We start from the raw sequence: 70698 nt of genomic DNA on the forward strand, positions 1-70698 counted from the left end.
GTTTGGGGGAAAATAGCTTATCCTCTCATGATAATAAAAGTAATACATCCCCACTGTAAATATTTAGAGAATACATTTTAGGGAATATTTAGGGAAGTGGAAAAAAAGAAAGTAAAAATCATCCAGTAACCTCATCCCTGCAAAAAACACCATTGACCTTTTCTTCCATCTTTTTATGTTTTCTTATATATATTTTCCATAGCTGAGATGATAATAATTAATAAGAATAACTAAATCTTCACAGGGAACTCTATTCAATACTCTGTTTTGGCCTATACGGGAAAAGAATCTAAAAAAAAAAAAAAAAAGAGTGGATATATGTATATGTAAAACTGATTCACTTTGCTATACACCTGAAACTAACACAACATTGTAAATCAACTATACTCCAATAAAAATTTAAAAGGAGACTAACGAAATCTTAACACAATATATGCTAGGCATTGTTTTAAGTGCTTTACATCTATTAACTCATTTAATCCTCCCAAAAGCTCTACCAGGTTGGACTATTATTATGCCTATTTTACAGATGAGGAAACTGAGGCACAGAGAGGTTAGGTTGCCTGAGTTTGCAGGACTAAGGGGCAGAGCTGGGATTCAAAGCATTCCTCAACACTGTTCTCCTACCATAGGTCCAATTTATGTTCTCCTTTTTGCCTTGAGCATTATGACATACGTGCTTTCCCATGTCAAGGCACGAACCACAGAAATATTATTTTTAATAGTTGCTAAATATTCCAAGTTGATGGACTCCAGTTTACTTAGTCATTCCCGTATTTTGGATACCTTTTCCCCGAATTTTCAGGGCTCTATACCATCCCCAGCACAGTGGTGAACGAACCTTTGCAAAAGAAAGCCACTGCCTCCTACTCTCTCCCTTCCAGAGAATAAGTTTACACCCACCCAGCCCATCACCACCACACAAAGCTGGCCCCAGCTCCTCACCAGGACTTGAAAGCAACAACTTCTAGCCCCCAACTCTCCACCCCCTCCCCTGAGGCGGAAAGCTTGGAATCAGAACTCTGAGCCAAATATATTACACCCTGGACCAAATATATTACATTTCCACACTTGCCTTGGGCAAGACAGTGTGGGCAGCGCACCTGTCCCACCAGCCACCTGTGTAACACACCTAATCTCTTCCAGCCTCGCTTTCCTCCTTGTAAAACGGAAATTCCGGGGCGAACCCTGCCTACCGCAAATGACAAGTTCTCTGTGAAGATCAGATGACATAATTGCCATAAAAAGGCTTTTGAAACTGAAAAAGAGCTCTACATATGCAAGAGATTGTTATTATTACAACATTAATTCGACAATGTTCCCTGAGGAGCTGCTACGTGCCAGGAATTTGTGTGAAGCCCTGGGGATATGGAGACCAACCAGACAGCCCCAGTGCCACCCAAGAGGGAAACACAGTCCGATGGCGGAGGACTGACCAGCTGTGACACTCAGAGGGGTGAGTGCTTGGACAGACAGAAAGCATCAGGGCTGCAGGAGCCTAAGTCAGGGAACTAATTCAGGTGGAAGGGCCTCAGGGAAGGCTTCCTGGAAGAGGTAACAACTCAGCTGAAACCTGGAGGATGAGTAGGATTTGGCAAGACGAAAAGGGGTGGGAGGCTGAGAGAACAGCATATGCAAAAGTGCGGAGACATAAAAAGTATGACATTCTGGAAAGAACAGCGTGGCCAGGGAGTAGCGGGTTTATGGAGAAGTGGAAGGACAGGAGGCTTGCAGGGTAGACCACACCCCCGTCTGCTCTTTTAACAGCCATTGATCCATTAACTGTTTAGGGAATGAGGAGGGGGCTGCACAACCCACTCCCAGAAAGCAGCATCACCCACTTTACAGCCTAAGGGCAGCACAGAATCAGGGGACGGGACCCAGGGAGACGGTTGGGAGGGGCCGTTCTTCATCGAGCAGTACAGGGCAGTGTTTAGAGGCCTCCTCCCAAGACTCTGCCCACCCTTGGCCCCCGCTTCCTCGACTACTGGCTCCACTCCACCCCCCAGGGCTACCCCAAAGCTCAAACTTGATGGATTCCCAGGAAGTTCAGGGAAAGAACCTACTAGGCGCTGGGTATTCACTGTTATCGCCTTTACATCTTTCCAGCAATCCTCTGAGACCTGGATTCATGGTCCCATTTCACAGATGAAGGTCAGAAAAGTAAAGTAATAAACCCGAGGCCCCTTGTGGAATGAATGTGTGTTTAGGGTTCAAGTTGATATAGGCATCAGAGAGGCGGAGCTTAAAGCCTCTCCGCTGTCGCCTCTGGACAAGTAAGTTAGCACTTCTCTACACCTGTCCGCGGGTGAGGATAGTGCAGCTACCTCTGCGGGCTGCTCTGAGGCCTGGCTGAGATGTGCACCTTGAGCAAGGAGCCTGCAGACGGCACAGCCACTCGGAGATTATCTAGCACCATGTCTGACTCTCCCAGAGCCCTGCAGGTACTCACCCTCCTGAGGTCGGGACTAGGGTCAGATTAAACTGGAAATCTCTCCACATTCACCAGGAGAGCAGACAAATCCAATCCCAGGCACTAGACACATTCTCATGCAGACCGAGCTCCAGGTTTGGTCAAAGTCCAAGATGCCAGTCCTTTCTGGCTCAGCTGGGACTCTAGGGAGACCTCGATGCTCTTGCCCTCTGGGTGTCTCAGAAATGCCCCACACAAGCTCCCTTCCTGCCAGCGGAAGAGCCAGGCTCCAGTGGAAGAGCCAGCCACCAGTGGCCCAGAGAAGAAGCTTCCCAGTGGCTTTCCTGAGGCCTCGGCCGGAAGGCAAGGGAGTAAAGATCCTGCTGTGTTTCTCCAAACAAGACCCTCAACCTTTCTGTGCCCCAGTTTCTTCACAATTGCAGGAGGTTCGTGAAGCGTTTATGTATTTCCTGCTCAACATTTATTTAGACTCTGTTCTAGATCTTGGAGAGACAGCAGAAAACAAGACAGACATTGTCCTCAGAATGTCCTTCCATCCTCTGGTGCCTCTGTTTCCCCAGCTGTTCAATGGAGGTTATAATAGTGCCTACCTCGTGGAGGTGTTGCGAGGATTAAATAAATGAATATCTGTAAAGAGCTTAGTACAGGGCCTGGCACTTAAGAAGTGGCCCTGGAAAAGTTTATTGTTAGTAGTAGTATTACTCATCACTGGGTTATAAAGATTGAATGATGTTATTATGGTATTGTTATATCTGTAATGTGCTTAGGGTGTGACCAGCACACAGTACGCATGAGAAAGATGACAGCTATTACCTCAAACGTTACCCAATATACTCAGCCCATTTTAGGGAGGAGGAAACTGAAGCATGAGAAGGTAAGTGTCCTGCACAAAATCTTACTTTGGTTCGTCGTAAAGGCTCTTAAACACGTTCTAAACCAGGATGTCTCAACTTCGGCACGTTTGGGGCTGGATAAATCTGGCACCATAAGATGTTTAGCAGCGTCCCTTTCCCCTACCGACGAGATGCCACTAGCTCTACCCTCCTCCCCATGTTGTCACCACCACAAAGGTCTCCAGACGTTGCCAAATGTCCCCTGGAGGGCAAAATTGCTCCCCTACCCCGTGAGAAGCACTGCTCTAAACAGACCCTTGAGCTCGCATTTCAAGAACCCCCAGGATGTGACCCAAAGCCCCCTCGTCCTCCAACCCTGGCACCAACACGAATGCCCTGTTCCAACCACCCTCCCCGAGGACCTGCCCTTTCTCAAGCAAACCCCAAACCTGCCAGCCTCCGTCCCTCTGCTCCTGGTCTTCCCCACACCAAGAGCTCCCAACCCCACCCCGACCCCCATCCAAGGCCCAACCGAAGTCCCACCTGCTCACTGAAGGGTCTCTCACCGCCCCAGAACTCGCTGTTTTGTGCCCAGCCCTCCAACTCCTCCCACATAAGTAGTCATGAACGTGTCTGTCCTTGCCTGCTATCTGTCCCCTACCCCCACCCGACTCCAGACAGAAGCAGCTGGAGGGCAGGGGCTGTGCCTGACTCATCTGTGTGTCCCCAGAACCCCAGCACAGGGCCAGGCACACGGGGCTGGCTCATTGCTCCGTGCATAGGGCACGTCACAGATGTGACTGGCGCGCAAGACTGGCCCTCAGGCTGAGGAGGCACCACGGCATCCCGCTTAGGAGTGGGTAAGAGTTAAGAGCTGTTTCCACTTCTGGCTCCTTCCTGATTGTGGACAGGTTATTCAAATCCTATAGGCCTCAGCTTCTTCATACGTGAAATGGGTATAATATATGGTGTTCCTGATTGGCAGGATTGCTGGGAGAATTAAACAAATACTCCTGCCCCAATCCAGTGTTCCCTCTGGTTTACAGACAAGGACGTCCAGGTGAGGCCTTGAGAAGGTGGGACGCTCCTGCCCCAAGTTCCCCTGAGGCCTGACAGTCGAGCTCCTTGGATCGGGAGGAAGAGAGGCTGCTGCAAACCAGGATGTGAAAAAGCCGCGGGGGCAGGGAGGGCGGAGGCAGGCGGGCGGCTGCCAGACGCAGTAAATAATTCACGCAGATGAACTGGAGATAAGTGCGGCTTCGTGGGGGATTGAGTTCAGGTCGGAGGAGGCTCAGACGGCTGCAGGGGGCTTGTGGCCTCCCCTGCCTGAGAGGGGAGAATTACCGTGGCTCCGTCTGCCAGGAAAACGCGGCCCCAGGTGCTAGCTCGGGCCACTCCCTGCCAGTGGGGGAGCGCCCCGGACCTGCCCCTCGGGGCAACCAGCCGTCCCCATGGCAACCGCCTGGCCTGGTCCAGGGTTCACCGCCAACCGGATCCTCAGCCTCCCCTCCCCCACGGGAGGATGGCCGGTTTAGGCTCAGAACCCTGCGCTCTCGGGGCTGCCAGAAGCGGTAGAAAGTCATGTTGCCCGACCCTCTCCTTATATTGGCGCAGTTGAAACCAGGAACTCTTGGGATCATCCCCCCTGGGGTCAGTCCCAGCTCCATGACTTTCTAGCTGTGCCACCTTAGGCAGGTGACTTCACTGCTCTGTGCCTCGGTTTCTCTTATCTGGAAAATGGGAACAATAATAACAGTAACTACCTCCTAGTTACTGTGAAAATTAGTTGTGAAAGTTAAGTGAATCAAATGCAAAGAGTGTAGAACAGTTACTGGCCTCCAGCGAGCACCTTGTAAATATTACTTTTCATATTGGGAAAAGGAACCCCAGAGGGGCAAAATACCTGCGCACAGCGACCGTCCCACGGTGTGTTACTGGCACATTGGGGATTGGAAAGCAGCCACCAGTCTTTTCCAAGACACCCTCTGTGGATGCTGGCAGCATGCTGTTGGGGTTCCCCAAGTGTTTCCTAAGCTTCCTGTGGGTCCACCCCTGCCTTCTCAACCTCTTGAAGCTTCACTGTCATCAAATGGTCTTTGACCTGGCAGTGAGGCCTCTGAAGGCCAGAGGAGGCCTTGCTTTCCCCAGCCCTGTCTCCCCAGTGCCAAGCATAATCCCCGGCCCACCCCCATGCAGGGCTGTTGAATCCTTGAATGAATAGGGATTTAATTAGTTAATTTCCTCTACCCAAACAGCCTCGCAGCCCACCCTCTTTAAGCCCTTAACCACTGGCCCTCTATCTTACTAGACATCCCTTTCCCTGACAACTTTGTGTCATCACTGCCTGACCCCACCTGCCCAGCCCCCATCGCTACTCTGTTAGGATTTCCCATGGCCCATTTCCCAGGTCCTCCTCCTCCCTCCAGCCTGGCCTCCCCAACCTCCTTTCCCCTCTAGTGACCCTTTGTCCTCAAGCAGCTGTTTCTGGGTCAAGGACCTTCCTCCGAGTGGGTGTGTGCTGCCCGGGGTTAAGGGTGAACCTTCCAGTGTGAAGGGTAACAAGATCAACCAAGTCCTCATCTCAGAGGGGGTGGGTGGGATGGGGATGGGGGCCCAGGGCCGGCAAGGTGGGGCTGTCTTTCTGGGACTCTTGGTTTCTTTGGAGAAGCGAGTGGGGCCCGTGGACACAGGCTCTCCATCCCCCCGGGGCCACCCCACAAGCTCCAGCCCAGCTGCCAGGTTTCCCTGGATACAGCCCGGTCGCGGAGGATTTATTTTTGCATATGGTTTGGGAGAATCTCTGTTTCTGGAATAATGACAACCTTTTTTTTCCCCTCCTCCTTTCCTCCAATAGGCAGATTTTATAAACCAGAGCAGCTGCCTGAAGGTTTCCAAGAGCAAATTCTGCACAGTTTCTAATCAGGGTGACAGTTCCCCCTCCACAGGAAGTTGCTTTTATTAATTTTGTTTAATCTTTTTTTTTTTTTTGTAAGGCTCCATCTATCGGTCATCAGGCAGCACCCTGTGCCTTGTGGGCATTTTTGTTTTTCCCTGGTTTGCCTCGAACTCATGATTACATCTAAACCACCATGGGCTTACCCAACAGAGGGGCAAAGTTGACTGGCTGAAAAGTGGGTCACCCACATCGCCTGGGCAGAAAAATCCCAATAATTTATGGAGATACTCCCCCCTCAAGGAGGGGGAATATATCTTCCCACCCCTTAAGTGGGCTGTAATGAGTTCCTTCCAAGGAGGACAGTATGGAAACCAGAAGGAAACGAATAACTTTGCCCTGGAGAAACCTGACAAATGCTACCTCAACCAAGTGATCAAGGTCAACATCAACAGTGATCAGTCATGTTGATAGTGAGTACCCTTGATAGGATGTCATGAGAATGGCACTTTATTTACCTCCATGGTCTTCCTCCCAAACCCATAACCCCAGCTGAAGCATGAGAAAAACATCAGACAAACCCCAGTTGAGGGATAGCCTGCAAAATACCTGACCAGGACTCCATCAAAAACAGGAAAAATCTGAGAAATGATCACAGTAAAGAGGAGCTTAAGGAGACAGGATGACTAAATGTAATCTGGGGCTTCACTTGTGGCGCAGTGGTTAAGAATCCACCTGCCAATGCAGGGGACATGGGTTCAAGCCCTGGTCCGGGAAGATCCCATCTGCCGCGGAGCAACTACACCCGTGCGCCACAACTACTGAGCCTGCGTGCCACAACTACTAGAGCCCGTGCTCCGCAAGCTCGCCGCAACTAGAGAAAGCCCGCGTGCAGCAACGAAGACCCAGCGTAGCCAAAAATAAATAAATTAAATAAATAAATTTTAAAAATAAATAAATAAATGTAACATGGTATCCTGGATGGAATCCTAGAACAGAAAAAGGACATTAGGTATAAACTAAAGAAACCCGAAGGAACCGGTGGAGTTTAGTTAATAGTACTATACCTGTGTTGTTTCCTTAGTTATGAAAAGCATATTGTGGAAATGTCAGATGTGAACAATAGGAGAAACTGGGTCAGGGGTACATGGCAACTCTGTAATACCTTCACAACCTCTCTGTAAATCTAAAACTATTCTAAAGTAAAAGTTTATATTTTTTAAAAGAGGGTCATGTGTTTGGGTTTCAGGCAGTCCCCAAGACCCAGTTTTCTTTGGTTCCCTCTTTTTGCCAGCATGAAGGATCTGAGCTGCTGACTTTGGGGATCTCCAAGCTCCTAGCTCCCAACCTCATTGCCATGGCAACTATCATTTTCAAGCCCAAGGAGAACTCCCATTTCTTCATCATTGGATATTCAGTTAGCCTAGCACAGGACCTGGCCCAAAGTGGGTGCTAAGTTGATATTTGTCACATGAATGAAAATCATGGCGGACCTGTTGACAGAGGGGATCCAAGCAGAAAGCCAAGCTTTTTCCTTCCCAGGGCAAGAAGTCAGGATTTTTTAGTCTCCATCCAGAGAAGGAAGGCTTGTGGCAGTCTGGTTGGAAGGGGATAGGAGACTCCTCTCAACTGCCTTTGGTGAGCAAGCACACAGGTTTACTTAGGATTGTACTGATTGGGGTGCTTTGGGGAACTGATGGGGATAATGAGACAGTGAGCTGATTCCTCTACCCCACCCCACCCCCGCGGGGATGCCTTCACTGCCCCTCTGTCCCCTCAGGGTGTCAGCTCTGGGCTGCCAAAAACCATCTGCAAAGAAGCTTCACACACCTCAAACTGTTTGCTAGGTCTTGAAAGTCCATTGCCTGGCACACAGTAGGCACTTCATGTATGATGACTGACATTTATAACGCACCAGGCCCTGCACTTGGGAGGAGTGGGAGCTCCTATTTAATCCTTTGTGCCATTGGCATCGTCACCATCCCCATTTTCCAGAAGAAGAAACAGAGGCCCAAAGAGCTTGAGAAACTGGCCCCAAGTCCAAACTAGAAAGTATATGAGAGGTTTCAAATCCAAGTCACCGAAGTCCCAAACTCACGCCCTCTATATGCTCAGTAGCCACCCTAAAATCTACCCCCTCTGCTGGGCCCTGAGGGCCGAGAACCAGCTGCCTGCTGTCTGCACAGGCCTCCCGTGCTCACTCCTTCACCTGTGGCCTCCAGACAGCAGTAATTTACAAGTCACTTTCTTTCAAAACTTAATTTGCCAATTTCCCCCTTAGAGGTGCTTTTTGATATTCCTTCAGGCTGTCAGCCTGGACAGGCCAAGGAAGCAGAATCCAGGGAGATGGATGCTTATTACAAGCATTCGATTAATGAAGTTTGAATAATGCAGCCCTGGATGCTCGATTGATGCCTTGAGGCTTCGAGACACCCTCCCCCAGATCGGACTTTGAGTGGCCTTTTCCGTATTTACTGCTACCTAACCAGATACTTCAAACATATCCTGTACTTGGTATAATTTGATATCTGCCCAGTCCCCAAAGTGCCTTCTCAACAAATGTTTACCCCGATGTTCGAGTATATTTAAAAGATTTATATTCTTCTGTTGCTGATCGGAATCCACGGGAAAGGCAGATTCTGCCTTCCCAGACAGAGAATCCTGCCTTGGCTGATGGGGTGGCTTCCAGCAGGAACCTTTTAATACATCACTTATTAAAATGGACCCGAGCCTTACCAAGAACTCCCGTGCTCCCCCCTTCCCAGCAGAGGGCAGCTCCAGGTCTTAGATGACCACATCCAAGTGGTCAGCTAAGATGCTCTGCCTCCCTCTGACCCCTGATGCAGTTGTCTGTTGGCAGAATAGCGGGAGAGCCCAGGCTGAGAACAGTAAGCCAACAAAAGGATATTTAAGGCTGAAGGACAATGGCTGCAGCTGGGACTGAGCCTGGGTCTGGGGTCAGGTGACTCTGCATCCCCATCCTGGAGCCCGGACTCTGGGTTCAAGTGTGCTTCATGACTTACCAGCTGAGTGACCTCACACAAGTTACCTAATGCCTCCGAGCCCTGGTTTCTCCTGTATCATCAGGACACAGGTAGCACCTGCTTCCTAGAGCTGTTTGGAGCCCGGCCTCCAGTAAGAGCTCAGTGAGTATGGATGTTGTGCCGGTCCTTTTAGCCCCTCTGGGGTGTCGATTTCCTGTGGGTTTCCAGGGTTGTTGGGCCGATTATGTGAGGCTTGGAAGGGAAAGCGCTTTGTAATTGCACAGCGCTTTGATCAGGTAAGTGGTAATTACTCCTGGGTGCGGACAGACACCTGCCTTCTGAAAGAATCTTTTCATTTGGCTCCTACTCCTCTTGGCGAATTGGTGTTGCACAGAGGGTGGGCCCGGCCCCTAGCTCTGCCAGGCGCCCCCTCAACCTTCATGCGGTCAGAGCACAGGGGAAAGCTGGGCTCCGTGGTACCTAAAGGCCAATCGGCTCCGAGCACTGGGACTCTCTGGGGTCAGCGGGGAGGAGAGCCAGGTTTGGGAACAGGGTCACACGCCTGGGAAAATCAAGCTGGCCCCCCACCCCACCCCCATCATCCTGCAGGCACCGCCAGCTCCAGCTTGCCTGCCATTCCTGATGATGACTGATAGGGACTCCACTGGGTCCCCCTGAGGATCTGGGCCTCCACCCCTGAGAAGGGGGTTGAGACATCACCCCCTTCCCCACAGGCCCTCTGGAGCCCCCCTTCCTCCTCCCCACCCAGGCCTGTCTTACCTGATGTCTGAGTCACACTCAGGCTCCCGTCACTGTGAGCTGTGTTGTGACTCCCCGACTGACAGTTTTACAACAAACACATTAAAAGCTCCCGGCACCGGGACTCCTGGATGCCAAGCAGCCCAGGAGAAAAAAAACTCTCCCGGCCTTTCTTCAGCCAAAATCCTTCTCCCAACCCCTCCTCCCCCAGGGGCCTGCTCCACTGTCATTAACTGTCCTGAGCCCAACAAGGGGCCGAGAATTTTTTTTCATAACGAGACTATTTAAGCGGTGATTGGAGGAGGGCTGCTGAGTTGGGGAAGCCTGAGACAAATCAAATCGGGCTGTGGGCCCCAGAGGACCAGGCTCATCCCTCCAGGAAGGACCTGTGAACTCCGGAAGGCAAAGGTGCAGGGCAAAGAGCATAGGTCCTCCTCAGCCCTGCCCTTGAGGACGGGTGGCCCATGATGAAGGATTACCTGGGCATCTGATGCTGAGTGCTACTATGTGCTGGGAGCTGTGTGAATCTTCCCTACAACCTTCGAGGTAGGAGCTGCATTAACCCCACTTCACAGATTTGGAAACTGAGGCCTGAAGAAGTGAAGGGACTTGCTCAAATCCATAGAGCTAGGAAGTGAAGGAGCTGGGATTTGAATCCAAGCCTGCCAGCCTCCAAACTTTGCCCTTCACGAGGCTGACTCCCTGCCAACCAGCACACCAGCCCTCCTTCTCCCCACACCCCACGGAAGCAGGGAGAGCCCAAGGCAAATTCAAACTGGACGCACTTGCCCTCCAGGGATGGCCTTGCCACTCCAGCTTCTTTCCTATCACCTGAGCCCAACCCACGGTGGCCTCCACACCACCTTTTTGCCTCACAGACCAAAGCTACCGTTCCCGCCTTCCCGTCTGCAACCAGCAGACAAAAAGCAAGCTCCCCGGAACCAAAGCCGAGAAAAGAGAGGAGTGAGACACAGGAACAGTTCTTTTATTGTACATTGAAGAAATAGCCCTGTGTGCTGGTTAAAGGTGCAACATACAGAATATCGAATTAAGAAAAGAGGCAACAGGGTAGGGAAAGGAAGAAACCTCTTGAGGTCCAAAGTTGCAAACAAAAACTGGTAAAAGATTCCTCACGCAAGAGGCATTTTTGCAAATACCATGCAAAACAGGCAGCTGGTGTGCCCTAAGAGAACCCCTATAAATAACAGAAAAAGACACTCCAAGCATTCCTTTACGTGGACTCAGAGCACAGGGAAAAGAAAAGAAACCAAAATGCCTTTTGGCATTTCAAGATATTTGGCACTCTTGTGATTACATTTTTTTACAGTCCATTAAAGAGAATAAACTGACACAATATTAGAGGAGAAAAAGGCTGCTCACACAACAGACTGCAGGGAGGGGTTAGAAAAAGCTCAAGCATTTTTTTTTCTTTGTTTTTTGTGTGGTTTTTTTTTCCTGACATATAAAATGTGTTCATTTGCATTAACTTGGGCAAATAGCTCGCAGCAACAAAGAAACACAAGCTTTACAATTCATTTTAAAATAAAGCGACGATTTTTTTCTATGTATGATTCCTTAGAAAAGTTCCCGTCTTGTTTTAAACACATTCTTGATAACTTCAAAAGATGACCAAAATAGAATGCAATATCTATAGAGATCATTTTCTGATTTTCTTTGTACATCCAAGAATAACAACATAAAAAAATAAAACTGGACAGCATTTCACATCCAAGTGCACAGAATCATTTTTGCAAGATTAAATAATGTAAACATTGGGAACAGCCAAATCAGCGAAGAATGCCAACACCTCAAAACACCCGGTGTTGCTGCTTCATTATTTAAGTGGTTCAAAATCCAGATCTATAATTGCGCAATATTCACTGTATATAAAAAGAAATGGATATTAATTTTGACAAATAGCTGCAACTGAGACTTCTCTTTTTATTTCTTTATGTATATATATATAGTGATTTTTTTAATTTTTTAAAAATTTTTTTAAATTTTTATCTTTGCAAAGGAGCCCAGAGCCTTCTCCTTCTCAGGCCTCATCTGTCTCCCGGCCTGACACGAGATACAGGTTGTTGATTTCATCGTGGGTAGCAAGCTAGTGATAAATTTCAAAGTGCTTTCTCTTTTCATGCTTTTTGCCAATAACTGATATCGCCGTTCTCATTCTTATTCTCTCCCTTAACTCATTGTCTTTAGGGGAGTTAGACACCAGGAGGTGCCTTGTCTGTCATATTTTTCAGCACGTCATCAATCCTATCATCTTCAATAACAACTGCAAAAAAAAGGGGAGAAAAGGAGAGGTGAGCGCTCTTGGGCCTAGCCAGGTGTCCCTAAGTTTCGCTTTACGCCCGGGTCGGAGGGGCGGGTAGACTGAGGAAGGAAAGGAGAGGGAAAGGGTCTCCACGCGTGCTAACACAGCCCCCATCCTCTTCTGCTCAGCCGGGGGTCCCTCTGCTGCTTTCCTCTGAACCACTCCCCCACCCCCAGGCCGCGTCCCAGCATGGTCCGGAGAAGAGGAAGCCAAGAGGGCACAAACCCCGCAGCCCTGGCGGCAGCCTGGGCGCGCACCGGCCTGGTCCTCACCCCGCCCCCCACCCACCCTGGAAGACGCATTTATTTAGAAAAAAGGCTCCTGGGCGGGAGAGGGAGGGGAGGAGGAGCCACGGGCTCCGGGTCTGGGATCCTCCCGGGTGCCCCGAGCGCAGCGCCGGTAGCCGAGGCGGGGTGCTGAGGTGCGCAGCACGAGGAGGGACGCCAGGGGCCAGTTGCACAGCGCGCAGCCCGTCGGGGATTCTGGTCTCGCCTGGGCCGGGAGCCCCCCTCCGCGCTGCCAGCGGGCTGACTTGGCCTCTCCGCACTCGCCGCTACAGAGGTCGGAGCCTCCCTTCGCTGCCCGCCGGTGGCTCGCCCGCCTCTCCGCATCTGCCTCTCTGTGTCCTTCGCCTCTCTCACTATCTCTACCTAGCCTCGCCTTCCTCGGTCCCTCCATCAGTCTCCCGGCGCGACGGTCACCTGTCGAGGTCTCTAGGCCTCCCTCTGTGTCCGGGGTGTCGGTCGCCTTCATTGTTTCAGCTGCTTCTCTGTCCTCCCCAGACTTGCGTCCCTGGCTCGCTGTCTTTCCGGCTCTGACTCTCTCTCTCCTTAGCTTTGTCTCGGTCTCTGCCCATCTCGGCCTCCCCGCTACTTCCCCCCTCCGCCTTCCTCCCTATCTCTGCGTCTCAGTCTCTCACGGCAGCTATCGGTCTTTCTCATTGTCCCCGCGGCTCTGGAGCTCCTCTTAGAGCCCCTGCGCGTCCCAATCTCTCCGGGGCTTTTCCAGCTCCTGCGCCGAGCGTCCAGGCTCGGCAAACCCCCTCCCCCTGCCAAGGAACAATGAAAAGCCGGTGTGATCCGAAAGCCCCTCGCCTTCCCCGCCGGAACCGGCCCTGACCCCCCGCAGTTCCCCACGCCGTTCCCTGGGGAGCCCTAGGCCCCCCCCCCCCCCGGCTTGTAGATCGAGTGCAGCTGCTACTACACTGCGCAAAAGGGGCGCAAAAGGGGCGGGGGCAGGGTATAAATCAAAAATCAAACTTTGGGGACCGGGGTATAACCTTTCAGCCCCTGCTGCAGCGAGATGCAGCCACGCCCCCTGGGTGACCCCAACGAGGATCTGGCTGAGGGGGAGGGGTTCCCGAGGCCAGCCGGAGCTGAACCCGCAGTGCGGGATCCCCCCCCCCCCAATTCTGCGCGATGAGATGTTAGTGGGTCAGAACGGGCTCCCGGGTGCGGGAAAACCCCGCAAACCTCCGCCAGGCCTGGGTGCCCGGGAAATGGGTGTCGGGGGAGGCGGCCGCGAACTCACCCCGCTTGCTCCGGCCGATCTGGCCCAGCTTGGGCGGCCGCTTGTTCTGCCCGGCACCGAAGAAGTTGTTGGTGTCCTGCAGGCGGCAGGAGAAGATCTGGCCCACGTCGCCGCCGTCGCCGTAGGGGCTCAGCTTCTCGTCGCCGTAGGGCAGCACCTCCGACATGGTCGCGTCCGGGGGCTCCGCGGCGGCACCTCCTCCGCCCGCGTCCCCGCCCGCGGCGGACAGGGTCAGCGGCGCTGGGGCCGGGGACGGCCGGCCGGGGACGGCCCGCGGGCTGCGGCGGCGCTGGCGCCGGCGAGAGGCCGGAGGGCGCCGCTGGGGCAGGAGCGCGCAGCCGGCCGAGCGACCCCGCGAGCGCCCGGAGGCTGCGCTGGCGCTGCGCTCCCGGCTCGGCGGCGCGCGAGTGGCTGCTGCTCCGGCAGAGGCGAGAAGGACTCACATCCTCGGCGCGCTCGGGCGCTGACTGGGGCCGGGCCGGCGGGCGGGCCGTGAGCCGGGAGAGGAGGCTGTGCCAGCGAGCCCCGAGGGCGCGGGGCCGAGGAGGGCGCACCCCGGGAAGCCGGGCGGTTCGGTCCTGCGGCGAGTGCGGGCGGCGGCGGCGCTGGTTCGGGGAGGCTGACTGGGGAGCTGCGAGCGGCTGGGCTGCGAGGGGTGGAGGGGGAGGGGAGCGAGGGTGGAGGGAGGGCACGGGTGGGGGGGGGAGAGAAGCCCGGAGGGAGGGAGGGGGAAGAGAGAAACCGAGAGGGAAACGGGGAGAGAAGCAGAGACACAGAGAGAATGAGAGGCAGGGGAATCGACCGAAAGAGAGAGAGGAAGGCAAGAGGGAGGAGAAGAAAGGGCGGAGGGAACGACTAGATCAGGGTCGGAGAGGCAGAGGGGAGAGAGAGAAAGAGGGTCGGAGAGAGAAGGAGGAGAGTCTCAGAGGGAGGAGGAGGCCGGGACCGAGAGCCAGCCCGCGGGCGAGCTGCGAGCGAGAAATGCCGGCCGCGGCGCGGAGGCGAGGCCCGGGGGGGGAGGGCAGGAGGAGGGCGGGGGGGAGGGGACCCGGGCCGCGGGGACAGATCCCTGGAAGCCGAGCGACGTCATGGGGCAGCGCAGGCCGGCCCGGGCCGCGGCTAGCTTCCTGCCCCCGCCCCCAGCACCCGCGTCCCGCCCGCGCTGAGGGGCCCCCCCGTGAGCCCCGCCCCGGCCCGGCGGCCTCCGGGCGCCTCCTCCTCCCGCACCCCCTCCCGCGGGGTGTTTACCGGGTCCCGAGCCGGTACGCGGCGGCTCCGCGCGGGACCTGCCGCCGGCTCTGCCTCCCGCGGGGAGCTGGGGGGGAGTGGGGATTCCGGGAGCGGGAAGGGGGACCTACGACGCACACGCGGGGAAGGACAGATGGATGCAGGTCTCCCCGGAGGCCAGATGCTGGGGTAGAGGTCGGAGGGCACCCGGCGACCTTCGGACACGGTCTCCCCCGCCGGCGCCAACCGGGGAACCCCTTGCCCCCATCACACTTGCGCCCCACTCTAGACTCTCAGGGCCCGGCCCCTTGGGCCTCACACTCTCCCTCTCCCACTCGGTTCGCCCTGGAAGGCCCTGCTCCCAGCCAGGGCTCTCGACTCGGGCTCCCGCGGGGCCTCGGGGTGGAGGTGAATGGGGGGAGGGGAGGGGCAGCCCAGCCTCCCCGAAGAGCGGGGAGCGCCTTCTTACGCCGGGCTCGCCAGGGATGCCCGGCTCTTGGCGTCCACTGCCTCTGCCGGGGACGTCCCGGGCCTGCAGCTCTCTGCCCTCGGGGACCTCCCTTCCAGCAACTGCCACGAGGCCTGGGGAGAGACTGAGGCTTCTGAGCCGAGGAGAGGGCTCTGGATCGCGGGAGGGAGCCTGGGGCAGCCCCAGGGTCCTGGGAGGCGCGTCTGCCGAGCAGATGGTAACTCCGAAGGGGCAAGGTGCGCGAGGAGGGCTCGTTATCCTCGCCCAGAGCCGACAGCACCTGCTCTCCCCCTGGAGACCGCCTTCACGCGGCAGGACCAGCCTGACCGCAGAAAGAGGCAGCCATCCCAAGGTCATGCAGTTTGCTGAAGGCAGGGCAAGGAAACACATCTTGGTCCCCTGGTGAGTCTCAACTGGCTCCACCAGCTGCCCTGCAAGGGGTCCCACCAATAGCGAAAGAGCATCCTCAGGTTCACTCGCACCATAAATCTAGGACTCTGGGTGAGTGGTGGGCTGGAGGGAAGTGGAGGAGGTGTTTTTAGTGACAAAACATCTGGTAGAGAGGCTGCCTAAGAGGAGCCAGCCCAGCCCCTCCCCCAAACTGTGTAAAGGGGATCCCTGGCCTCCAGAGGCCAGGCACCTTGGGGAGAGGGGAGGAAGGGGCTGAGAAACCGGGATGCAGATGGACTAGGCATGACCTTTGGATTCAGGCCTGGGTTTGAATCTCAGCCTTGTCATTTGGTAGCTGTGTGACTTTGGGCAAGTCACATCCCCTCTCTGAACTTCCATGATCTCAGCTGTAAAATGGGGCATGTGGCTAGCTAGCATCAGGCTCTCGGGGCCTGGCTGAGCACGGAGGTACACTAAACATTTGCGAAATGACATAATGAGGAAGAAAGAACAGTAGCACTTCATTCATTCCCATTTCAGAGCCGTCAGAGTTGGGAGGATCCTTAAGGAGGACCCAGTCCAACCTCCTTCATTTAGAAATGGGGAAACTGAAGCCCAGAGAGGGTCAGGGGCTTCCTCCAAATCCCACAGCTTGTCAGTGGCAGTAGCAGCAGGTCTCCGGCCTCCTTTGCTCCACTCCACAAGCAGCCTGTCTCCATTCATTAAGGTTTTATAGAGTGTTTGCTTCGAGGTTAACACCAGGCCAAGTGCTGGAAGAGAAAACAAAAGCATAACAAGCAGGACGATAGTTACAAGAAGCTCTTACATTTGTATCAGTCTTTCTGTTCCTCCCCACCACACCCCAAAGCATCTTCACATCCATTATTGACCTTGCTTCTCAAAATAAACACCTTTTGAGGTAGAAAGAGGAGACAGTGCATCCCTGTTTAACCCTTAGCGGAAAGAGTATGTGACTTGCCGATGTCACAGGCTAGTGATGGAACCAGGAGAAGCCACTTTTCCCAGCTGTGATTCCAGGCCCCTATAGGGGACACCCAGCAGTGGTGACAGCGTGCAGGGCTGAGACCACCCCACTCATCTCACACTCCTCTGGCTCCTTCTTTACTGCCGAGTAACAAAGCAGTGTTCACGCTGAGTAGCTACCACAGTCCTGCTGTACTGAAGGTCTGCAGAAAGGCACAGAGAAGGCTGACGAATCCCTGCACACACAGCAAGTGAGAGCAAAAAGAGAAGCTGGGTTTTACACCCCATCTGTTTGTATGTTTACCTTTCCTTGTTCCAAATAAGGTTAAAGGTGGCAGCAACACACCTTCCTAACTCAATACCCACCCCCTTACCCACACATTCCTCTCAGGCACATGGCACTTTACTGTTAGAAAGGCATTTCCATGACTGTTCCCTTCCTAGAGGCTCCCTTTAGCCTCCAGAAGTGGCAGGACTGGGACAGTCAGACCCATTTTACAGACAAGGTTCCTGAAGGTTAAGTGATGCCTCCAAGGGCACACAGAAGCTCTGCAAGGGAAAGTGTGAGTCAGTATGGTATTCCTTCCATCTCTACCGCTCCCAACTGTCTCCATTTCAGAGGCCTCACTCAGTCCTCCATTTGTTCATCCTTCAGTGGGCCATCGCTTTATTCTGGAGCCCTAGACCTGGATGCACACAGGTACCCTGGGGCTCCATCCCTGCCTTACCCCACAAGCCAAGAGGGTGGCTGTGAGCCAGATGCCCAGGGCTGTGTTGAAGATGCCAGGTCCAGATGGAGGAACGGACCAAGTAAGGCAGGAGTGGAGACCACTTTCCCCACGACCCATCAAGGAAACCTGGCAGTACACAGTCTAGTGAAGTAGGCCGGGGTGAAGGGGGTGGCCTTCACTGGGACAGCCAAGATCAAATTCCTACTCTGTCATTTCCTAACTCTGTGGTTATTTCGCCTCATCGTGCCTCAGTTGCCTCATCTGTCAAATGGGGGTAATAATGATTTCTACTCGGTGGTTTGTTCTGGGGAAGGAGATTATACATGTATCGTATGCCTGGCACACAGTAAGTCCTCAGTAAACGTAGTTATTATTATTACCTATTGACTTTCTTTGTGACCTTGAATAAGCTGATTCTCTCCTCTAAGCCTCTGACTCTACATCACAAAATGGGAAACTTGGAGAAAAATCACATTTTTTTCAGCTGCAAAATCAACCAGGTCTCTCAAATCTAAAGTAGATAAAACCTGCTTGAGGCAAAGGTGGGGGGTTTCTCCTTCAAACCTCACCTGAAATCTCCTTTACCAAACCCTGGGGCTCTGCAGAATTGAGAACCACAGGACAGGACCATCTCTGTGAGCCCTTTCAGCACAGATGTTCCAGGGTTAAAAATACATATTTGCAAGGCCCTGCTGTGCCCTGAGCCCTGCACTAGTGTCGATGGGATAGAAAAAGGGAAAGTCAGCCCCAGATGGGCCTCCGCATAAAACAGATGCTCCGCATGCATTTGCTCCCCTTATTCCCTTCCCCTCTCTCCTACCCAGATAGGGAAACTGAGTCACGGGCCATGGCATCAGAGAGTAATGGTGAGACTTAGAGAAGATGGTGGTGTCTCAGCCCTGGGTGCAGGGCATCTGCTGGCAGCTCAGGCCCAGTAACCCATGGGGCGGAGCGCTGGGAATGCTGAGCCTTGCCAGGACTGGCTCAGACCCTCGATGGCCCAGCAGGGGAGGCCAGGATGCGGTGCTGTGTCAACGGCCACCTGGTCACCTCCAGAGAGTCTAAGTGGCCTCCAGAAAGGAACTACCACTCTGAGCCAGGCCAGGTAAAAACCCACATCACCCCCACGCCCCTCACCTCGGGGACTGGAACCTGGGTGCAGCCCATTCCCCACCCGCCTTGAAAGGCGGGGCCTCTGTAACCCACCTCCACACCACACCTGCGCACGCGCGCACACACGGGCACACACACACACAGTGAGAGAAAAGCATGTTAGCCGACTGGGGGTGGCTCAGACCTAGAATCAAGAAACAACCCAAGAATAGTTCACTCACCTTCCCTACATTCAGCAAACAGTTGTGCAGGACTTTTGTGGCAGGCAGAGCCCTTCCCCCCAAAAGTTTGCTTTGTTTATTTAATTACCAAGACCCTTTCTTCAAATAAAATCTTACAAGGAACCTCCAGAGATAAAAAGTAGATAAAGGGCAAGCTGCTGGGGAGATAGGGGCTCAGGACGCCCCCCTTTGGGCCCCTCATGCTCCCCGGAGGGTCTCCAAAGAATGCCCAGAGTTCTAGAAGCCTCCGCATGAAACCAGCCCTAGAGTTCATCTAGCCCCACCTCCTCCCATCACAGGTGGGGAAAGGGGTGCCCATGGGGTGGGCTGCAGCCAGGTCTCCTGCTCAGGGTCTCACACCCCTGCTTCTCACTGTAGCTCGGGGCTGTATCTGAAGGGAAGCTCCAGCCACACACACAATCAGTCACAAAATAAAAGGGCTTTTTTCAACGATGCAGTCTGCTGGGTTCCTTTAAAATAAAGAGATCAGAGGGTAATTTTTTAAAAGATTTTATTATACCAATAACCCACAAAGTGAGAGTCCCATGAGCTCTTTAGGAAAACTTCAGAAATAGTGAGGACACCTGGGGGGCGCTGAGGAACTTAATCTCACCAGGACGTGAGAGGGGGTCACCGGTGTCCCGACTGCACTCTCCTCCCCCCACCCGAGTCACTGCACATCCTCACACAGAGGACAGCGGTGGGGTGTGGTCCTAGGACCTCTGAGAGACCAGCCCAGAACGAGCAGGTGGGAGGTGCTGGGGCTCCACGTCACCCTGGGAAACAGTTGCCTCACTCAGGCCCAGGCCGGGAGGAGAGGAGAGCCGAGAGGCGGGGCACCATGGCCGTGTCGGCACAACCCCGGCGGCGCAGGGGTGCAGACAAGGGCAGGTACCATGCTAGCCTCATGGACAGATGGTGGAGGCTCAGGAGGCTGGGGACCGTGGTCTGGCTGCAGAGCCTGGGCTCTGGATGCCAGGTTTCTCCCACCCAGGCTCCCGAGAGGCCTAAAGTCCCCTGACTGAAGAGCCCCTGACCTCACCAGAAAATGAGCTAAGCAAATCGTGACCGCTCATGGGGACTAAGGAGGAGCTAGTCCATCAAGCTCAGAAAAGGTAGCCCTCTGACTGCCACTCTCCCACCCAATCTCTATGAAGAGCTTCCCACGCCCTGGGAATACATATCCACACTTGATAACCACAGAAGGTGGCTGTGATTGTCATCTCTCTCTAGGTCATCCTTAGGGGCTCTGAGGCCAGAGAAGTTGAGTGACGAACCCAAAGCAGCACAGCCCAGGAGAGGCAGCAGGTCTGACTCCAGGCCGAGCTCTCAACTGTTGGGTGACACCACTTCCCTGAGGACACCTGGGAGTCGGGTGACCAGGGACAAGCCTCTTCTAGTCTCTGCATCTCCACCTACCCACAAACTGAGGAGATGTAAATCACTGCCCAAGCCTCTTGCAGGCTGAGGACCTCTCTGGGAATCTAATGAAAGAGATGGATTCTCTTTCCCAGATACAGAAAATTGTGTGTATGCAATTTCCAGGGGATTTCTGAACCCCAAAGTCCCTTCAGATAAAGAACGCAGGACTGGATCCCATACATGACACTCCCCACCAGTATCCTGTGACAACAGAAGAGATTTTTACACCTTAAACCCAGGGGCCCTCACCCTGACTCTCCCTCAAACCTGGGGTCAGACCTGTGCGGGCTCAACCCTGGACAGAACGACGTGGCCATTGACCTCTGAGCTCAGGTTCCCAGCGAGGGGACTGGGCATGCTCTGGACCCTTGGGTTCCCACACGATGTTATTCAAGCACGTCCCCACCCCACGGATGCAATATCATTTGATATCCGTGATAATCTGTAAGGTTGGCAGAGCAGAGAGGGGTATTTTCCCACTGCGTGGTGGGGAGAAGTCAACCCCAAACGAGAAAGATGAGCTGCCCAATTGGAAACAGAGCCAGGACCGAGACCCCAGGTCTCCCAAGAACCAGCTCAGAGCTCTGTCCACTGGAGCTGGTGACAGCAAGTGAGATGAGGGTAAATCAGAAGTTCAATCCCAGCTCCACCCCTTCTTACCTGTGTGACCTCCAGGCAGTCACTTCACTGTCTGAGCCAGAATTCCTCTCTGCTGTAAAGTGGGGGTAACCAGATCAGCCTCAAGGGGAGATTGGGAGGATCAGATGAGATGCTGATTGGGTCACTAGGATAACAGGAAGGGACAGCTTCATGCAGTGAGTCCCACTGCCCAAAGCCCTCCAGGGCCTGCAGGGGTGGAGAGAAGGGCTTTCTCTTCCTAGAAGAGGAACTTCCTGTGTAGTAGGAAGGGTAGAAGCTGGAAGAGCAGCCACTGCATGGGCACAGAGGCCCTCCGCACCCTGCCCTGCCAGAACCTGGGCTGAGCAGGGGATCCGGAAGAGGAGAGACCCGTCTGGGAGGGGAGGAGCCAGGTGCAGGTGAGAAAGATGGGAGGAGAGACAGACTCACAGACAGAATCCAACAGAAGGAGAGAAGCTAAAAAAAGCCTCAGAGAGGAAGACAGATCCACACGCGGAGGAAGAAACTTTCGCACACTCAAAGACAAGAGGCAAACAGCGGCAGATGAGAGGCAGAACTGCCAAGTAAAGCAGTTCCCGGTTCTCTTTCCTTGCAGAGAAGGAGACAGAGAAACTTGACACATAGGAGGGAGGGCGGAAGGCAAAGACAGGGCAGAGGAGAGGACAGCAAGGGAAGCAGGCCAGGCTGGGAGAAGCAGGATTTCTCCACTAAGAGAAAGCTTCTGGGGAGAAAATCAAAATCTATGCCATTCAATTTTTTTAAGCCTCCTTTACCAGTGTGAAGTCATCTGGGTATTTTAAGAACATGTGATGCATTATGCATGTCTCATTTTTTGTTGAAAGAAATCATGGTTAGTATATTTAAAGATGTGAATGCCTGGAAAATTATAGGGAGAGAAATGCGGGATTTTTTTCCCCTGAGTTTTCTGGGTTTCTCGGAATTTTCACATCTGCACCTGGCTTCCTGGTGTGTTGGTTAGAGACAGGAAGGAACTAGAGAGAACATTCCTGCTTCTCCCCTTCCCAGCCTGTGCGCGGGACCTGGGATCAGCAGCTCAGGGTCCTTCTCAGGCTCTTCTCTCAGGCCTGTGCCCCATGCCTCAGGAGAGAGAAAATTGCACCGGCTCTCGGAAGCGCCACCTCAGTTTCTCCCGCAAGGCCTCCAGCGGCCTCAACCATAGGAGCACAGCGCCACCTGGAGGTCATGGTAGAGATTGCAGCATTAGAGGGCTCCCATCACAAGCCCTGGGGTGGGGAAGGGCAGGAAGAAATGCAGACTATGAGCCAACTTACTGCAAGCATGAATGAAGCCCCATCCTATGAAGCACCTTAAACACCAGGGAAGACCATGAGGGGGTGGGAGGGATGAAGTTATGGCAATTTGGACATTAATATTAGTATGACTTCATATGTACCCAGCTCTCCCCGGCCTAGAGACCCTTCAGGTTCAAGACACAAGGTGCTGGTGCACTAGGTACTTAATAAGTGCTTGTTGAGTTCAGCTGTGGTCCTCCAGGGTCATAGCCCAATCCCAGAGGAATCTGGATTTGAGGCACCTAATGTGAGGCAGTGGCTCTGGCAGGGACACAGGGTAAAGGTCAAGAGCTGAGGGCCCTCCCCCGGGCCTGGGCAGCCCCTCTGACCAGTGCCAGTGTCCCTGGCTTGGCCTCACGTGCCCCATTCTCGGGGAAGGGAAATGCCAGGTCCCTCGGCTGGCATCTGAAAAACAATAAGGCAGCAGCTGCAAGAGAAATGACTAATGAGCACTCCGGGGAGCGATTCAGGACATCGTACATGGAAACTTAGCTCATTCAAAATTGATAAGTTAACACTATCTAATTAGAGAGAAAATGTGCTGATCTCCCTGGCTTTCTGGGAACGTGGGTCTGCGTCTGCGGCAGGCAGCTCGCCTGAAGAGGGTCTTCACCTCAGGGCTTCGAAACTGCCCTCCCTCCATACTCATCCACTCGCTGTGTCACAGACATGCAAAATGGCAGAGCTGAGTGGAGCCTTGGGGAGCGTCTAATCCAATCTGCTCCTTTTACAGACAGAACTGAAGCCCAGAGTGGTTACATCACTCCATTAAGTTCACACAGCAACAGAGCCAGGACCTGAGAGAAAGGCAGCCTCTGGGCTCCCAGTCCAGACCATTTACCACCACGCAATGATGTTGTCCTGACTTGCCTGTGTGGAGCCCTCAAAGCTCTGGGCAGGTCATTGGACATGATGTTTCTCTTACACAATCCATCTTGGATCCAGGCCCTCAGAGAGGCCCTTCCCTTGTTCCTTACAACCAGGCCATGACCCTCATCTCTGGTCCAAAAACCAACTCCCACAGGCAGCCTCCCAGGATTGCTGGCCCCACATCCACTATCTCATTCGCTGGTTTTCTCGTTCATTCCATGTACTTTCAGTGGTTAAGAGCTCGGGCTCTGGAGTCAGACTGCCTGGACTTAAATCCTGTCTTTCTTGGGTGCTTGAGCAACTTGACCTCTCTGGGCCTTGACTTCTTTTTCTTTAAAGTAAGAATAATACAAACACATAGCTCACAGTGAGGATTAAATGACATTGATCACGTCCAGTCTTCCGCCGGTACCTAGCAAAGAGCAAGCCCTAACGTTAGCTCTAAGGAGTATAGAGTGATGACCTAAAAAAATTGTGCTGGAGCAGAAATAAGATACAGTTGCTGCCCAAGACATGGGTTCAGAGCAGGAATAGGACTGGATTATGTAATCTCAGGGGAGGGGCACCTAACCCCGCCTGGCTGGGGAAAGTCAGGGAAGGGTTTTCTGGAGAGGACACCTAAAGCTGAGTTTTGAAGGGTGAGGAGATGTTAGCAAGGTGAAGAAAGGACCAGAATGCCAGGGGCAGGACTCGACAATAGCAAAGGCTAGGAGGCAGGAGCAGCGACGTGTTTAAGGAAGCTCATCGGCTCGGTGTGGCTGGAGCCACAAGTGTGAGAGAGACGGATATGGAGAGGCTTGGAGAGGTGGCCAAGGGCTGGGTCACATGCCTTCATATGCCTTGGAGGAACCAGGGCTGGACCCTGAGGGGACAGGGAGCCTGGGGAAGGACTTCAAGCAGAAGAGGGACGTGGTCAGATTGGTGTTTTAAATAGATCATTCTAGGATCTGTGGGGTAGGTGTTCTCTGTTTGGCTCCCCTTCGGCAGTGATACCCTGCCCTTGGTTGCTTTATTTTGAATGGTCAGGGAATCTGCTCTAACCAGGCTAATCTCAAAGGCCATCCCAGCTGCGATATTCTGTGAACCACAAACACTCCAACAGTCGAGTCACCCATCTGTCCCAAAGGGACTGCATCACATTTGTTTCTGCATCCCCTGGCACAGAATACACATTTAGAAAATGTCTCTGAGATGAATAAATGCCCAGCAAGGATACCAAACCTGACAGCCTCTTCCTCTGAGCATTCGCGAGGCCCTGCGGGACCATCTGCATCAGATCCGTCCACAGCCAGCCTAGGACCAGGGTTGCAAAGGGTGTCAGAGATTGGCCTAGTTTGTCATGTTGTTTGCTTTTTGAATTTTCCATCACCATTCTGAATGAATTAGGATTCCAAAGACCTGCCTTCTGGCTCCTGCTCCACCAGGATAAGCCTCAACCTGCGGTCTATAAAACCAGGGGATGTGACTGGTGATTGTCAAGGTGCTGAGTGGCTTCGAAAACGCTGTGTGTCTATAATACTCAGTTGTCACTTGAACAATTTCCCCTCTTAGCCTCTCAGCTTCGATGTGACTAAAGGCAAAGGGCTTTATAGTCAGACCCTGATAGCCTTGAGCAAATCACATAAGCTGTGAAAAGGGTTAATATAGGGCTTCCCCGGTGGCGCAGTGGTTGAGAATCTGCCTGCCGATGCAGGGGACACGGGTTCGAGCCCTGGTCTGGGAAGATCCCACATGCCGCGGAGCAACTAGGCCCGTGAGCCACAATTACTGAGCCTGTGCTTCTGGAGCCTGTGCTCCACAACAAGAGAGGCCGCGATAGTGAGAGGCCCGCGCACCGCGATGAAGAGTGGCCCCCGCTTGCCGCAACTAGAGAAAGCCCTCGCACAGAAACGAAGACCCAACACAGCCATAAATAAATAAATAAATAAATCCCATTTTTTTAAAAAAAGGGGTAATATAGCCTCCCCTGCTAGTTCGCCCTAAATCTTAGAAACATACCTGATACCTGGAGAGTCTAACATCGCCAGGCTCACGACTATGCGTGGCTGTAGGCAAAATGTGACCCTGCTGGACCTCGCTGTTCTCACTTGTAAAATGGGGGGAACAATACCCACTTTGCAGGACTGCAAGCATTCATGCTCATCAAGTGCCTCGCACAGAATTTCAAAACACCAGGAGCAATTAATCAAGACAATCCCTGCCTAATGCTGTCTGCCTAGTATTAGAGGCTGAGCATAAGGGTTGAGTCAAAATTCACAACAATCCCACGGTCAGTTCCTTGTCTCCAAATCACCACCAACCCCCAGCCTCAGTCCCACGGATCGGTTTAAGCCCCTTCAACCCTGCTGGTGATGAGGCTCTTTAAATGGAAGGTGGGAACTGGCACGGGCGATGGAGAGCATGGGGCAGTCTCAGCCCAGCCAGGCTAGGACCGAGCGTGGACCTCAGATCTGGAATCCGGGTACGTGTGTGTTCGTGTTCCCAACCAGCTGCCACTTCCTGAGGCAGAGACGGTGCTGCTCCTGTGTCTCCCACGACGGGTAACTCAACTCCACTTGGAGGAAAACTCCACACAGAATTAGTCTGCCCAGGATTTGAGTCAGACCGGGGTAAGGGCAGGCTGCCTTTGCTGCTTTTCCATCACTTGATCAGATCTACTCATGGAATCTAATGCCAAGGGCTGAACTCTGACAGATTAGCACATAAGCCCCCCGCGTCCCCACACACAGGCAGCTCATTCATCCTCTAAAACCTGGACCCTCTTTCAAAGCGTCTGCTGAAAGGACACAGGAAAACGGCAGATGCTTTGAGATGCTCAGGGGTCAGCCCCATCAGGCCCCCCTCTCACCCTGCCCGCTCCCTGACACCTATGTGTAAAGCCAGGGTCTTACCGCCTCCCTGGACAGGACTCACCATGGGCAGGTGGGTTCTCACGTCCACCTCCTCCTCCTCCAGTGTGGCCTTGTCCACTGACGTAGGGCACCAGCACCTTGTGGGGCATTCCCGTGAGCACTGAGGGACCCGTCAGCCCACCACCGGTGAGCAGGAGGGTCAGGGGTCTGAAGCAGCCTGGAGTTTAAATGTGGACCCCACCCCCACCCTTACTAGCTGTGTGTCCTTGACCCAGTGAACATCCCCCCTTGGGGCCTGCTTCCTCATCTGTAGGATGAGATGCCGTGAGAGCCTGCAGGGTCTTGTGAGGATCGACTTACTACGAAAGTAAAGTCTGAAAGAGCATCCGGTACCTATGTTAGTGTCCTCCCTGCTGTCCCCAACACCCCTGTCCCATTCTCCCAACAGGTGAAATCCCACTGCCTGTGTTCAGGATGTCAGCACAGATGTCTTCAAAGACGACTCAGCGAGGCCAGGCATGACCTGCGGGCATGTCTCCGGGGTGGCCCTCTCTCAGGCTGACCGGAGACCCCCCAGCACCCCCCAGCACCCCCCGCGCTTCAGAATCACCAAGCTGCACCACCTTGCAGCCAAGGAAGGACACACAGAGGCCTCCAGGTCCCCAGCTCATTCCGCCATAACAGGATTCAATCCCATCCCGGGGCAGCTTCAGCCTAGCCGCTGAACTCTTGTTCAAAGCAAGACGCTGACACGTGGCTATAATGTCTTTTATTTGTGCCGTCCATGCTGGACGCGCAGAGAACCGGCGCCAGGCCCCTGAGAGCGCCCCCATCTCCCCTGCACAAAGGAGGATCGGGCATGGATATTCAAAGCCAGGGAAGGGGGAGAGGAAAGTGCCATGCACGTGCCCCTGGACACTCAGAGGTGCTGAGAGAGGCTCCCCCACTTCTCCACACTCACCAACTCAAGCGGGACAGCTGAGGGGTGAGGACTGTGAGAAGGGCGGTGTGATTACACCCACGGCACGTGAACTTTTCAGTGGTGGGCAGGGGGGCCTGGAGAGGCTCTGCGCTCAGGACGCTGGCTGCTACTTTTCCGCGGTGCCAGCCTTGGAGAGAAGCTGAGAAAGCCCGAGGCTGGGGCAACAGTGTCCTTACTGCTTCCTTTGGGAAAACCAGAGCCAGTCCTTAGCCCTCTCGGGCCTCGGGAGTTCCAAGTCAGGGCGGATGCGTGCTCTGGTGGCCCTCTCGTTAGGTCCATGGTGGCCCCAGGAGGGCTGCAGCTAAGCGGCCCCATCCTCACTGCCACGGGGATCACTGAATGGGCACCGTTCCAAGTGCCCCCCCGCAAATGACCTCTCTCCATTCTGACCGGAGTCCTGCCCTGTTAGGCAGAGGGCAGATGCAGGACTTCACTTCCCTTTGTCCTGACACATGTGTGCACACAGGTAGGAGGCCAGCAGGTGAGGGAAAGGGACTCGAGTGACGCGTCCAGCCTGACAACTTTTTTCCGGGCTGTAAGCAAGGGGGAGGAGGACTGCGGCAGTCTCTTCAGAAGCAGCTCCGCAAGGCAACTTTGCCTCCCCTCTGGCCGAGTCATTGAAGGCTCAAGTCCGCAGGAACCAACACCTCACCAGAAAGGACGAGAAGACACCAGAACAGAAAAGCTGGAGGCCACTGACTTTGGCACTTGAGCAGTGAGCTGTCCTCAGCCACGCGCGCTCGGGGCTCCAGGGAAGGGACGCGGCGCACAGCGCCCGCCCCAGGGTGGGGCTGTGGGGCTGTGCTCAGTGCCGGAAAAGGTCCCCTGCACGTTGGAAAGGCCGCCCTCTGCTGCTGGAGCTGTGAGATGACAGCCGCCCACCACTGCTCTTCTAAAGACCTCGAGATAAACAGCCCTGAAGCGGGGCGGGGGTCTCACTGTGGGGCCTCGAGACCATTAGCTGTTGTACAAGGGAATCACCCGGGTGATCGCCTGCCTGCAGATGGGGCACCTCTTGGGCTCCGGCAAGGCGCGGTAGCACTCGGCGCAGGAACACACGTGCCCGCACTCCAGGAAGACGCAAGACCGGAAGCTGCTCAGGCACACGACGCAGGCGTTCTTCAGACTCTCCCGGTCTTCGGGGTTGGCTCGGCTCAGCAGCTGGGCCTCGTGCTCCCGGAACTCCTCCTCCATCTGCTGGAGGCGCAGTCGCTCTCGCCGCTGCACATACTGCTTCCGGAGGATGAAGAAGAGGGTAGCGCACGTGGCAAAGCCGAACACCAGTGTCAGGACCTTCCAGAGCCTGACGCTGGACTCCTGCCTCTGCAGCAGGCTGTCGAAGTCCTGGCTGCTCAGGTAGTACTGCATGCCCTGCTTGGGGGGCTGCAGGCGGATGGAGTTGCTGTCCAGGACCAGCTCGCCCACCCCCGTGAGGGTGGCCCCCACCTTCAGCATCTCCTCGGTCTCCTGGACGCCCTTGGGCCGCTCCCCGCTGATGTAGTGGCCGATGACGTCCGTGAAGGACTGGACGGAGGGGTGGAACTTCTCGTACACCGTCTCCAGGCCCAGCTCCAGCGAGTCCAGGGGCTTCAGGACCCGCACGGCCACATCCACGCCATCCTCGTGGGGCACCAGGTCAAAGGGCACCACGTTGGTCCTCTGGTGAATGATCTTGGAACAGTCGTTCCTACAAGAGAACTCAAGATAAAACAAAGGATGGCAGATACCTCGCACCCAGGCAGGGGTGGAGAGCACCTCAATGCCAGAAGGACAGTCTGAAGTCTGAAGCGAGTGGAAGAGTACAACAGAAATCACAGTTGTCCAGAGCCTCAGAAGAGGGAAGCTCAGTTTTTTAGGTTCTCAGGCGATCTCAGTGGGCAACAAATATTGTCACAGATCACCTCTACTGTTTATTTCCCTTTGCCCCTGTAAGACAAACTGATTTTTTTTATCTTAAATAAATGCCTCAAAAAAATTAAAAATAGAACTACCATACGACCCAGCAATCCCACTTCTAAAAGAACGAAAATCAGGATCTAGAAGAGGTATCTGTGCTCCCGTGTTCACTGCAAGGTTATTCACAACAGCCAAGAAACAGAAACAACCTAAATGTCTATCGACAAATGAATAAAGAAAATGTGGTATATACATAACAAGGGAATACTATTCAGCCTTTATTAAAAAAAAAAAAAAAAGGAAATCCTGCCGCATGCGACAACACACGTGAACCTGGAGGACATTAAGCAAAGCGAACTGAGGCAGACGGACAGAAGGACAGGTACTGCACGATTCCATTTACATGAGGTATCTGAAGTAGCCAAACTCATAGAAACAGTAAAACAGTGGTTGCCAGGGGCTGAGGGAAAAAGAACATGGGGAGTTGCTGTTCACCGGGTATGAAGTTTCACTTCTACAAGACGAGTAAGTTCAAAGTCTCCTGTACAGCCTTGCGCCTGGAGTTAACAGGACTGTACTGTTGTACTTAAAATTTAGTTAAAAGGGGAGATCTCAGGTTAAGTGTTCTTACCACAATAAAAATTAAAATAAAATAGAAATCCAAAACAAAACCCTCCTAGGATCAGTTGGAAAAATGGAACTCCATGTAATAGCATGAAATTATCTTAACAGGTACTGAAATCATTAATCCATGCCATAAATCAGTGTTTCTCAAACCTTAGTGTGCACATCCACAGACTCCAGGTCCCCTATCCTGGAAATTCTGGCTCAGTAGGTCTGGAACGGAGCCCAGGAATCTGCATTTGGACAGGATGTCTAGGTGACGGCAGTGGAAGAGGTGCTCAGACCACGCACAAGAATATCAGCAGCACTGAGAGACCGGTCTCCGCCCTGTCTCGGCAAAAGCTTGAAGACGTGGAAACAGGGCCGGGACACCGACATCTGAACGGACCGCCCGTGCGGCCTGGGCCCGTGGAGCAAGGCTACGCACCAGAGGTGAGTTGTCCGGTTCCACACCATCTTGTGCTCCTGAAGCGTCAGCCGCTGGATCACCCCCTTGCAATTTTCTACAAACTGGCTGTTAAGCGTTTCTTTAACAGACCGAACGGCTCCTGAACGGAAACAAATTATTTTATTTCTGAAGAACTGTTCCGCCCTTTCCTTTAAAGTAATTTAAATTTTGTTTTTAGTTTGAGTGAGTTTAATTAATCAACATGATGAAAACATTATCACCGTAAGTTATGCTTTGGGGCGCTCTGCTAAGCAGTTTACACGGATCACATCATTTCAGTTTTACAGCAACCCTGTAACATATATTTTAGAGATGGAGCAATGGCGGTTTGAAAAGGCTGCATAATTTCGCCAAGATCACACAGCAGTAACACAGGTCTTTCTGACCCCAAAGTCCAAGGTCTGAACCACTGCCCCAAGGCTACAAAAGGCCCTCAATGTCAGCCAAGAAGATCTTTACCAAACTTTTAGAAGAGGGAGTTATTTTTCACTTTACCAATAAATAAACATACCTTCGATAACAGCGTAAGGCACACATTTTCCTGGAGCTTCTGAAAGAATACTCTTTAAGTCTTCACCCAAGTGGATTCTTTTAGCTCCCTAAATGGAAACAACAGACTGAATTGACTGCTGAATACTGATATGCTCAAACAAGTGAAAAGAGAAAAAAAGACTATTTACGTTTTTCACGTTGAGAGACTAAGGACATCAGGCAGGAAGGAGACTACGGAGAATCCGATTCTGAAGCTGTGTCCCAGAACTTTTACCATATAAACAGGCTTGGGGCAGCGCCTCATCTCTGCCATCTGCAGAATGGGGGTGCCACTTACACTCTTCCTCCAGTTAACCAAACATTCACTCCTTTTCATTTTAACTTTTTAAGACAAAAATATAAAAGATACTAATCAATTTGTATACCACAGATCTGAATGCAATTTGATCTCTTCCTGACAGCACAGCACCATGCAGCCAAAGGGCTTATGCGTAAACGCGCCTCAAGTAGTGACCAATACATGGCAGGGGCTCGGGCCATGGTAGGTATTATCATTACCGGGCCCTTGTCAGTTCATGCTCTGCATGAGACATTATAATAAAGGGCTGCCTTTGCATTACAGGGCAGGGCTTCGGGAACTGGTGCCAAACACTATTCTTCTACTTTTCAGTTTGCCTCTCTTCCCTCTCATAATCAGGTGAGCACAGTTACCTCTGCTGCTACCCTCCTCTCACAATCCCCAGTTCTCCATCCCTTCCAATTCAGTTTCCAACCTGCCGTGCTTGGGAACCAACCAAGCCTGTTACTGCTGCATCAAAAGTAAGACAAAATTAATAAAACCACTGAACATTTCCTGAGCCAGGCACTGTGCTGGGCGCTAGGGATTCAGGGATGAACGAAGGACAGTTCCTGCTTTCAGGTATTTCCATCAACAAATCTTAAGGACGCCGGATGAGTAACCTCTAAAGAGGTGAGGAGGTACTGCCTACATATTAAGGTCACTCTAAGTTTAAGCTGCTGCTACACAGTAAAAAACAGGAGCAAGGGCAATAAAAATGTATTAACCATGTACACTGGGAAGATAATAAAAACAATGGCAATAACAACAACTAACCCTCAGTTTATTCACTCCTTTATTATCTGTCTCTCCCTCCACTGGACTATTGAACTTAGGAGGGCTAGGACCTCATTGGTCTTGTTCACTGCTGTCCCCCTAGTGCCGAGAGAGCGCCTGACACATAGCAGGCACTAAATACATATTTGATGAATAAATTAGCGAATAAATAAGCACTTAGATATACTACATTCCAGGCACTCTGCTAAGCACTTTAAATGCATAACCCCGCTTAATGCTCATACCATCCCTATACGGCAGACATTATTATCCCCAATTACAGATAAGGAAACTGAGGCTCAGAGAAGTGAAGTAATTTGCCCAAAGTCACACAGCTAGTAAAGTATCCACCATAGGATAGTTGGTTACATTTTTTTAAAAAGCAAGGGAGGGGGGGCTTCCCTGGTGGCGCAGTGGTTGAGAGTCTGCCTGCCAATGCAGGAGACACGGGTTCGAGCCCTGGTCTGGGAAGATCCCACATGCCGCGGAGCGACTGGGCCCGTGAGCCACAGTTACTGAGCCTGTGCGACTGGAGCCTGTGCTCCGCAACAAGAGAGGCCGCGATAATGAGAGGCCCGCGCACCGCGATGAAGAGTGGCCCCCACTTGCCGCAACTGGAGAAAGCCCTTGCACAGAAGCGAAGACCCAACACAGCCATAAATAAATAAATAAATAAATAAATTTAAAAAAAAAATAAAAAAAAAAAAAAAAGCAAGGGAGGGGGAATTCAGTCAGAAAGACCTGGGATTGAATCAAGCGTCAATGCATCTACTGTGACTTTGGGCAACTTAATTTATCTGAGTCTCAGTTTCAAAACCTGTAAAAGGTGGGGGAAACAATCTCACAGGATTTTCATGTGGATTAAATGAAACTTAAGTGTGAAAGAATCCAGACCAGGGGCTGGCACATAGTAGGCATGTGATAAATATGCATTCCCATCACTATGAGAGATGCAAAAGGATATGACACAAGCCCTACTCTGGAAGTTTTATAATCTGATCAAGAAAATAGAACCTAAAATATGAGGAGTCCCAACTGTTTTTCCAAGCAGGGGCTATTTCTTTCATCCTCATTTAGGAACTAATCAGCAAAGCTTTTAAGGTCACCCAAAGATGGGTCACTGCTTCAGAGGATCCCACCTCCCGCCAACTTGATGCCAATGTGATTTCTGATCCAGAGTCAGAAAGTAAAGTATCAGTTACAATCACAGCCACTTCAGGAGTAACTTATTTAATTAAGCAAACAAGAAGGCAGCTGGAATCTCACCAGGATGTCATTCACACCACAAATTCAATTCCTTGGTAACTAGGTGCATTCCAGGCAGATTCCAAAACTCCCTTCATGGCAGGGATTTCACACATTTGTTTCTAAGCTCTTAACGTAAACAATCTGATGATAATGAAGTTAGGTTTAGGAATCCGTCTTTCAAATAAATGTCAAATTAAGCCCTAACTGTTGTATTATGAAATTGCAGCCAAAACAAATCCACAAATATTTACTGAGCATCTACTCTTTGTTAAGCATTGGGTTAGAACCTAGAAAGAAAGAAGGGTAAATAAGATCCTGTCTCTGACCTAATGAGGTCCATCTCTCATGAGCTGCTCACACATTCACAACTGAGCAATGTGGTCAACAAGAAAAAAATCCTATACTTGGAATCAAAAGACCTAAATTTAAGTTCCAACTTAAACTGACTAGCTGTATAGACCTTTCCTGGGAGTCTTGATTTCTTGATCTGCAATCCGGAGGCGTCATTTTAACTACCCCAAGAAATTATTGTGAAGAAAAACTAAAACCAAGATGGAAACGTGCTGTGTAAGTTGTAAAGTGCAGCTCAGGAAACTGAGTGACATTTTCTAAAGGGCTATTAATATAAAAAGGAAGTCTTTTAGAAGCAAGGAGCTGAGTGGTTATGTAGTGGGTAAATCTAGGGCTTCTGTATTTGCGGTTCCCTCTCTCTGAATTACTCTTCCCCAGGCACCTGCACTGCCCCCCTCAAGTCTTCCTGGGCTCTGCTCAAATGTCACCCTATTTAAATGTCACTCTATTTAAATGTCACCCTTTGTCCAGCACTCCATTTCCTCTCTTCCTTGCATTACTCTGTAGTATTTAACCCCATGTGTCACACCATCTGATTGACTTGTTTACTGTCTGGTTGGACTAGAATGGAATCTCCATGAGGTCAGGGACTTCTGTCTGTTCCACCCACGCGATACCCTCAGCGCCTGGAGCACAGCAGGTGTTCAATAAATATTTGTCGAATAAAATAATTAAGTCAAGATTCATTCTGAGTAATGAGAGGGACTTAGGAGAAAGGGGGCAGTAAAGCAGTTATCACGAGACCGGAATTCTGTTCCTAGTTCCTCCGTCTACCGGCCGGGCGACACCCTCTCAGAGCCTGTTTCCTTCTCTTGGATCTTTTCCGAGGGTGGAACGGCCCACGGCGAATCGGGGGCTCACCATTACCCCGGGCAGGATGACCGGCTGAGGTCAGGCGGGCGCTAGCACTGACCTTGAGCGCTCGGGCGACCTGGGCCTTCTGCCGGTACAAGGAGTACAGGACAGCGGTGACGACAGAGCTGGTGCCCAGGAGGATGAACTGGCCCAGCGAGGGCCGCCCTCCGCTCTCCATGGCTGCGCCGAGCCCTGGACGCGGACTGGGACGCCGCCAAGATCAGGCCCCACGACGCGCGACCCCGGCCTTCCGCCTCGCGCCACCTCCCTCCACCCGGAATCGCACCCCCAGCACTGTCCCTCCCGGAAACGCGCAACCGGTCGCCCAGCGATGACGCAAGACCTGGAACTGGAAGTGGGGCAGGGCAGAGCAGACCGGAAGGCTGTGTTGCCAGGGTGATCGCCGGGCGTCAGCTGCTTCTGCTGGGGCCGGGTCTCCCATCTCGTACGTGGGGAACGGTTTTGCGAAGCTGAGCGATCGCTTGTCGCTCCATGACCCTTTCGACACTCGGTGCATCGGCCACAACTGTATCGCCCGCGTCGCCACGGTCTCAGTCCTTCTGGTTTCCCGGGGTTATCGCGTTGTTTGACGGGTCGTTTGATGACTCCGCCATTGGATTGGGAGGAAAGAAGAGAATGTCTAGTAAGCACTTGTGAGTATTACACATTTCAGCTTCACGGCAAACCTTGAGTCTTGGCTTTTATTCTTCCTTTTTACAGGTGACAAAATTGAGGCCAGAGAGGTTAGGGGTGTGCTCCAAGTCACACTGCTAATGAGTGCTGGAGAGGAATTTACCAGACAACAGAGCTTATTACCTCCAAGAAGGCAGGTTATATCACCAAGGTATTGACAACTCCTTAATCTGCCGTCAAAACATATAACAACATATTTTATTAACTAATAATTACAGCTACAGGGACTTCCCTGGCGATCCAGTGGTTAAGACGCCTCGCTTCCATTGCAAGGGGCGCGGGTTCAATCTCTGGTCCCTCATGCCGCGCCGCAGCGCAGCCAAAAAATAGGGAGAGAGGGAGGCAGCTCTTGAGTGCCTATTATGCGTCAGGCACTGTGACAAAAAGTTTTACGAACCTCATACCACTTAATCCTCACAACACAGCTATAGAGCAGATTTCAAACTGTTTTCTGATCTCCTTCATAAAATAATCAAGAGATACCCCAAAATTTTATCCAAAACATCAACCTGCAAAGCATGTGTTCATTCAGCTATCTCCAGGTTCTGTTTTAAATTGAAAATACAGGAATGTACCCAATGGCCAAAATCAATGTACGTAAAATGCATCTAAAAGCTGTAAATTGCTCTAAAAAAGTAAAATCTCTTTATTAAAGCAGCTGGCTATCCATGACATTTTCCTACCCCATTCCTTAATTATGCTAGGAGTCAAATAAGAATTACACTCTATGAACACAGGGTTAGAATCTCCAGATTGTCAACGCCGCCACATGCCTTTGATGATTTTCACCCCAAGGGATGATCATGAATTTGTTTTACACACACACACACACACACACACACACTTATAATGAGATCTAACTTTATTTTTTTTAATAAAATTTGTCAAAAGTTTGATAACACATTATGTTGGCAAAGGTGTGGGGACAGAGACTCCTATTCTTTATGGAGAACCATTAGGCAATGCTGATCACGATTAAAAGTGCCCACACCCATTGACTGAACAATTCCACTTCTAGAAATTCTTCCTGTGTAAATACTCACACATGTGAACATAATAAATATACAGTATAAATTGCAGCATTGTTTTTAATAACAACAGAATGAAAACAAACTAAATGTTTTCAGTAGTCAGTTAAACAAAATTTTAATACATGTGTATATGAGCATAGCAAAGTGAAATAGCAAACTGTAAACTGTTTGAGTGTGATCTCATTGATTCCAGAAAGGAAGGAGAATATATACGTTTGAATAAAATAATATTGGTTGTTTCCATAAGAAGGAATTAGGTGGCTAGAGAACAGAGTGACTCTTCACTCTTTTGTACTTTTTTAATGTGAATGTATGGCATGTTTCAAATTAATAAAACTTGAATTTTAAAAAGAGGAAGATGAACACACCAGTCACTCCACAACCAACGACCTCCTGCATCCAAAGCTCTGGGCTGGACACTAGGAGGCACAACTGTATACAGCCAGGCTCTGCCCTCTGGCTGTTTAGGGTCTGTGGAGAAACAGACCCAGGCAGAGTCATCTATTATCCCAGGTCCAATGGAATTAGGGCAACAAAGGCCTCTGGTAGAGGGATGCAGCTTACTCTCCTCATGAGGGAAGGAATTTGAGTTCTGTAAACAGGATGGTGGGTAGAGTGCCAGGATGGGAGTGGGAAAGACTTTTCATGCAGAGGGAACAAGATGAGCAAAGTGCAAAGCTATCAGGAGTTAGCTGGTACAGCCTGAGCCAAAGGCATATGACAGAGAGCAGGGAGCAAGTAATTGAAAAGGAAGGTTGGGACCACATCCTGTAGGTTGCTAATTGCCAAACCAAACATTTTAACTTCATCATTTTGAGGATGGGATCTAGTAAAGCTGTTTGAGAACCCGCAGGGCATGATCTAACCTGTTTGTATGTTTGTTTGTTTTTTAATCATCGAAATTCTTTTTTTTTATACAGCAGGTTCTTATTAGTTATCCATTTTATACATATTAGTGTACATATGTCAATCCCAATCTCCGAAATTCTTGTGTTCTTAGATCACAGCAAAGGAAAGCACCAAAAAAAAAGGCTGTAAAATTGAAAACCAATGGAGAGTCTCCACTGCTAGGGATCCTTGTTTATAGGTTTCTGACTATTTGGGAACTTTTGTTATATTCTCCAGGGGGTTCCTTGGGAGCTCATTTTTTAAAAGTCATTCTTAAATGAAACATTGTTTCTTTTTTTAAATAATTGAAGTGTGGTTGATTTACAATATTATGTTAGTTTCAGGTGTACAGCATAGTGATTCAGTATTTTTGCAGATTTTACTCCATTATAGGTTATTGCAAGATAATGGTTATAATTCCCTGTACTTACAGTATATCCTTGTTGCTTTTCTATTTCATACATAGTGGTTTGTGTCAGTTAATCACATACCCCTATTTTGTCCCTCCTGACTTCCCTCTCCCCTTTGGTAACCACAAGTTTATTTTGTACATCTGTGAGTCTGTTTCTGTTTTGTACGTACATTAATTTGTATTTGCTTTGTATGTACATTAATTTGTATTATTTTTTAGATTCCACATATAAATGATATCATACAGTATTTTTCTTTCCCTGACTTATTTCACTAGGAGTAATATTCTCTAGGTCCATCCACATTGCTGCAAATGGCAGTATTACATTCTTTTCTATGGCTGCATAATATTCATGTGTATATATATATATATATATCCCAGCTTCTTAATCCAATCGTCTGTTGATAGGCACTTGGGTTGCTTCCATGTCTTGGCCATTGTAAATAGTGCTGCTATGAACACTGAGGTGCATGTATCTTTTCAAATTAGTGTTTTTGTTTTTCTGGATATATACCCAGGAGTGGAATTGCTGGATCATATGGTAGGTTTATTTTTAGTTTTCTGAGGAACTTCCATATTGTTTTTCACAGTGGCTGCACCAATTTACATTCCCACCAACAGTGTACAAGAGTTCCCTTTTCTCCACACCCTCTCCAACATTTGTTATTTGTAGACTTTTTAATGATAGTCATTCTGACAGGTGTGAGGTGATATCTCATTGTTGTTTTGATTTGCATTTCTCTAATAATTAGTGACATTAAGCATCTTTTCATGTGCCTGTTAGCCATCTGTATGTCTTCTTCGGAAAAATGCCTATGCAGGTCTTCTGCTCATTTTTTTGATTGGGTTATTTGTTTTTTTGATATTGTTGTATGAGCTGTTTGTATATTTTGGATATTAGCCCCTTGTCAGTCACATCATCTGAAAATATTTTCTCCTATTCCATAGTTTGTCCTTTCGTTTTGTCAGTGGTTTTCTTTGTTGTGCAAAAGCTTTTAAGTTTAATTAGGTCCCATCTGTTAATTTTTGCTTTTATTTCTGTTGCCTTAGGAGACTGATGCAAGAAAATATTGCCACAATTTATGTCATAGAGTGTTCTGCCTTTGTTCTCTTCTAAGGGTTTTGTGGTTCTTGTTCTTATATTTAGGTCTTTAAACCATTTTGAGTTTATTTTTGTATATGGTGTTGGGGAATGTTCTAATGTAATTGTTTTATATGTGGCTGTCCAGTTTTCCCACTTGTTGAAGAGACCATCTATTCTCCATTGTATATTCTTGCCTCCTTTGTTGTAGATTAATTGACCATAGGTGCATGGGTTTATTTCTGGGCTCTCTATTCTGTTCCAGTGGTCTATGTGTCTGTTTTTGTGCCAATGCCACACTGTTTTGATTACTGTAGCTTTGTAGTATAGTCTAAAGCCTATAAGGGCTATAACTCCAACTTTGTTTTTTTTTTCTAAAGATTGCTTTGGCAATTGGGGGTCTTTTGTGGTTCTATATGAATTTTAGGATTATATGTTCTGTGAAAAATGTCACGGGTATTTTGATAGGGATTGCATTAGATCTATAGATTGTTTTGAGTAGTATGACCATTTTAACAATATTAATTCTTTCAATCCAAGAGCACAGATATCTTTTCATGTCTGTATCATCTTCAATTTCCTTCATCAGTGTTTTATAGTTTCCAGAGTGTAGGTCTTTCACCTCCTCCGTTAAGTTTATTCCTAGGTATTTTATTCTTTTCCATGTGATTTTAAACAGAATTTTTTTTTTTACTTTCTCCTTCTGATTTTCATTATTTATTAGTGTGTAGAAATGAAACATATTTCTGTATGTTAATCTTGTATCCTGAACCTTGCTTCATTTATTAGTTCTAATAGCTTTTGGGTGAAGGCTTTAGACTTATCTATATAAAGTATCATGTCATCTGCAAATAGTGACAGTTTTACCTCTTCCCCTCCAGTTTGGATACCTTTAATTTCTTTTTCTTCTCTGATTGCTGTGGCTAGGACTTCCAATACTGTGTTTAATAGAAGTGGCAAGAGTAGGCATCCTTGTCTTGTTCCTGAATTTAGCAGGAAAGCTTTCAGCTTTTCACCATTGAGTATTGCGTTGGCTGTGGGTTTGTCATAAATGGCTTTTATTATGTTGAGATATGTTCCCTCTGTACCCATTTTGATGAGAGTTTTTATCATGAATGAACGTTGAATTTTGTCAGATGCTTTTTCTGCGTCTATTGAGATGATCATGTGATTTTTATCCTTCCTTTTGTTAATGTGGTGTATCACATTGATTGATTTGCGAATGTTGAACCATCCTTGTGACCCTAGAATAAATCCAGCTTGATCATGGTGTATGATCCTTTTTAAGTATTGTTGGATTTGTTTTGCTAAGATTCTGTTGAGGATTTCTGCATCTATATTCATAGAAGTTATTGGCCTGTAATTTTCTTTTTTGGTAGTGTCTGTGTCTGGTTTTGGTATCAGGGTGATTGTGGCCTTGTAGAATGAATTTGAGAGTGTTCCCTTCTCTTCAGTTTTTTGGAATAGTTTGAAAAGGATAGGTGTTAGTTCTTTATATGTTTGGTAGAATTCCCCTGTGAAGCCATCTGGTCCTGGACTTTTGTTTGCTGGGAGTTTTTAAAATTACAAATTCAATTTCACTTCTAGTGATCAGTCTGTCCAGTTGTCTATTTCTTCTTGACTCAGTCTTGGCACGTTGTATGTTTCTAGAAATTTGTCCATTTCTTCTAGGTTGTCCAATTTGTTGCCATATAACTGTTCATAGTATTCTCTTATGATTTTTTGTATATCTGTAGTATCAGTGGTATTTCTTGTTTTATTCTTCAGACCCTTTTACAAGTTCCTTGGGAGCTCATTAAAAGGCCATCATTCTGATATGGGGATATATGTATACATATAGCTGATTCACTTTGTTATACGCAGAAACTAACACAACATTGTAAAGCAATTATAACCCAATAAAGATGTTTAAAAAAAAAAAAAGACCATCATTCTTTTTGGCGGGAGGGGTTTCCAACATCAGATTTTTTAAATTATTTTTTTTAATTGAATTATAGTTGGTTTACAATGTTTCAGGTGTACAGCAAAGTAATTCAGTGATACATATATATCTATTCTTATATCTATTCAGTTACACATGTATCGATACTTTTTCAGATTCGTTGCCATTATAGGTTATTACAAGATATTGAATGTAGTTCCCTGTGCTATGCAGTGGGTCCTCGTTGTTTATCTATTTTATATATAGTAGTGTGTATCTGTTAATACCAAATTCCTAAGTTATCCCTCCCCCGCCTTTCCCCTTTGCTAACCATAAGTTTGTTTTCCATAAAAGATTGTCATTCTTAAAGCAGTTTGGTTTTAAATAACCCTGCCTTTTTTTTTTTTTTTTTTCCGGCCAAAGGCTGAAATCCTTCATCAGCCAGGCTGAGCTTGATCCTATTGGGATATTTTGAAATTTACATCATGTGGACCTTGGTAGGAGTGATGAAAGATGGGCAATTTCGGCCACAGCCAGATATCCCTAGGGAACCATTCCCAGCTCAGAATGGCTCTCCTCACTGAATCACAAGTTAAGCCTCTGACTTAGAGAAAGTGAAGTAAGTTCCTAAGGTACCAGGCAGAGAATCTAGGGGGAGCAAACCTGGGAGAGATGGGGTTACTAAGGACAACATCACCACTGGAAGCACTGAGTTCCAAACTTAGGCTGTTGGTTTCCCTATGAGTCTCTGGGTAAATGCCCTCATAGGCTGTCCATTCCAGTGAGACACTTGGCAGGGTCCAGGCACCTGATAGACTTGAAAGCAGGCTGGGACTTCCCTGGTGATCCAGTGGTAAAGAATCCGCCTTCAAATGCAGGGGATGTGGGTTTGATCCCTGGTCGCGGAACTAAGATCCCACATGCTGGGGGCAACTAAGCCTGTGCGCTGCAACTACTGAGCTCACGTGCCTCAACGAGAGAGCCCCCATGCTGCAATGAAAGATCCCGCATGCCTCAATGAAGACCCCGTGTGCCGCAACTAAGACTCAACACAGCCAAAAATAAATAAATAAAATGAATAAATATGAAAGCAGGCATCCTGTGCTGATGTTGCCACACAGGTGTGCCAAAGGAAATAGAAAATAGAAAAAGTGTTGACAATCACATCAGGTTATCACTCACTTTCCTTACAGAGCTTTCCCTTGGGAGAGCCCCTAACATAATAATTATTAGGAATTATTGAATGTCAACATATTTTTAATGAGCATTTAACCCATCCAATGTACTCTCCCAGATATGGTAGGACCCAGGGATACTATGCTGGACATGCCCCCTGACCTCATGCAGGGTATCAGGGAGACCTTTTTCTTTTTATAATGATTTAAACCCCACCTCATCCCCAGGCGACCACAAATCTGCTTTCTATCACTGTAAGTTAGTTTGCATTTTCTAAAAGTTCATATAAATAGAATCACATGGTATGTACTCTCTCTTCTCTGGCTTCTTTCTTCAGAATAATTATTTTGACATTTATCCATATCATTGTATATATCACTAATAGTTCATTCCTTTTTTATTGCTGAATAATGTTCCATTGTATGAATACATCACAATTTGTTTATTCATTGACCTGTTAATGGACATTTGGGTTGTTTCCAGGTTTTAACTATTACAAATAAAGCTGCTTTGAACACGCATGTTTAAGTCTTTGTATGGACAAATGCTTTCATTTCTCTTGGGTAAATTCCTAGGACAGGAATGGCTGGGTCATATGGCAGATATATGTTTAACTTTTTAAGAAACTGCCCAGAAGTTCCCAAAAATGGTTGTACTATTTTACATTCCCACCAGCATATGTGAATCCCAAGTCCTTCACATCCTCAGCAACATTTGGTATAATCAGTCTTTTGATTTTAAACATTCTTAGGTATGTAATGGCATCTCATTGTGGTTTTAATTTGCATTTCTCTAATGACTAATGATGTCAAACATCTTTTATGTGCTTACTTGCCACCCACATATCTTTGTGAGTGAAGTATCTGCTTAAATCTTTTCCCCACTTTTTAATTGAGTTGTTTTCTAATTATTGATGGTTCTTTGTATATTTTGGATACAAGTCCTTTACAAAATATGTGATTTGCAAATATTTTCTTCAATATCGTGGCTTGACTTCTCATTCTCTTTAATTGTCTTTTTTTTTTTTTTTTTAAAGAGAGAAATCTTTTTTTTTTTTTTAACAGCTAACATTATTTATTTATTTATTTATTTATGGCTGTCTTGGGTCTTCGTTTCTGTGCGAGGGCTTTCTCCAGTTGTGGCAAGCGGGGGCCACTCTTCATCGCGGTGCGCGGGCCTCTCACTATCACGGCCTCTCTTGTTGCGGAGCACAGGCTCCAGACGCGCAAGCTCAGCAATTGTGGCTCACGGGCCCAGCCGCTCCGCGGCATGTGGGATTTTCCCAGACCAGGGCTCGAACCCGTGTGCCCTGCATTGGCAGGCAGATTCTCAACCACTGCGCCACCAGGGAAGCCCTTTAATTGTCTTTTGAATAGCAGAAGTTCTTGATTTTTATGAAGTCCAATTTATCGGTTTTTTTCTTTTATGGATCAAGCTTTTGGTGTTGCATTTAAGAAATCTTTGCTTAACCTAAAATCACAATGATTTTTCTCCTATGTTTTCTCCTAAAAGTTTGATAGTTTTAGGTTTTATATTTAGGTCTGTGATCCATTTTGAGTTAATTTTTTTCAGTTTTATTGAGAAATAATTGACATCCATCACTGTGTAAGTTTAAGGTGTACAGCATGATAATTTGATTTACATATATTGTGAAATGATTACCACAATACGTTTAGTTAACATCCATCATCTCATATAGATAATAAAAATAAAAGAAAAAAATTCTCCATGTGATGAGATCTCTTAGGATCTGGTATCTTCACCACTTTCCTATATATCACACAAGTTAATTTTTGTATATGGTGTTCCAGGCACTGCTTTCCATGCCATTCTCCCATCTCCCTACAAAGTAGTTAGGTATTATTTTTATCCCCATTTTACAGATGCGGAAACTGAGGTTCAGTGAGGTGAAGTGGCAGAGTTTACCCAGCTTCATCTTTCTCCAGAGCTACATGCTTACACACTAAACTATACCGACTTCTATCTCGTTCAGGTTGTTTGGCGCTACAAACAACTTGGTGATTGATGGGAGTCATTTCCTACCCTGAACCACACACGTTATTCCTATTCAGAGAGTTAGTCAATAACAATGCATTTGGGAAACTAGTCTGGAAGACAGGATTCCACCAAGAAAAATGGAAACAATTTGTAAAATTATCTCTAAGGGTCCTTCATCTCCACATTCCATGATCTCTGGGATTTTCCCGGGAACAGGTGCAGTCAATGCGGCAGTGGATACTTTTAGCCACAAGGGGGCGCCAAGAGCACAGGATGTAGAAGGCAAACAGCGAGGGAGAAGGGCCCAGGGCCCAGGGAAGGGAGATGAAGGAATGGCGGGGGCTGGAGATGCAAGCGGAGCCCTGAGGCTGACTGTGGCTCCACACTGAGCTGTATCAGGGACCCAGGTAAGCCTCAAGCCCTGTGACTACCTTTACCTCCAGCCTCACCTGGGAAATGCGGGATCCCCCTCCCTACCCCTCCCCTCACTCCCACCCCTCTCCCCACCCCCATCCCCCATCCCCCCACCCACCCTTAATTATTAACAGCACCTGTTGGTCAGTGGGAAGGACCAGCACCCTGTGTATTAGGAAAGGGTGAATTAGGACAGGCTTGGCAGTCAGGTGTCCTGAGTCCTACATCAGCTCTGCCATTTACTAGCCACGTGATGACTGTCAAGTCCCAGCACCTTCCTGAGTCTCAGTTTCTCATCTGTAAAGTGGGAAGAGAGAAGTAGATGATTCCCCAGGTGTCTTCTAGCAGGGGTTCTATTCAAGCTGCTTGAGAAGTGGAAGAAGAAGCACTCTCCTCCCCAGGTACTGGAAAACTGATATTCTAAACCTTAGTTTTCTCAGCTGGAAAGGGGGGATAATATTCCTGCTCTCTGCACAGGATTGCTGTCGGCCCAGATAAGCTGATGTGTGGGAAAGTGCTGTAGATATATTAGGAATTCTTCTCCTTTTAATTATTATTTGTGTTCTTGGCTTGCAAAAGATAGGCAAGGAAGTGGATGAATGTGAACAATTCTTGTTTTTTAACCAGTTGAATCTGTTCAGCATCATTTGGTAGGTTAATATTATAGTTTCTGGGGGAAAAAAATGTTTACTGTAGTCACCAGATAAACAAATTCAAAGTTTAATAATAAAAGTATGTCTGAATGGCAAATGAGTACCACTCAGACATAAATAATACAGAGGTTCTGAGGAGGGAAACATTGCTATAGGCTCCAAGGTTAGGGAATACGTGTAGTAGTTAACACTTACTGAACACCTACTATGTGCCAGGCACTGAGCTAAGCATTATATGTAAAAATCATAAATCTTTGGTTCGAAGGAACTTTGAGGGTCATTCTACAATACCTGTAACTATATTTTTATGTGTATAGTTATTCACTTAAGGTCCATCTCCCCTGCTAACCCCTAAGCTGAGTGACCCCAGGAGCGTTTCTGTCTTGTTAACTGCTGCATCCTCAGTATTTAGCCCAGTACCTGGCATACAGTAGGTGCTCAATAAATATTTGTTGAATAAATAAATAATGAATGAATAGACTCAATCCAAACTCACTCCCAATAGGAGAAGCTCTCTACATTGACCCAGAGAGGGTCATCCAGCCTTTGCTTGAATAGTTCCCCTGGTGGAGAAGTCATCACCTCACAAGGAGTCTACTGCCATCTTGTATCTCTGACACTTCACCTCCTCGGCCCTGGTTCTACCTTCTTGAGCCTCTGTCCATTTTGAGGAAGACGCTGAATATAGAGCCCTTCTGCACACCTCAGTAACTTCCTTTGAGTTCTGTCAACCATGAGCCCACCTCATTCTCATGGAAGTCAGGAGAGAAACATGGTGGCTAGAAAGGGTGCAAGGTCGAATGAAGAGCTTTTCCTTAAGATGGGAGGGAGTTGTCTCTGTGTGAACAGATAGGGTGGAACTCGAAAAGAAAACAGACTGTAGATGCTGAAGAGGAAGGGGTAAATGTAGGACCCGCTGTGGGACCCTGTGCTGCAGGGAGGCAGACCTTGGCCTCAGCCCCAGCCAATCATGGTGGTCCCATTGCCCTTGCCAGGGATTGGCTTGGGAATGAGCATGTGATCCAGTTCTGACCAATGAGCTGGATGGAAGGTCTGCTGAGGGGCTTCGGGGAAGTCCTCTCTTAAGAAGCAAAGACATGGTCCCTTTTCTTCCTCTGACAAATGCATCTGGAGGTAATGCAACTGTCAAAGCCATCTTGCTGCCACCAAGACCAATACATGGAGAAGGGCAAGGCTAAGAGAATCATAGAGAAGTGGAGCCAGAGCTTTAATCAAACTGTGCCTGAAGGCACTGCATCCCTGAACTTCTTGTCACTGAGATAGTAAACCTCATTGTGTAATCCCAGTGAACTGACATTGGTAAGTACCACCACCAAGAGCATCTTAAAAACTAACAGATTTTTAAAACTAGCTGCATTAATGAGGGCTCTTTCAGAGACAAGTGCAAAAGCCCAAATCTAATACACTTAAGAAGAAATAGAATATGTTTGTTCAAATGACTGAAAAGCTCAGGGTTGGCTGGATCCAGGGACTCAAATCACTCTAAGTATATTGTTCCACTCCCTCTGGCCTGCAGAATTTCTGAAAATCAGCTGATAGTCTTATGGGAGTTTCCTTGTATGTTATTCGTTGCTTTTCCTTTGCTGCTTTTAATAGTCTCTCTGTATCTTTAACTTTTGTCATTTTGATTACAGTGTGTCTTGGTGTGTGCTCCTTTTGGGGTTAATCCTGTATGGAACTCTCTGTGCTTCCTGGACTTGGGTGACTGTTTCCTTTCCCAGGTTAGGGAAGTTTTCCACTATTATATCTTCAGATATGTTCTCAGGCCCTTTCTCTCTCTCTTCTCCTTCTGGGATCCCTATAATGCAAATATTAGTGCATGTGATGTTGTCCCAGAGGTCTCTTTTTTTTATAAATTTTTTTTTTAAACTTTGGGTTTATTTATTTATTTATTTATGGCTGTGTTGGGTCTTCGTTTCTGTGCGAGGGCTTTCTCTAGTTGCGGCAAAGTGGGGGCCAACTCTTCATCGCGGTGCGCAGGCCTCTCCATTATCGCGGCCTCTCTTGTTGCAGAGCACAGGCTCCAGACGCGCAGGCTCAGTAGTTGTGGCTCACGGGCCTAGTTGCTCTGCGGCATGTGGGATCCTCCCAGACCAGGGCTCGAACCCGTGTCCCCTGCATTGGCAGGCAGGTTCTCAACCACTGTGCCACCAGGGAAGCCCTGCCCAGAGGTCTCTTAAACTGTCCTCATTTCATTCTTTTTTCTTTTTTCTGCTCAGTGACAGTGATTTCCCCAACTCTGTCTTCCAGCTCACTGATCTGTTCCTCTATATCATTTAGTCTGTTGATTCCTTCTAGTGTAATCGTCAGTTACTATATTCTTCATTTCTGGTTGTTCTGTATATTTTCTAACTCTTTGTTTAAAACTTCTAACTTCTCGCTTTGTGCATCCATTGTCCTCCCAAGTTCTTTGATCATCTTTATGATCATTACTCTGAACTCTTTCTCAGGTAGATTGCCGATCTCCACTTCACTTAGTCCTTCTTCTGGGGTTTTATCTTGTTCCTTTGTCTGGAACATATTCCTCTGTCACCTCATTTTGTCTAAGTTGCTATTTGTATTTTTATGTATGTGGTAGGTTAGTTATGTCTCTCGACTTTGGAGAAGTGGCCCTTTGTAGGAGATGTCCTATGTGTCCCTCTCATCACCCAAGCTACATGCTCTAGGGGTTCCTCCTGAGAGGGCTGCATGGGTCCTTCTTTTGTGGAGGGCTGACTGTGTGGACAGTCTGGTAGGCTTGGTTGGCCCCTAGCCCTGTTGGTTGCCAAGCCCTGCCTTGTACAGATGCTGCTGGCTGCCGGTTAGCGGGGCCTGGTCATGAGGAACCTGGCTGCAGAACCCTGGAGGACCCCAGGGCTAGTGCTGGCTCACTGGTGGGTGGAGTCAGGGTTCCAAAGACTCCGGGGCTGTTGCCCACACACTGGTGGGTGAAGCCAGGTCCCAGGGTTAGTGCTAAACTACTGGCAGGCAGAGCTGGGTCCTGGAGTCTGGCTGCAGAGCCCAGGGATCCCAGAGATTGTGTCAGATCACTGGCAGAAGGGGGACCAGTTCCTGACACAACTGGGTATGGGGTCCGGGGTGTCCCAAAGCTTGCGTTGGCCTGCTAGTGGGCAGGACTGGGGCCCAACTAGTCCCAGGGTAGGTATCACGGGCTGTGGGATCATGGTTTTCTACTGTCCAGTGTCTGCCCCCTGGTGGGTGAGGCTGGTCTAGAGGCTAGTGCAGGCTTCCTGGAGGGCAGGGCCTTTGCCTGCCCACTGGTGGGTGGAGCTGGGTCTTGGCCCTCTGGGGGGCAGAGTGTCTGGCAGGCAGACTGTCTAGGGGGCAGTGTCTAGAGGTGACTGTTGGCTCAGGAGGTCTTTAGGCAGCCTGTCTGCTGATGGGAGGGGCTGTGTCCCCACCCAGTTAGTTGTTTGGCCTGAGGAGTCTCAGCATTGGTGCCCACAGGCTGTTGGGTGGGGTCAGGTCTTGGCACTAAAGAACTAGAGGGAGGATCCTAAGATGTGGGCAGCAGTGCCCGAAGCTCTCAAATATGGCTGCTGCCAGTGTCTGTGTCCCCAGGGTGAGCCACAGCTGCCCCCCCCCACCCCGCAGGGACTCAAATCAATGTAATCAGTACTCACCTTTCTCTGTCTCACTCCTGTTAGTTCCATTCTTTGACAGTCATTCCCCAGGTCATAAAATGGCCACTGGGAGCCCCGGAACCACATCCTCATAGCTTTGCAACCCCAGCGGAAGAGGACTTTTCTTTCCCACTAGTTTCAAGAAAAGTCCAGGAATCTGAGTCTCATGGACTGCCTTGGGTCACATATCCATCCCTGAGCTAATCACTGAAGCCAGGGGAGGAAAAACACTGACTAGCCAAGAAGTGACATACCCGCTATTAGACGTGTATGAGGAGGGAGGTGTCCAGAGATCAGGTGCTATGCAGTTCAATCCAACAGATACCAATCGAGTGCCTTCTATGCAACAAGCACTGTTCTAGGCACTGTTACCGGGGAAGGAGGAATGAGTTCTCAGTGTCCATTCTACCAGCCATAAGACAGGTCAGAGTGACAGGAGCTCTGAGAAGGTTACAAATGATATCTGACCAAGTTATAACCAATACAGTCATGTTTTCTAATTCATAGCTTCTGTTATAACCAAGCCAATGGTTGGCAGTTGTGAAATGGGCTACAGTTTACCTTCTTAGCCTAGAAATCCACGACTTTGACCCAGTTGTCTGTGTTCTTCAGGATATTCTCATTAATATTTAAATGGGGCTTCCCTGGTGGCGCAGTGGTTGAGAGTCCGCCTGCCAATGCAGGGAACACGGGTTCGGGCCCTGGTCTGGGAGGATCCCACATGCCGCGGAGCAACTAGGCCCGTGAGCCACAACTACTGAGCCTGCACGTCTGGAGCCTGTGCTCCGCAACAAGAGAGGCCGCGATAATGAGAGGCCTGCACACCGCGATGAAGAGTGGCCCCCGCTTGCCGCAACTAGAGAAAGCCCGTGCACAGCAACGAAGACCCAACACGGCCAAAAATAAATAAATAAAAAATTTTAAAAATTTATATACATTTAAATGTATTTAGCTAATTTGATCAACTAATATGTTGATCAAATAGAAACTAATATGTTTCTAACTTGCAATTACAAAATATAAGCAGAGTTTTTATTAGCCAAGAATTCATTCAGTTACAAGTCATTGAAACTTAACTCAGGCCAAGACTAGGCAGTGAGGAGTCTAGGGTACAAATTTAAGGACACTCATTCTCAGGAGCATACAAGCAAGCTTGCCTTGCTGTAGTCCTAGCCAGAGCCAATTCAAACTAGCTTAAGCCAAAATGGAAGAATTATAGACCCAATATTCTAAGTAGGAAAAGCATAGTTGTGAAGCTGGCCTCTAGGACACATGGATCCAGGGCTCAAATTCACCAGTATTTATTCATTCTCTTCTTTTCTCCCATTCCCCTCTCCCTCCTCCCCTCCTTTGCTTTCCTCTGCCTGTTTGCTTCAGTCTCTCCTAGCACCATTAGTCTTTCTCCTTTCAATTAGATCATAGTTGCAAGAAGTATCAGGTTAAGCTCTTCATCGTGCAAAAAGAACTGGGGCAGGGTGGGGAGGGGGATGGATGACAAGGGAAAAATCTCAGGGAAGACCTCACATTGGCTGTCTTGGGTCATATGTCTTTGCCTGAACCAATCACTGTGGCCAAGAGATAGGATAATATGGTTGCGCAATCTGGGACATGTGCTCACCCTTGTGGTCTAGAGGCTGGAGGTTGGGATTGGAAGAGAGGAGGGTCTGATGAGCAGACAAAGACAACTCTCAGTGTTTTAAAACTGAAACACTCTTGGGACTTCCCTGGTGGCACAGTGGTTAAGAATCCACCTGCCAATGCAGGGGACACTGGTTCGAGCCCTGGTCCAGGAAGATCCCACATGCCGCGGAGCAACTAAGCCCATGCACCACAACTACTGAGCCTGCGCTCTACAGCCTGTGAGCCACAGCTACTGAGCCTGCGTGCCACAACTACTGAAGCCCACGCGCCTAGAGCCCGTGCTCCACAGCAAGAGAAGCCACTGCAATGAGAAGCCCACGCACCGCAATGAAGAGTAGCCCCTGCTCACTGCAACTAGAGAAAGCCCACGCACAGCAACGAAGACCCAACGCAGCCAATAAATAAATAAATAAATTTACAAAAAAAAAAACCCAAAACCGAAACACTCTAGCCTTTATTATTTTTCTATTGAAACAATTATTATTAAACAACACAGTTTGATAACCTGAGGTTCCTAAAAAATGCACCAGTTGAGTTACAGAAAAATAGATTCCACCCAGGGTCAGGGAGAGGTAGTGGAGGAAAAGGCTGAAAAGACACATTAGAGCAAGATCATGGAGGTCCTTTCAATATTTCAATAAATTTGTATCAGAAGACTTAGGTGCCAGGAACTGTGGAGTCCGGACTCTCTTCTGTTAGCAGCACGGAGCTTTTGAGCAGAGGCATGTCAGAGTAAAAGAAACTGCTGAAAAGTCACCAAACCGTGTGACCATCACCTGTCAGGACTGGAAGAGAGATAACAAAACCCATGTGCTAGAGAGGACTGCAGATGAATTTCAGGCTCAAACCTGAGAGAGACAAGGAAAAAAAGACCACTAAGGCAACCAATCAGCTGAAAAAGCCAAGTATCTTCAGCATTTACCCCCCCGAAATCCCTTAATCTGTGAGCAACTTGGAACTCATTGCTCCTGTGGCCCTGAGTTTCCAGCTCGCAGGTTGAAAGCCTTGCAGTAAACTCATCTTTCTGCTTTGTTGTATTCAGTGTACAGAGTTTGGCTTGTCCAGAATGGACAAACTGAAGGATCACCAGCCCTAACAGTATGTAGTAGTACAACTTTGCTGATGAGGATACTGAGGCTCCGAGGGGGCCACACAGCTAGAAAGTGACGGAGCCTTGATGTGACGTGAACCCAGGTAGTGTGGCTCCAGAACCCACCCTCTTAAACACTAACCAATCTGCCACCCAGTGCGTAGAAACCCCTCAAAATCCTTGTAACTTGAACCACACCCTGTCTCTAATGGGAAAGGCTGCACTTCTTCAGAGAAGAAATAGGAGGAGTCCAAGCCCAAGAAGATTCTCTGAGGTCTCAGGCTCAGTTACTAATGAATATTGGGAATGAAAAAAGGGAAATCTCATACTTCCTTGATTCTAAGACACACCATCAATTTAATTGGGACTAGGAAAAGAAACATTTCATTGAATATATACTTGATCATAAAACACATCCTGATTTCAGAAACATTATAATGGGGAAAATGTTCATCTTCAGTTGAGGCAATGGAGTATGTCGTGAAAAATGCCTTTGAGAGACTTGTCAGAGATCTTTTCTTAAATCTTCCTCAAATGTATATAGTTTGGCCAATCTTTTCTGTAAAAGAACTTAAAACAAGGCTGGGTTCTTTGTTTTCCACTCCCACCTACATCTCTGCCAGAGTTAATCACTCCCTTGCTTCCTGTGCCTTATGTACGCCTTTTTCTTTCAAGCTTCAGAGTAATTTGTGTGTTTACTTATCTCCTCTGTAAGGTTCTGGATTGGAGAATGGGGATCACATCCTGAATCACGTCCTATTTGCCTCAGAGGCCCCAGCACAGGGCCTGGCTCTTAGTGAATATTTACTGAGGGGACACATGAATGAATCAATGAGCAAATAAATGCAAGAATGAGGGAAGAGTGATACCTACACCTTTCAGATCCTCAGCCCACAGGGTTGTGCGTGTGTGTGTATGTGTGTGTGTGTGTGTTACCATGTATCTCCCTGGTAGAACCCAAGCAAGTCTCCAGAGGTTTGAACATCAAAGACAGGAGAGGCAGGAGACAGATCTCCGTTCAAGCATGGGGGGTGGGGTGGAAGGCACTGCTTATGCGACCTTGTAGAAAAGAGCTGCTTTTACACTGGAGGAGGTGTCCAGCCTCTGACCCTGCTATTGCCCCAAATCTCAACGTCTCATCAATTCTGGAAGGAAACCTGGTGCTGCTAAGCTCACCTTCCCCCTCCTCAACTCAGGCAGGAAGAAGGCAAGACACATTTTCTCCCCAAAATATGCAGAATGGTGGTTGCCATGAGCACTGGGATCCGCATGTTACTTGACATCGTTTTTTTAGAAGTCCGGTTGCCATGGTAACAAAATACCATTTGGGAGACTGAAGATGAATCTCCGGCTCAAATCTGAAAGAGAGGAGGTTCTTTCTGGACATCTCCTGGAGTGGTGGGGCGGGACGAAGCCTTCCACCTCGGGACTCTGATAAACATCAAAGCATTCAATCAAATTGCACTGAAGCAGCCTGAAAAAAAAATGGCTGATGGAAGGAAAATGCAGCTCCCATCAGGCTGCCTGGATTGGGGGGCTGCCCAATGCACTCCTCAAAGTTACTCCAGGCGCTGTTGACACCGCCTGGCACATAGTGGGTACGTGCTTTCAAACAGAGTCGCTGTTGCTGGTGGTACATATCTCAAGAACAGGAAAACACAGCCATGGCCAAAACAACAGATGTTCATTCAAAAAAATATTTATTGAGCATCTACTACTAGCCATGGATGGTTCTAGGTACTGGGGATACAGACCAAAATCCTCCTTGAGGAGTCCAAATCCTCAAGGAGCTAGATGATAAACAAATAAAGAAGTAAAATATGGTTTAGCAGAAGGTGGGTAGGTGGAATAATACTGCCCTCCAAAGATGTCCACATCCTAATCTCTGTGAATTTGTGAATATGTCACCTTACGTGGCAAAAGGGATTTTGCGTATGTGATCCTGAGATGAGGGTACTATCCTGGAGTATCCAGGCGGGCCCAAGGTAATCACAAGGATGTTTATGAGAGGGAGGCAGGAGGTCAGAGGGAGAAGATGCTATGCTGCTGGCTTTAAAGGTGGAGGAGGGGCCACGAGCCTAGGAATGTCGGCAGCTCTAGAAGGTAGAAAAGGCAAAGAAATAGATTCTGCCCTAGACCTTCCAAGAGGAACACAGCTCTGTGGACCTATCTTGGGCTTCTCACCTCCAGGAGTGTAAGAGGATAAATTTGTGTTGTTTTAAGCTTGCGGTCATTTGTTACAGGGACAACAGGAAACGAACGCAGATGGTGACAAGGGTCAGTGGGGAAAAATACAGCAGAGGATGAGGGCAGAGAGTGCTGGCACAGGGTCGGGGTCAGGGGGTCACAGTTTTAAATGGAATGGTCAGCACGCTGGTCTGAGAAGGTGGCATTTGAGCAAAGATGTGAAGGCAGAGATAAGGGGATCTGTGGGTGTCTGAAGACTCCCAGGTGGAGGTGTGCCTGGCCCGTTAGAGGACCAGCAAGGAGGCCAGTGGGGAGTGATCACATCAAGGAAAAGGACAGCAGGGGACAAGTTCAGCTAGGCTGCTCATTTGAGGCCTGGTAGCCCATGGGGAGTGCTATAGACCGAATATTTGTCTCCCCCCAAAATTCATGTGTTCAAATGTGTTCTTCAATGTGATGATATTAGGAGGTGGAGCCTTTGGGAAGTGACTAGGTCATGAGAGTGGAGGCCTCATGGATGGGATCAGTGCCCCTGTGAAGGAGACCCCAGAGAGCTCCCTCAGCCCTTCCACCACGTGAGGACACAACGAGATGACCGTCTATGAACCAGGAAGTGGGCCCTCACCAGGCATCGAATCTACCTGTGCCTTGACCTTGGACTTCCCAGCCTCTGGAACTGTGAGAAATGAATTTCTGTTACTTATAAGCCACCCGATCTATGGTATTTTGTTACAGCAGCCCAAACAGACTATGACAGGGAGCCACTGAAGGGCTTTGAGCAGGGGAGGGACCTGATTGGATTTACCTTCTAGAAGGGTCCCTGTGTTGAGAATAGACTGAGTAGGGCCCAGGGCAGAGGCAGAACAGCAGCGAGGAGGCTGCTGCATCCCTCTCCAGGCAGGAGGTGAAAGTGGGTGGACCCGGGTGGGAGGAGTGGAGGTGGCAGGAAGGGGTCACATCCTGGATGTGCTCGGAGGGGACCTGACACGAACTGGTTCAGATTGGTTAAGGGTGTGAGGGAAAGACAAGAGTCAAGATCGATGCTAAAATTCTCGGCCTGAGTAACTAACTGAGAGGCTGGCATGGCCATCCCTGGTTTTGGTCATTTTAATTTTGAGAAGTTTATTTGACCTCCAAGTGGAGGGTAGGAAAGAATCTGGATTCAGGAGCGGTCCAGGCTATAGATAGAATTTGGAGGTGGTTAGCTTATAAGACGGTATTTCAAGCTAAGAGCCTGGATGAGATCACCAAGGGAGCATGGGGCACTCCAACGTCTCAAGGTCAAGGAGATATGGAGAACTCAGCAGAGGAGGCTGAGACGAGTGGCCATTGAGAGCAGAGGACACCAAGTGAGGACACAAAGGCAGTACGTTCAGGAGGAAGGGGTGAGCTGTATCAAACGCCGCTGAGAGCCCAGGAGGGTCAGCACTGAGAATCCACCACTGGATTTAGCAGCTTGGCAGTTGCTGGTGACCTTGAGAAGCTCAGTGGCAGCCAAGGCTGGATGTGAGCAGATCCAAGAAAGTGAGAGGCAAGAAATTGGACCCAAGAAGCAAGAGAGCACTTTTTTTAGTTTTGCTGTAAAGAAAAGCAGAGAAATAGGCATTGGCTGGAGAGAGGATGTCAGATCGAGACGGGGTTTTATTTCGGTTTGGTTTTGTGTGATGGGAGAAATGATAGCATGCTTGTGTGCTGACGGGAAAATGATCCAAAAGAGGGGGTGTGGGTACTGATACCACAGAAGGAAGTGCAGGGGCTCTCTGGAGTGACGACCTTGAGGACATGAGCAGGGACAGGCTCCAAGCTCCAGTAGAGGGGCTGGCTTTGGGCTGTTGGTCTAAAGCGGTGAGAGGGAGGCAGGATATGAGCACAGATGCAGGTGGGCAGGTGGATGCACGGCTGAGTCTGAGGATGTTCTCTTCTTATTGCCCCAATTTTCTCGGGGAAGCAAGAGCCTCAGCTGAGAGTAAGGACAAGGAAGGAAGTGTGGGGATTTGAAGAGTGAGGAGGAGGTGTGAGATCATCATGCAGGAGAGGGAGAGTGAATGGACTAGGGAAATGTAGTAGAATTGCCTGGCGGTCTAAGAGTCTACTCAAGCCCAGTGGTCATGAATGTGGAGCGAGCTGTGGTTTCTGTCTTTCTCCAGCCAGGCTGAGCTGCGTGGGTACAGACACGGAATAAGTAGACAGTTGGATGAAACGAGATTTGGGATTTTGCTCAGGTTAGTAAAATAACCCGGGGGACGGGAAAAGCATTTGAGGGGTTTGTGGGAGGCAAATTAATGGCCCCCCCGCAAATGCCCACATCCTTATCCTTGGAATCTCTGAATATAGCAGACTACATGGCAGAAGGGAATTAGAAATAAGGCTGCAGATAGAACTAAGGTTGCCAATCAGTTGACCATGAAATGTGGAGGTTATCCTGTGTTGTCCAGATAGGCCCAAGGTAATCACAGGGGTCCTTATAAGCAGAAGAGGAAGGAAGGAAAGAGAGAACCAGAGAAATGGCAGCATGAGAAAGACTCAGCCCAACGTTGCTGGCTTTGAAGATGGAGGCAAGGGCAATGAGCCAAAGGATACGAGTGGCCTCTAAGAGCTGGAAAAGGCAAGGAGACAGATTCTTCGCTAGAGCCTCTAGAAGGAACGTGGCCCTAGTGACACCTTGATGTTAGCCCAGTGAGACCTACTTCAGACTTCTAACCTCTAGAACTATAAGAGAATAAATTTCTATTGTTGTAAGCCGTTAAGTTTGTGGCAGTTTGTTACAGCAGCAACAGGAAACTAATACAGGGATATGCAAGGAAGTTGTGGGATTTAAGCTGAGGGAGGAGGGAAATGAGCTATGAGAAGGATGGAAAGGTAGCAAGATCCGTGAATTGGAGGCCCAGGTGGGGTCAAAGCAGTGCTGGAGATGAGACACTAGAAGGTAAGTTCTTACACTGTGGGATGCTTTAAATTGACGTTATGTAGGGGTTGCAGTTTTTGATAATGGCAAGGTCAAGGGTATGACAGTGGGGATGAGTACTGAGATGGGTGGAAGACAGGATCCTCAGAGGAGGGACCGGGAGGTGGGAATGTTAGAGGATCACTTTGTGGATATTGAAGTCACCAAGAATTAAGCAGGAGTGGCAGAGCAGAGAACACTGAGCCAGGAGCTCAGATGTTAGGAATGAAGGCCCCTCGGGCTGGTAGATGACTGTAGCAAAGAGGAGTATTGGATGGCATGGTCTAGTGACCTGGGAGATTTTAGGGAGGAAAAGGGGATTCTGATTTGGGAGCAACAAGGACATCTGTCCCACTGCTGGTCCAGTGGTTAGAGGTGTGGGACAGAAGCCACCCTTCCCTGGAGGGGGCTGCAGGAAAACATCGCATGGGAGCACCATCATTTAACCCCTATTGATGTGTCCTTCTTAACCCACCTCCAAAATGCCTCCCAATGATCCAATTTCCCAGCACTCACCCTGATGTAGTCCCCTCCCCAACTGGATCAGGGCTGGCCCTGTGTGACCAATAGACTATGGCAGAGAAACACTCTGCAGCTTCCATTTTGGCCTCCTGGCTCATTCACTCTGGGAAAAATCAGCCACCAGGCCATGAGGGCACGCAAGCAGAGCTATGAAGAGAAACTGAGGCCTCAGCCAATGGCCAACAGCATCTCGCCAGGCACACGGGTGAGCCGTGTCTGAGTGGACCCTCCAGCCCCGGTCGACCCTTCGGATGACCGCAGCCCCAGCCAACATCTGACTGAAACCTCATGAGAGACCCCAACAACTGCCCTGCTGAGCTGCTCCCAAATTCCTGAGCCACAGAAACCGGGAGAGGTAATGAAATGATTATTGCTGTTGTAAGCCACTATGTTTTGGGGTGATTTATTACCCATAGATAATGAAGACACTAATTCTTTATTACTTAATAGTCCCTCCCCCAACAACTCCTCTATGTTTCTAAAGAAATGACTTCCTCATGTAAGTAGCCTCTGATCCCCTTGACTAAGTTAGGAGCCCCTTTCAGAGCGCTCCATCCTCTCGCCACATAATTACATAATTATTTGCATAATAGTTCATACTGTATATTCCTGTGACACACAGCCCTCTCCCAAGCAGGACTGTAAGCTCCAGAGGAGAGGGCCCAGGTATTCCTTGCTCTCTTCTGTACCCTGTGCCTACATATCAAGTGGTCAGAAATCGTTTGTTGAATGGCTGATTGAGTGAATGAAGATATAACATAGATAAAAAATAACGACCTACTGTATAGCACAGGAAACTATATTCAGTATCTTGTAACAACCTCTAATGGAAAAGAGTCTGAAATATATATATATATATATATATATATATATATATATATATATATATCTGAATTACCTGAAACTAACACAACATTGTAAATCAACTATACTTCAATTTTTTTAAATTTTAAAATTAAAAAAGAGTGACTATATGTGGTTAGAAGAGGGGGTCAAGTAGAGGGATTCACAGTGAGATCAGCATCAGTACAAAATGAAGCCGACCTCTAAATCCCCTCCTCTGACCCTGTCTTTGCTCCCATCTTGCTCAGGGCCCGGGGGGCTGCAGGAGTCTCCTCTTGCCTGCATTCCTGAGATCCAGCTGTATCCAAATACCAGCCTTTATTTAGGCTGCTCTGTTTGTTATGCAAACATGATTTTGCTTTGCACCGGACTATGATTTGATGGATGCACGAGCTTATCTCATGAATACAGGTGCGCTGAAGGTAACATTTTCATCCATCACCTTTGCTCACCTCCTACATTCATACCACTCAGTACTGGGGTATCTGATTACAGACTAATGCTATTCTGAAGGCTCCTTTATGCTTAAAATCCTTCAGAATGAATAGTAATTTTGGTCACCTTCCTCTTTTTCTTTATTTCTTAGTACAAATACACATGTGTGATCCTTCCAAAGGTTAAGAACGTGCCAAACAGATTTTAGTTACTGCTCTGTCAGTTACTAGCTATGTGGCCTTAGGGAAGTTATTTTACCTCTCTGAGCCTCTGTTCCCTCATCTGTAAAATGGGAATTATAATAGTTCCTATCTTGCAAAAGTAGTCATGAGGACTGGCTCTGATAAAGGGAAAGGTTTTGCATAATTCTGGACACATAAATAAATATTGGTTTGTTATTATTAGAAATGAATACAGCTTTGAGCAAAGTCAAACAATTACAGCTTCAAACAAATCTACAGCAGAATTTTGGATGTTCATGAGCATTCTAGAGTAAATGCTTCTTTAAAAAGACATATGCACACACAAATGTTTACCAATTTAGCACCAAAAGGCATGCATACACACACACACACACACACACACACACACACACACACACATCCTTATAACTGAAATATATCCACGTGGTAAATCATAGTGCATTTATATTCATCACTTATATAATCATTTACAACCACCTGGATATTAAGATAATTGTACTTTAAGAGCATTGAAAACCTTGCCAAAATCTCTCTAAATGAAATAGTTCCTGGCCTTCAAGAGAAGCACTGTTACCAATTGCTATCTACCTTTTTCAGAGAGGAAAGGTAAGCAGCCCAAGGTCACAAAATGAGTCATTTTCAGAAGTGAGACTTTTTTTTTTAAATAAAAGTGTATGTGCTGTCCTTTGAGAATAATGTACTGACCTGCCATCAATTAGGGATTTGCTCGAAGCTGTTTTTCTCATAGTGGAGAGAATGAAAACTGAGTCAAACTCACTCAGCTATTCAGCAACTATCTTTTGAGTACCTACTATGTTCCTGATGCCATCCAGGGCAGTGTGGAGTTAGCAGTGGAAAAGACGGATGCATTCCCTGCCCTGAGAGTACCTGGAGGCTTAGGAGTAAAGGAAGGCAGTCATTAAATAGATGATTACACAAATAATGAATTGAGGGACTTCCGGTGGCGCAGTGGTTAAGAATCCTCCTGCCAGTGCAGGGGACACGGGTTTGAGCCCTGGTCGGGGAAGATCCCACGTGCCGCGGAGCAACTAAGCCCATGCGCCACAACTACTGAGCCTGCGCTCTAGAGCCTGCGAGCCACAATTACTGAAGCCCACGCGCCCCAGAGCCCACACGCCGCAACTACTGAAGCCCGCGCACTCTAGGGCTCACGTGCCACAACTACTGAGCCCGCGTGCTGCAGTTACTGAAGCCCGCACACCTAGAGCCCGTGCTCCACAACAAGAGAAGCCACCGCAATGAGAAGCCTGTGCACCGCAGCAAAGAATAGCTACTGCTCACTGCAACTAGAGAAAGCCCATGTGCAGCAACAAAGACCCAACACAGCCAAAAAAAACCAACAAAAAGACAAATAATGAATTGATAACAATTCTGATAAATGCTTTGAAGGGTGCTTTGAGGGACACAACCAAGGAAGTCAGGACAGTTCAGGGAACTACTTCCCTAAGAGCAGTGACTTTTAAGTAATGGCTTGAAAGATGAATAGGCTGGAAGAGGAGATGAGAAAGAAGGATGAGGACCAGAGGGAACAGCATGTGGAAAGGACCTGGGGCAAGACAGTACTCAGAGGTTAGAGCACTGGGAAGAGTCTGGTAAAGCATGGCTGAGGCACAGAGATGTAGGCAAGAGGGTCTTAGAGGGAAGCTGGGCAGCAGGGAGAGGGGGATGCAATCAGAGCTTTGGGGGCCTGTGTGACAGACTGGGGATTATGTTCGTTATCTTTTGCTAAAAAACAAATCCAAAGCTTAGTGACTTAGGACAAGAATAACTGTTTAGGGCTTCCCTGGTGGCGCAGTGGTTGAGAATCTGCCTGCCAATGCAGGGGACATGGGTTCGAGCCCTGGTCTGGGAAGATCCCACATGCAGCGGAGCAACTGGGCCTGTGAGCCACAACTACTGAGCCTGTGCGTCTGGAGCCTGTGCTCTGCAACAAGAGGGGCCGCGACAGTGAAAGGCCCGTGCACCGCGATGGAGAGTGGCCCCCGCTTGCCACAACTAGAGAAAGCCCTTGCATAGAAACGGAGACCCAACACAGCCAAAAAAATTAAATAAATAAATAAATAAATAAGTCAGGAGCTCTTTAAAAAAAAAACAAAACAAAAAAAACCTAACCCATGAAGGATTTAAAAAAAAAAAAGAATAACTGTTTATTATCTCACAGTTTCTATGGGTCAGGAATTTGGGAGCTGCGTGGTTCTGGCTCAGGGTCTCTCATGAGGTTGCAGCCTAGATGTCAGCTGTGGCTACAGTCATCGGAAGGCTTGGCTGGGGCGGAGGGTCCACTTCCAAGATGGCTTCCTCACATGGGTGGTGAACTGGCAGGAGGCCTTAGTTCCTTGCCATGAGGACTTCTCCGTAGGGCTGCTTGAGTGTCCTCATGACATGGCAGCTGGTACCTTCCAGCAAGAGTGATCCAGGACAGAACAAGGCAGTAGCCACAATGTCCTTCAAGTTCTAGCCTCAGAAATCACCTGGTGCTGGGGACTTCCCTGGTGGTCCAGGGGCTAAGACTCCGCACTCCCAATACTGGGGGCCCACCGGGTTCCATCCCTGGTTGGGGAGCTAGAGCCTGCCTGCTGCAACTAAAAGACCCCGCAGGCCACAACTAAGACCCGGCACAGCCAAATAAATAAATAAATATTTTTAAAAAAAAGAAAAAGAAATCACCCAGTGTCATATCCACCGTATCTTTTTCATTACTCAGGTCAGCCCTATTCGGGGTGGAGGGGGCCACACACAGGCATGAATACGAGGAGGTGAGGCTCACTGGGAGCCGTCGTGGAGGATGGCTCCAACGAGAACGTCTTACGCATCTCTGCCTACCTCTAGGTGCCCCCACGGTGTCCAGTTGTGAACTCAGCACCCACTTAATAAAATGATTCCTATGATGGTAGAATGTCCAAGCCAGAAGGAACTGTGGCGATTAGTCCAACTTCCTCATTTGTCAGAACAAAGCTGCTGAATAAATGCATAAATAAATATGAATTAATTAATCGATTGGTATGCATTGAGGTACGTTTACATTGCCAGGAACAAATGATAATGAGACCAAGTGAATGTGATACATGAATCTTGAGCACAATGATGAACCATCAGAAAAGTACTGAGGAGAGATTTTCATTAGACATGGAGCATTGAGATAAAGTCCCCATTCATTCCCCAAGCCTCACTAAAACGACAATAAAGGAACAAAAGTGGCATAAACTGACAAAGAAAAAGAAGGAGGCGATGACAGCCGCTGAGAGGCTTTAACAACGTGTTGGAGGATGGAAGGCACGTTGACAAGGGGTAGCAAGCTCGGTGGAGCGCAAAGGATGGAAACCCAGAGAGAATCAAGTCGTGTCATGCTGAGGAGCCCCAGAAACCCAGGAATCCCACGCACCAGACATCTCTGGTGACAGCAGGTCAGATGTAAAAACCGAGGATCAGTGAGAGTCTGCAGTGAGAGCCCTAGGTACCTTCCCCTCTCCGGAGCAGCATGGAGAGTCCCACCCCACCCCTGCACCAGAAGACTGGAGCTTTCTTCTCTGGGGAGATGGACCCAAGGCGCCTCTGGACTGAGGACCCCAGGCGTGGCCAAGGGCAGGGAGGCACCATCCTGAACACGGATGAAGTGGCAGCCTGCCTACTGATCAGTGAGACCTCCAGGAGGCCCCATCTCTACTCCGCCCCCAGAATGCTGGCAGCTGGGTTTATACATTCCCTCCCGCCATGGCCAGGAGGCTCTAGGAGTTCTCCCTGTGGACCCTGGCCAGCCCAAAAGAAAAGACCTACAGACCTCAACATTGGAGGGCTGTTAAAAAAAAAAAAAAAAACAGAGCTGGATGGTGGTTAAAGTGGTAAAAACAGATTTGGGGGGGAGGGGTGAAGAAAAGTGATTAAAAACAGATTTACTCAGGAACGATTGCAATACAGAAACCTCAGGATAGAACTGGGGTCAATTCCAAATACAACAAGAACAAGGGGGCATTTAGAGCCAAGAAGCAGGGAGGAGGGTCAGTGGAGGGCAAATTACTAAGAGGAAAAGTCAGAGCTAAGAAGGGATTCTGACTAAACCGACTTGCAGGATCTTTGCTGAAGGCCGACCCGGGTGATCAGCTATCAACAGAGGGGGTGATGGGAGGGTGAGGAAAGTGATCAGATATCCAGGGTGGGGGATTCTGTCTAAACTGACTTAACAAGATTCTTGCTAAAACTGGGTGATGCAGGATGGACAAGGAAGGGGCCTAGTCAAGAAAAGGATTCAGAGGAGCCTGAGCCAAGTTTGGTCAAGGAGAGAGTCTTTGCCAGGGTTTCTTTGTAACCTTGCTGAGCGTGTCATCAGATAAGGAGGCCCATAAATGACAAGTCCTGTTCATCCCCCTGCACCTCCCATACATAGAGTTTCCAATCAGTGTTTGTGCCTCTCAGATAGGGCTAGATGATAGTGATTACCAGACATTAGAGGAAAGCTGTAAGCATGACAGTCAGAGATGTACATCTTTTATTTTATTTTTTTAAACATGCAGAAAGAACTCAGGGAGAAGAGCAACGCATGAAACTGAAAAAAAAAAAACTTTTAAAAACAACTATCATGGACTTCCCCGGTGGCGCAGTGGTTGAGAGTCCACCTGCCAATGCAGGGAACCCGGGTTCAAGCCCTGGTCCTGGAAGATCCCACGTGCCACGGAGCAAATGGACCTGTGCGCCACAGCTGCTAAGCCTACGCTCTGGAGCCCATGAGCCACAACTACTGAGCCCACATGCCAAGAGCCCATGCTCCGCAACAAGAGAGGCCACCGCAGTGAGAAGCCCACGCACCACAGCGAAGGGTAGCCTCCGCTCGCCACAACTAAAGCCCATGCACAGCAACGAAGACCCAACGCAAAAAAAAAAAAAACCAAAGAAATAAAACAACAACAACAACAAAAACAACAACTATCATTAGAAAACCCTAAAGATTCCACAAAAACCTTAGAATAAATAAATTCAGCAAAATGACCAGATACAAAATCAACACACAAAACTCAGTTGCATTTTATTCACTAGCCATGAACAATTTCTGAAAAGGAAATTAAGAAAAAAATTCCATTTACAATAGCATCAAAAAGAATAAAATACTTAGGAATAAACTTCACCAAGGAGGGGAAAGACTTGAACACTGAAAACTACAAAATGTTCCTGAAAAAAATTAAAGACAACACAAATAAGTGGCAAGACATTCGTGTTCATGGATTGGAAGACTTCATATTGTTAAGATGCCAATGCTACCCAAAGCAATTTACAGATTTAATGCAAACCCTATCAAAATCCCAATGGTATTTTTTTTTTCAGAAAAAGAAAAATCAATCCTAAAATTCATATGGAATCTCAGAGGACCCTGAAAAAGAATAAAGTTGGAGGTCTCACACTTCCTGATTTCAAGACTTATTACAAAGCTATAGTAATCAAAACAGTGTGGTACTGGCATAAAGACAGACATATAGACGAATGGACTAGAATAGAGATGGAAACAAATGTTTGCATATATGGTCAAATGATTTTCAACAAGGGTGCCGAAACCAATCAATGGGGAAAGAACAGTCGTTTCAACAAATGGCGTTAGGAAAACTAGATATCAACGTGCAAAAGAATGATGTTGGGCCCTTGCCTTACATCATATACCAAAACTAACTCAAAAATGGATCAAAGACTTAAAAATAAGACCTAAAACTATAAACTCTTAGAAGAAGACATGAGGGAAAGCTGCATAACATTGGATTTGGCAGTGATTTCTTGGATATGACACCAAAGCACAGGCAACAAAAGTAAAAACAGACAAAGTGGACTACATCAGAATTTAAAATTTCTGTGCATCAAAGAGCATGATCAACAGAATTAAAAAGCAACCTAAGGAACAGGACAAAATATTTGCAAATCATATATCTGATAAGGGGTTAATATCCAGAATCTAAAAAGACCTCCTACAATACAACAACAAAAAAATAAATTTGAATAGCCATCTCTCTAAAGAAAATATACGAATAGCCAACAAGCACATGAGGAAATACTCAACATCACTAATTAGGGAAATGCAACTCAAAACCACAATGAGAGGGACTTCCCTGGTGGCACAGTGGTTAAGAATCTGCCTGCCAATGCAGGGAACACAGGTTCGAGCCCTGGTCTGGGAAGATCCCACATGCCGCGGAGCAACTAAGCCCATGCGCCACAACTACTGAGCCTGTGCTCTAGAGCCTGCAAGCCACAACTACTGAGCCCACGTGCCACAACTACTGAAGCCCGCGTGCCTAGAGCCCGTGCTCCGCAACAAGAGAAGCCCCCACACCGCCACAAAGAGTAGCCCCTGCTCGTCACAGCTGGAGAAAGCCCACGCACAGCAATGAAGACCCAACGCAGACCCACCCCAAAATAAATAAATAAATAAATTTATTTTAAAAAAATAGAATTACCATATGATCCAGCAATTCCACTTCTGGTTATACACCCAGAAGAATTGAAAGCAGGGTCTCCAAGAAATTTTTTTTTTTTAATAAATTTATTTATTTATTTTTGGCTGCGTTGGGTCTTCGTTGTTGCGCGCGGGCTTTCTCTGGTTGCGGCGAGCGGGGGCTACTCTTCGTTGCAGTGCACGCAGGGGCTTCTCATTGCGGTGGCTTCTCTTGCTGCGGAGCATGGGCTCTAGGCACGCGGGCTTCAGTAGTTGTGGCACATGGGCTCAGTCATTGTGGCTCGCGGGCTCTAGAGCACAGGCTCAGTAGTTGTGGCACACAGGCTTAGTTGCTCCGCAGCATGTGGGATCTTCCCAGACCAGGGCTCGAACCCGTGTCCCCTGCATTGGCAGGTGGATTTTTAACCTCTGCGCCACCAGGGAAGTCCCTCCAAGAAATATTTATACACCCATGTCCATGGTGACATTATTCACAATAGCCAAAAGGTGGAAGCAACCCAAGTGTCCATCAGTGGATGAATGGCTAAACAAAATATGTTATATACATACAGTGGATTATTGTTCAGCCTTTAAAATGATGGAAATACAGACACATGCTACAACACGGATGAACATTGAAGACATTATGCTAAGTGAAATAAGCCAGTCACAAAAAGAGAAATACTGTGTGATTCCACTTATATAAGGTACCTAGAGTAGTCAGATTCATAGAGACAGAGGGTTGAATGATGGTTGCCAGGGGCTGGGGGTGGAGGGGCGGTGGGGACTGGAGGAGAAATGGAGAGTTGTTTTGTCAGCACAAAGTATTGATTTTGCAAGATGAAAAGTTCTAAAGATCGGTTGCCCAACAATGTGAATATACTTAACAATACTGAACTGTATGCTTAAGAATGGTTAAGATCGGGACTTCCCTGGTGGCACAGTGGTTAAGAACCCCCCTGCCAATGCAGGGGGCACGGGTTTGAGCCCTGGTCCTGGAGGATCCCACATGCCACGAAGCAACTAAGCCCGTGTGCCACAACTACTGAGACTGCGCTCTGAGAAGCCCACGCACCGCAATGAAGAGTAGCACCCACTCTCCGCAACTAGAGAAAGCCCACATGCAGCAATGAAGACCCAACACAGCCAATAAATAAATCAATAAATAATTTTTTAAAAGAAGAATGGTTAAGATTGTAAGTGTTATGTGTATTTTACCACAATTAAAATTTTAAAAAAATTTAAAGCAACTATAATTAATATTTTGAGAGGAACAGGAGATAATATGTCCATGAACAAGAAGAGGATGCTATAAAAAAAGAACAAGAAATTGCTCCTAGAAGTGAAAAATTATGAGAAGAGACGTAAAAAAAAATCCAAATAGAAAAGTTGGAAGATAAAGTTGAGGTAACATCCCAGAAAATACAACAAACATTTTTTAAATGGAAAATTGGAAAGAACATTTTGAAAAATTAGAGGATCAATCCAAGAGGTCCAACATCCAACTAAAATAGAAAAAACAAAAACAGAAATGAAATGGAGGGAATAAGCCCAAAGAAATGCCCCCAAAATTGATTTTCAGATTAAGAGATTGATTTCCAGATTGAAAGGTTCCCCAAGAAGTGCCCATAGTAAATGCACATCATTTGAAACTTTAGACCTCTGAGAGATCCTAAATACTTTCGGAGAGAAAAATCAAGTCACACACGCACAGGATCGGGTATCAGAATGTCACTTGACTTTTCAACAGCAACCATGGATCAACTCCTCAAAATCCTGAGGGAAATTTATTTCCAATCTAGAACTCTACACCCAGCAGAACTAGCAATCAAAGCTACTGGAATACATGCTCTACCAAAACAAGGAAATAAACCCTGTTTGGGAGCGGGGGTTGGGGGGAAGGCAGAAAGCAAGGGAACCAGAAAACAGGATCCAACACAGGAAAGAATCAAAGGAAATTTCCAGGGTGGTAGTAAAACAAGGTCCCAGGACGATAGCTCTACAGGTCTGTAGGGTAAGCAGTCCAGGTTGGAGCCCAGGGAGGATGCCTCAGGAAGGGTGTCTCTAAGAAACACAGAGACCTGAAGGACCACCTGGTGTGTTCAACCAGGTAGAGAGACGTTTTACGGTACCGCTGGACAGTTGGGGGATGAATTAGTGATGGGTACCTAAGGAAGTTTTTTTTGTTTTGTTTTGTTTTTGTTTTTTAATAAGGTGATTAAATACCTCTAGAAAAGCAAAAATGTTTTCCAGTAAGGAAAAATGAAATCATAACACACTTCAAGGCTCAGCTATGAACAACAGTTACATAGTCATAATACTTAAACACTGAATACTGATGCCACAGCAACAAAATGATATAACTAAACTGAGAGGAAGGAAGGGAAAATAATGTGTGGGATGCGGGTAGATGAAAGGGCATTAAATCTTCACCTTCCATAGAAGAGAGGCAATAGATAAACTTTCAAAAAGTGGAAAATCTGAATTAGGTGTGTTATTTAAAAATAAGGAGGCATATGACAGAAGTACCATCTAAAATGCATGAAAGAGGGGTTGTCTTTGGAAGTGAGACTTGAGACTAGGGAAAGCATGGGGTAGGGGACTGATTTTTTAATTATACGTCTCCTATAAGGCAGTTATATGACTTTTTCAACTAATACCAGTATAAATATGCTAGAGCTAAAAATTAAATTGAAAAAAGAAAAAAAAATCCAACTACATGCCAGTCTGTGAAGCCGTGATGGTACTGCTCTGGTACAAAGCTGGGAGCTCCTACCATGAACGGGAGAGAAGGGAAGGAAGACTTAAGGGAGGGGGCAGCCTTGAGCTCTGCCTGGATGAATGGGACCAGGCGGGCCTCTCCAGTCTTCTGAATAGAAAGGACAGTGGGAGCTCTAGGGCAGCTGAACCCTTCCAAGGGACAAGTTTAGAGGAAGAGGAGCCGAAGGCAGGACACCAGGCCCGAGTGTGTAAGGAGGAGCCCCTGAAGGGAGGAATGGTCCCAGAGCGGGTGCCAGAGGGAGGAAATCCCTGCGACGGAAGCCAAGGTAAGTTGTCCACAAGGTAACAAAATGGCTAACAATGTCAAATGCTGCTTTGTGGTCCAGAGGACTTAACATAAACACACGCTTGCAGGACTTCCCTGGTGGTCCAGTGGTTAAGACTCTGCACTTCCACTGCAGGGGCACAGGTTCCCCTTAGTCAGGGAACTAAGATCCCATATGCCGTGTGGCCAAAAAATAAAAATTAAAAACAAACAAACAAACAAAACAGACCCTTGCACACTGTGATCTCAGCGCAGTCCTGGGTAACCCTCCCCACGCCCACTCCCCTGCCAGGATATTCCAAAAGCAGTGGGAACAGAACAGAAGCAGGACTAGGTGAGCGAGCCTACACTCGGCTCCGAAGTGCAGCGCCCCACCCCTTCCTGTTCTCTGAGAGGCAGGAGGCTTAGTTACCGGTCCAATGCAGGCAATGCTTGGGACACACTTATACTAAAGAAATGGTCATTTAGCTGAAATTCAAATTTAACTGGGCTTCCTGTGTCATGATACATTAACTCTAGCAACCCCAGGAGGCTACGCCTTCCCAAAAGCTTGGCGATATCTCAGCCTTGCAAGTGGAAACTTTGCTTCTGGCTGCTCCCACCAGCCTCCTGATGCTTGCGGCGAAGAGGACCCCGAGGCAGTGAGGTCCAGTGGGTGGATCCTTGTGCCTCTCAGAGCCTGTCCTCTTATGGAGAAATAAGGCCATGGCTATGGCGTGGGGACAGTAGGAGACCTCCATGTCCTTCTGGAGTGATTTTTTTTTTACCACAAGCATGTATTACTTTTATAATCAGCAACAAGCCATAAAGACATTTCTACCTTAAAAATAAAATAAAATGAGGCTGCAGTGGACCAGGTAGTCTCTGAGGCCCCCACTGAAGCTAAGCTTCTGCAGTTCCAAGTAATTTCCTATTCTTTATTTGCATGTCATTTTAGGAGCGTTCAGTGAGGCAGCCTTGTGGGGGGGAGGGTTGCTTTTATCCCCCCACCCCATCCCCCCAGGGATTCTGAGCCCAACCGGCTGGCCTGGGACAAATGTGGCCAGGCTGTGGGACATATCATCTTCCCACTGTCCCCACTCTGGGAGGTCACCTGGCTTGGCCTGGCCTAGCCCAAGCCTCTGGGCTCATTCCTGACCTGGAAGACTCCCCGAATGACCTGTTCTGAAGCCACCGAAAGGGCTTGGGTGTTGGCTCTGTAGGAGACTCCTGGGCCCCCATCAGAGCAGTCCTGAGATTCTAGGGAGCTTGTGATTTAACAAATCCTGAAAGGGGCAGGTGTGTCCCCATACCCAGGGACAAGTGTCTCTTTGCCAGTACACTAGGACCCCTCCCTAGTAAGAGGCCCCACTGGAAGGTCTCAGGGGAGGGTGGAAAACGCCCCATCCATATGCAGCATACGGTGGACTCATAGAAGAGTGAGGGCCCTGTGGTGGGTCACCCGAGCCTGAGTGGAGCCCCAGTTCCACCTCCTGTCAGCCTTGTGACCTTGGGCAAGTCACTTAACTGAGAGCCTGGGTAGTCCTGCGATAATGAGATAATGAATGCAAACCCCCGGAGGTGGCAGCAGGGAGGAGGAGAGGTGATCACACACAGGAGTGGTATCTGTTTAATCCCGGGAGAGTCCAGAGGCTGCCCTTTAGCCAAAGGAGCTTTTAATCTGCAATTCCCACAGACCCAGGACCACTCTGGAAGGTTCCCCACCCTCAGAGAGTACCCTCCCGGCTTTAGTCCAGGCGAGGGCCACTACTGGCCGCTGGAGCTGTGACTGGTCTCCCAGCTCAGGCGCAGGAGCCTGGCCCACGACCTTGGAAGAACCTGGGAGAAAGCTTCACCAAGCGACAGTACTTTTCCACTGCACTGCTCGGCCACCTCATCTGGCTTTCTGCTGTGCAGACAAGAGGCAAAGTGAGCCAGGCCGGCCCATCAGGAACTCACCCGAACTCACTCTCAGAGATGCGGGTAGGGATGTGAGGGGCAATGGGAATCCTAGAAAGAGGAGGGGAATACCGAACGCTCCAGGAGGAGCTTAGAGACCACCAGTGAGACCTGAGAAATTTGCGTTGGCAAAGCCCTCCGGTGGATTTCAGGAGATTCCTACTCCTTAACTTCCCCCTCCACGCCTTCCCCTCCGACGATAATGATTAAACCCGATGCACCGCGCCTGTGCCGGGTCTCGGGCGAAGAGCACTGCTAGCCTGCGCGGGGGAGGAGAGAGAGGAGGGCGAGAGGAGGGGACAAGAGAGCTAGCGGTCCCGCCCGGTGATGTAGGCAGCCCGGGGAGGTGGAGCCGCGACGCCTGAAGGAGTCCCCACCGCAGTCGCGCTCTCTCGGTCTACCCCTCCGAGCAGCCAGCCGCCAGCCCCGGCTCCGGCGACCTCCCTGCCGCCGCAATTTGGGCGGCGGGGACCGTGGGATCCCCCCTATTCGGGCCTGGGGGGGCGTCTCCTCCCCGCCCAGTCCCTGCCCCTCCTTGCTTCCCGGACGGCTGGAGCGACTCCCGGGGGACGCTGTTCCCGGACGCTCGGCCGCCGCCCGGGCATCTCGGCTGCCAGCCCGGCTGGGCACCGGGCATCTGCGAAGCTAGCTAGCCCTGCCTGGCATTGGGCATCTCTGGGAACCGACTGTCTCCGGCGCCGCCCAGCTTCTCGAAAGCCCGGGGCCTCGGGCTTCTGCGCGCCCTCCCTTCCCCCGGCCGCGGGGCAGGACGCCCGTGAGCTCGCGGCGTCCCCAGCCCCTCTGGGCGCCGCCGCGATGCTGCCCTGGAGACGTAACAAATTCGTGCTGGTGGAGGACGAGGCCAAGTGCAAGGCGAAGAGCCTGAGCCCGGGGCTCGCCTATACGTCGCTGCTCTCCAGCTTCCTGCGCTCCTGCCCGGACCTGCTGCCCGACTGGCCGCTGGAGCGCCTGGGCCGCGTGTTCCGCAGCCGGCGCCAGAAAGTGGAGCTCAACAAGGAGGACCCGACCTACACCGTGTGGTACCTGGGCAACGCCGTCACCCTGCACGCCAAGGGCGACGGCTGCACCGACGACGCCGTGGGCAAGATCTGGGCGCGCAGCGGGCCGGGCGGGGGCACCAAGATGAAGCTGACGCTAGGGCCCCACGGCATCCGCATGCAGCCGTGCGAGCGCAGCGGCTCTGGGGGCTCGGGGGGCCGCAGACCGGCGCACGCCTACCTGCTGCCGCGCATCACCTACTGCACGGCGGACGGGCGCCACCCGCGCGTCTTCGCCTGGGTCTATCGCCACCAGGCGCGCCACAAGGCCGTGGTGCTGCGCTGCCACGCCGTGCTGCTGGCGCGGGCGCACAAGGCGCGCGCCCTGGCCCGCCTGCTCCGCCAGACCGCGCTGGCGGCTTTCAGCGACTTCAAGCGCCTGCAGCGCCAGAGCGACGCGCGCCACGTGCGCCAGCAGCACCTCCTCGCGGGGGGCGCCGCCGCCTCGGTGCCCCG

The 70698-nt window shown here is 49.0% G+C and overlaps 3 protein-coding genes across 4 annotated transcripts in view; 1 reads left to right on the forward strand and 2 right to left on the reverse strand.

Annotated features, from left to right (window-relative positions):
• Nucleotides 1-10867: 10867 nt before the first annotated feature.
• CAMK2N1 (calcium/calmodulin dependent protein kinase II inhibitor 1) lies at nt 10868-14413 on the reverse strand. The gene is made up of 2 exons (XM_036830094.1): nt 13754-14413; nt 10868-12184 (listed from the first exon to the last, which is right to left on the reverse strand). Exons 1-2 carry the CDS (start codon nt 13917-13919, stop codon nt 12114-12116), a joined length of 237 nt encoding a protein of 78 aa, XP_036685989.1. The 5' UTR covers nt 13920-14413; the 3' UTR covers nt 10868-12113.
• Nucleotides 14414-26738: 12325 nt separating this feature from the next.
• On the reverse strand, nt 26739-34935 carry MUL1 (mitochondrial E3 ubiquitin protein ligase 1). Of its 2 annotated transcripts, none has more exons than XM_036862721.1 (4): nt 34338-34935; nt 30446-30533; nt 29914-30034; nt 26739-28653 (listed from the first exon to the last, which is right to left on the reverse strand). In XM_036862721.1, exons 1-4 carry the CDS (start codon nt 34509-34511, stop codon nt 27924-27926), a joined length of 1113 nt encoding a protein of 370 aa, XP_036718616.1. In that variant the 5' UTR covers nt 34512-34935; the 3' UTR covers nt 26739-27923. The 2 variants fall into 2 exon arrangements, with proteins under 2 accessions (XP_036718616.1, XP_036718617.1); XM_036862722.1 differs by lacking the exon at nt 34338-34935 and adding an exon at nt 34053-34304.
• A 34292-nt stretch (nt 34936-69227) lies between these two features.
• Nucleotides 69228-70698, forward strand: part of FAM43B (family with sequence similarity 43 member B) — a 4163-nt gene continuing 2692 nt past the window's right edge. The window contains exon 1 of the mRNA XM_036831258.1: nt 69228-70698. This exon is cut by the window's right edge and continues 1996 nt beyond it. Coding sequence (XP_036687153.1) covers nt 70001-70698 — 698 coding nt within the window. The 5' untranslated portion in view covers nt 69228-70000.

The sequence above is a fragment of the Balaenoptera musculus genome, chromosome 1 (genome assembly GCF_009873245.2).
Source record: "Balaenoptera musculus isolate JJ_BM4_2016_0621 chromosome 1, mBalMus1.pri.v3, whole genome shotgun sequence".
Lineage (NCBI taxonomy): Eukaryota > Metazoa > Chordata > Mammalia > Artiodactyla > Balaenopteridae > Balaenoptera > Balaenoptera musculus.

Coding starts and splice junctions, on each gene's coding strand:
- CAMK2N1 (XM_036830094.1), bottom strand. CDS start 13,919: ATGTCGGAGGTGCTGCCCTACGGCGACGAGAAGCTGAGCCCCTACGGC. Junction 12,185..13,753: donor GATCGGCCGGAGCAAGCGGG/GTGAGTTCGCGG, acceptor TTTTTTTTGCAG/TTGTTATTGAAGATGATAGG.
- MUL1 (XM_036862721.1), bottom strand. CDS start 34,511: ATGCACCGAGTGTCGAAAGGGTCATGGAGCGACAAGCGATCGCTCAGC. Junction 30,035..30,445: donor GCCTTACGCTGTTATCGAAG/GTATGTTTATTT, acceptor GTTTCCGTTCAG/GAGCCGTTCGGTCTGTTAAA. Junction 28,654..29,913: donor AACCGGACAACTCACCTCTG/GTGCGTAGCCTT, acceptor GTTCTCTTGTAG/GAACGACTGTTCCAAGATCA.